Source organism: Malania oleifera, chromosome 11 (assembly GCF_029873635.1).
Source record: "Malania oleifera isolate guangnan ecotype guangnan chromosome 11, ASM2987363v1, whole genome shotgun sequence".
Taxonomy (NCBI): Eukaryota; Viridiplantae; Streptophyta; class Magnoliopsida; order Santalales; family Ximeniaceae; genus Malania; species Malania oleifera.
This window is the reverse complement of record NC_080427.1, coordinates 35,271,442-35,343,530: the sequence shown is the minus strand read 5'-3', so window position 1 is coordinate 35,343,530 and position 72,089 is coordinate 35,271,442. Positions and strand designations below refer to the sequence as shown.

The following is a 72,089-nucleotide window of genomic DNA, read 5'->3' as shown; positions in this document are numbered from 1 at the left end:
TAGGTTGCAAATGGGTATATAGGAGGAAGGAAGCAATTTCAGAAAAAGAATGAGAAAAATTCAAGACACGGTTAGTGGCAAAAGGGTACTCACAGTAAAAGGGAATAGACTATGATGAAATATTTTCACTTGTGGTCCGACACAATTTTATTAGGATATTGTTGGGGTTGGTAGCTCATTATAATATATATTTAGAATAAATGGATGTGAAGACAATATTTCTTCATGATGACTTGGAGGAACATATTTATATGGTACAACCGGAGGGATTTAGTGAACTAGGGAAAGAAAACTTAGTTTTCAAGTTGAAGAAATCTCTTTACGTGTTGAAACATTCTCCAAGTCAATGGTACAAAAGATTTGGTTCTTATATGATCAAGATTGGCTACAAAAGATGTGAGTATGACTGTTGCGTGTATGTGAACAAACTTGATGATGGTTCTTTTATTTTCCTGTTGTTGTATGTCGATAACATGTTAATAACTACTAAAGATTTAACTGAGGTAAATTGGTTAAAGGAACTGTTGTATAAAGAATTTGACATAAAAGATCTTGGTCTAGCCAAGAAGATACTTGGGATGATGATTCGCGGGTACAAAACTGTAGGGAGGTTGTGGTTATCTTAGGACGGTTATGTGGAGAAGGTGTTGGAGAGGTTTAGCATGACTGATGCAAAACCGGTATATACACCTCTAGTGAGTTATTTTAAATTGTCTACCGCAGATTGCCCAAGTACGGATGATGATATCCGGGACATGTCAAAGGTCCCCTATGCTAGCGCCGTGGGGAGTTTAATGTATGTCATGGTGTGTACAAAACCAGACTTAGCACATGCAGTGAGTGTGGTGAGTAAGTTTCTTTCTAATATAGGTAAACAGCATTGGGAAGCCGTCAAATGGATTTTCAGATACTTATGGGGTACATCAGGTTACGATATCATGTTCAGCAAGCAACATGGTAGTCCATCAGTTGTGGGGTTTGTTGATGCTGATTATGTAGAAGATATGGATGATAGAGGGTTTACAATGGGTTTTGTCTTTACCCTTGTAGGAGGACCTATATGTTGGAGGTCCATGGTATAATCTTTGGTGGCATTGTCTACAACTGAACCTGAATATATGACAATTGTCGAAACTGCAAAGGAAGCCTTATGGCTTATCGATTAGGTCAAAAAGCTGGGTATACAGTAAGATGGGGTTGTGCTGCGTTGTGACAATCAGAGTGCTATTTACTTAGTAAAGAATCAAGTGTACCATGCTAGAACCAAGCATATTGATGTGAGGTTCCGTAGGATCTGGGAGTTGAGTACTTCAGGTGAACTTATATTGGAGAAGGTCCACACATTTGAGAATGATTACGCATCAAAGTTGTGTAATTAAGCGTTTAAAATTATTAATTAAATATTACAATTTCACTTAAATGCCTAATTATGTTTCGTATTTTAACATTGAGTTCATTTGATAATTTTAAGATAATTATCCTATTTTTGCCACAAATTTATGAATATTCTTGATTTATTATTGCAAAATAAATTTTAAAAATTAAAAAATATACGTGGGTCATGCGTGAAAAAAATCGCGTACATGAACCATGCACGTGACCGTATGCATGCATTTGTTTGAAGTCGTGTGCGTGTGTAAAATTGAAGAGACGGATACATGCAGGCGTGCTCTCAAGCCCGTGAAGAGGCCATGCACAAGGAGTTGAAGACCGACCACGTGAAGAAGAGCCCGTGCATGCATGAGAGAGGCCGTGAGCATAAAGGGCGTGCAGTGTTTAAGTGAGCCGGGCCGTGTGTGTATAAAGGGCTGGTGGTGCGGTTTCAAGCAAAAGAGAAGGTTGGACCGGTGAAGAGTTCATGGATTTGGGGAAGCCGCGTGGGCAAGAAATGAAGAGAAGAGGGCAGCCGGCCTGGGGAATTAATATGGGCTTCAGAATACATGAGAGAGCCCGTGAGCTTGCATGGATGTGACCACGTGAATGTGGGCTGCCAGAAGAAGGCCGAATAGAGGGCTACCCCCGCAATTTAAATTTTGTTTGGGTTATTTATATTATTAAATTCAGTTTATCTTTTCTTTTTATTTAATGTCATTGTTGTAATGAATTTTGGTTTGGATTGTTTTCATTATTAAGTTCGGTTCGTTCTTGTTAAAATTTTTCTTTAGAATTTGAATATTTGTTGAGTTCTATTTATCTTAAGTTATCGTAGTTATTATTATTTTTTAGTTTATTATTTGAGTTGTAAAGAGTCAAGTTTGTTTTTGGTGAAATTATTGTTGGATTGAGTTTAATTTTTGTTTAAGTTATTAATTGGGTTAAGTTTAGTTTTTAAGATGGTGTTTAATTTTATGGTTCAATATTTAAGTTGAGTAATAAAGTTTTCATCTTGGAGCTTTTGTCTGAAATTTCAAACGTAAGATCTATTTTCTTGTCTGAATGTTTAAACGTATGTTTGTGTTCTACATTTAATTTTGTTTTCGTTTATCTTATTGGGTGGATGAGTCATTGAGTGAGAAACATTAGTTGTGTTAATTTTCTCGTTGTTTATTTACCATTGCCCGTTTCTTATCTTTGATTTTGTGCATGTGGTGTCCGTAGTTTATGTTTTACATCAGTTTAATTTCGTCACAAGTTCTCAAAAATCCATAATTACGAATCTGAACTATGTTCAGTAAAAATTGTTTTCTTATTTTCTTTTTTTTTTTTTGTTTTGTTTTACGCAAGTTTGAAACCGATCTGCATTTCCTGAGCAGACGATCAAACCTTTGGGCTAATTATTACACGACAGAACTCTTACACTTGGGATAGTCTGTGTGCTGCTCATTTTTAGAGTGAGTTAAGAACGCAGCAAATATTTTGAAAAAGTCAGTTACTACTGAAAAGTTCAAGCATTGCTTGAACTTACTTCATGTCTCCAAGTGCCAGAAAGGAGACAAACCCAACCGAATGTTTTAAGGTCAAGGTAGAGCAATCGGATATGTTTTTTCAAGTTCTCCTAAGGGGTGTATAATTGCCAATGTGGAGATTGTTGTGTTTTTGTGGCTCTTATACTTGACGGAGTGCATAAACAAAGGAAGAAAAACATATGTGAAGTCATTTGATGCAGTGTAGCAGGCATTCGTTGACGAATGTGCTTGCTTCGTCGATGAATGGAGATACCAAGAGCGGATAAAATTCAAAGATTCAGAAGTCGTTGACGAATATGCCAGATTCGTTGACGAATAGACCCTAGTCGTCGACGAATGAACCCTATTCATCGAGGAATTGACTCAGGGCTGCGAGGATGATTTCAAATTTTGAATATGAATGTTAGAACGGTTGGGTATTTGGAGGGAAGCTTCCGTGGGGTTGTTAAATATGTCATTCTAGGTATATTGAAGTAGAGGAAGATCATTGTAATATCATTGTATTGTGTACTTTGTTTTTCATAGTGAAACTTTTGCCGATTGCTTCTGTGGATGTAGGTTTTGTCGAACCACGTAAATCTTTGTATGAATTCTTGTTGCTTTCAGATATACTGCATGTGTGAATTACATTTTGGTTCTTTGTTGTTTGTTGCGTTTATATTCCGTTGTGCAATCTCATATTCATTTTCACAACAAAAAGCTTTAATTTATAGACTTAAGAGCATTGATTAATATAAATCGACATTTAAACTTGATCAATCAATTTTTTTAAAAAATGATCAATTAAATAAAAAAAAATCAATCAATATTTATTGCTGATTTCCTAATTGTTTCCTTTGTGCGTGGGGTGCAGGTACCAGCATGGAATTGGAGAATCTGATTTTTTTAATTTTTATTTTCTATTTTTTTTTTATTATTTTCAATGTAAAAGTTTAGTTTCCTATATTTTTTCCATTTTATGAAATAAAATTTTTGTCTAATTTTATTATATAAATCTAAGATAAATTGAGGTGTCTACAAAGCTGATATAATTTAACAAGGTCAACTATTTTTTTAGTTGACATAATCAAGACTCATTATAAGACTAAATCAACCATTACAAATCGAACTAAACCAAACTGAATATTTTCTATTTGATTTAGTTTTTAGACTCCGTTCAACTCGTTAATAAATATTTAGAATTGAATAATTTAGTTTAGGTGTGCAATTTCACAAAAAAATTGATCAAACCGAATCCGTTACACCCTTAGTCATTGCAAGTCTTTCTCCTTGACCAAGAAATTTTTTTTTTAGTTTCATTTCTTTTTTGTCTAGTTTTAAGAAATTAGACAAAGTTAAGGAAACATGCATACCAATCTACTGTTAAATATTAGGAAATAAAAAAAAATCTTTAATTTAGGGTGACATAAAATAAAGAAACATTTTGTCCCATGAATTTTTAGAATCAAATAAGAGGAAATATTTTTATTGAAATATATTTTATTTTTTAAAAAATTGATTTTGTACCAATTACACTTCAAAGGAAATAAACATGTATTTATATAAAGAGATTAAGGAATATAAATATGCTAGGTATTATAAAAGAGGTAGGAAAATAAATAGAGATGAGATAGAAATTTTACGTTGTTCGATTATATCTGCTCTATGAGCAAATAAGATAAAAAAATTTCACTATTTCAAAAAAAATTATAAGATGATTTGGAATCAACAAAATTTCTCCCTCTCACTATCTTTGTTCTCTTGACAATAAGGGGATAGTATATTATTTATGGTGCGGAAGAGATCAATTCCATAGAGGAGTTGCCGGAGGCCATAGCAGCAACTCCGTCCAGGTAACATCTCTCTCTCTCACTCTCTGGTTTGAATTTTACTGTGTTTGGAAGCATTTGGCGGTGAACCGTGTATTTTGAGCATAGAATTCTCAGTGCGCCTGGTGACTCGAGTTTACTATTGTCAGCTTCGCCTCTGACCGGTCATTCAGGGACGGCCATGGAAGCTGGCAGTTTCATGGTTTGAGGCAGTCCAATAACATATTCACCATTACCGTTGCGCTCTGCTTCTTCTTCCTTCAATTTGGGAAAAAGGGGAAGGGCTTGGGACTTCATCTTCCCAAACATTGCGTTAAACTTTAACAACTGGAGCAAGGGGATCTGAGGGGCTTGGTTTCATCAAAAGACACCGCCAATGCTTTGGTAGTTTATCGGAAATGGTTAATTTAGTTTTAGTAATGGTGGAAATTTTGAATTTCCAACTTTTTTAGAAAAAATATCCCAAAGTAGCTTCAGTTTCTTCTCCCTTTGCAAAAGCAGGGTGAAGCGAGCTTTGGACACTCTTTAAAAGGGACCCATTTGTGGGTTGATCCATAAATTAACAAGATTAACTGAAAATCATTCACTTCACATAGTTGAGTGATACTTGGGGTTTTGGGAATCTGCAATGGCTGCCACTTTCTGTCCATCTCCTTTGGTTGTAGCCACTCCTGAATCCATAACTCGCAGTAATCAAACTGAAGCCAAATCAGTGCCGGAGGACTGTCATGGAATTGGGTCATTTAGATTTTGCAAAAAGATGAATGAACTAAAACAGTTACACGGCCAGGTTATGAAGAAAGGCCTTATCCACGACACCTCTACTTTAAGCAATCTAATAGCTGCGTGCACTGAGATGGCGTCATACGAAAGTTCGGATTATGCGAGAAAAGCCTTAGAGCTGTTCATGGAAGATCAAGAAACTATAGGCACTGTCTATTTGTGGAATTCTTTGATTAGATGTTACTCTTTTGCTGGTCATGGTGAGGAAGCAGTTTTGACATACCTTCAAATGTTGGCCAAAGGCGTTACACCTGATCACTTCACCTTTCCATTTCTGTTGAGTGCATGTTCGAAGATTGCTGCCTTTCGTGAAGGGTCTCAAATTCACGGGTCAGTCATCAAGAGGGCTTTAGATGAAGATGTTTTCATAGAGAATTCTCTTATACATTTCTACTTTGAGTGTGAGGAAATTGCTTATGGGAGAAAAGTGTTCGATAGAATGCGCGATAAAAATGTTGTATCATGGACTAGCCTCATATGTGGTTATGCTCGTAGGGGCCTTCCATCAGAGGCAGTGTCTCTGTTCTTTAACATGGTGGCAACAGGCTTTAGACCTAATTCAGTTACAATGGTGTGTGTGATATCTGCTTGTGCAAAGTTGCAAGATCTTAATCTGGCTGAGAGGGCATGCACTTATATTGGGGAGTCAGAACTCAAGACTAATACACTTATGGTGAATGCACTCGTGGACATGTACATGAAATGTGGAGCCACTGATGCTGCTACAAGACTTTTTGATGATTATGTTAATAGAAATTTGGTTCTTTACAATACAATCTTGTCCAATTTTGTGCGCCAGGGGCTGGCAAGAAGGGCACTTGATATTTTGGATGAAATGTTGCGACAGGGCCCACAGCCTGATAGGGTTACAATTTTATCTGCTATCTCTGCTTCTGCGCAATTGGGTGATTTTTCCTTTGGGAAGTGCTGCCATGGTTATGTTTTAAGGAATGGGCTAGAAGCATGGGATAGCATTTGTAATGCCATTATTGACATGTATATGAAGTGTGGCAAACAAGAGATTGCCTGTAGAGTTTTTGATCATATGTCAAACAAGACTGTGGTCTCATGGAACTCATTAGTTGCTGGATTTATCAGAAATGGTGATGTTCAGTCAGCTCAGGAAACATTCAATGAGATGCCAGAAAATGATATTGTGTCTTGGAACACCATTATTGGTGCTTTGGTACAGGAGAGCTTGTTTGAGGAAGCAATTGAATTTTTTAGAGCAATGCTCAGTAAAGGAATGAAGCCGGATAGGGTGACAATGGTTGGTGTTGCTTCAGCCTGTGGATATTTGGGAGCTTTTGAGCTAGCAAAGTGGACCTATGCTTACATTGAAAGGAATGAAATCCATTGTGACATGCTGCTTGGCACCGCCTTAGTTGATATGTTTGCTAGGTGTGGTGATACGAAAAGTGCGATGCGAATATTTGATAAAATGTTGAAAAGAGATGTATCTGCTTGGACGACAGCCATTGGAGCAATGGCCATGGAGGGAAATGGGGAACGAGCAATAGAACTTTTTAATGAGATGCTCAAGCAAGGGGTAAAACCTGATGGAGTAGTGTTTGTGGGACTGCTGACAGCATGCAGCCATTGCGGATTAGTGGAAGAAGGCATGCATTTCTTCAAATCAATGAAAGAAATACATGGAATTCCCTCACAAATTGTTCATTATGGGTGCATGGTTGATTTACTTGGCCGAGCTGGCCTAATAGAAGAAGCTCTTAATCTCATAAAGGGCATGCCTATGGAGGCCAATGATGTGATTTGGGGGACTCTTTTAGCTGCTTGTCAGACGCACAAAAGTTTTGAAATTGCAAAATATGCAGCTGAAAGGATGAAAAAATTGGGTCATGAGAGGACAGGGATCCAAGTACTGCTTTCAAATATATATGCTTCTGCTGGCAAGTGGACTGATGTTGCCTCAGTGAGGCTACACATGAAGAAAAAAGGAGTTCGGAAAGTGCCTGGATCGAGCTCAATTGAGATTAATGGAATGGTTCATGAATTTACTTCTGGTGATGAATCACATCCAGATATGGCCCATATTGCTCCAATGTTACATGAAATGAACTGCAGATTTAAGGATGCTGGTTATGCTCCTGATCTGATGAATGTTTTGCTTGATGTTGATGAGCAAGAAAAAGAGTACTTGCTTAGTCGACATAGTGAGAAACTTGCTGTAGCTTTTGGGCTTATCAGCACGGCTAAAGGAATGCCAATCCGCGTAGTAAAGAATCTAAGGATGTGCTCTGATTGTCACTCATTTGCAAAGTTGGCATCAAAGATTTATGATCGAGAAATTGTTGTTAGAGATAACAACCGGTTCCACTTTTTTCGACAAGGGTTGTGTTCTTGTGGGGATTATTGGTGATTTGAAAAAAAAATAAAAAATTATGTATCTCCTATACACCATGTACATTTTCCCAACTACTGCGACCTTGTACAAGCAGTTCCACTTTTTCCGACAAGGTTTTGTGCTCTTGTGGTGATTATTGGTGATTTGAAAGAAATAATCATGCATCTCCATATGCCAAGTACATTTACTAAATTCATTTATCCTGTCAACTAAGTTCAGTATCTAATTAATTTGTAAGACAAAATATTCCTGCACGACTACCGGTCAATTTCTTTTATGGAAACATTTAGTTTGAAGGAATTACAAGTGCAAGAAGAAAAAAAAAATAGTTACTGGTGATACAGCAATCCTAACTGAGTAAATAAAGTGAGCTTCTGGTCAGCTTGGATAGTGAATTTGGAAAGCAAAAACATTATCTAGGAGGTCTGTAGAAGTGGAGCAGGGGACCCCATATTTGGGATTACTTGATGGATCAAATAGATGAAGAAAAGAGTTGGCATTTGGAGCAATCAATCCGTGGAATATATATATATATATATTTATATGCTCGTTGTGTGGGATTAGATGGAAAAAGCTTAGCTAAATATTGATGAGAGGTGGTGAAGGAGTGAACTTTAAAGAACCAGATGTTAGCTTCAGCTTTTTCACAAGAATGAATGATGGTATCCAGTGACCAATACTCATCCTCCTCATTGATGCTTGATTGGTCCCAATGATTTAGGATTGTCTTGGCAAGGTATGCTGAGCCTGCCTGTGTAGCTGCTTATGAGATTTGGGATGCTTCATCTAGTCTGACAATGGTTTTAACTGGTGGCCTCGACCATTACATCATATGCTAAACTAATCCTGCATGTCAGTCCAGAAGTTTTCTAAATTTCTTCATTAGGATCCTAGTACTTTCTGCCGTCACATCTATTACACAAACCAATGCTTTATGATGTAGGTCACGTAGAAACTCATTTGAGCCACTAATAGACATAATTAAATATGGGTTCATGGGAACTAGACAGTAAGCTTCAGTAAAGGAAAGGTCCTCTCTGCAAACTTTGCATGACATGTATCATATTTATGTTTTGCAAATGGATTGAATCGAAGCATGCAGAGGCTTAGAAGGCATTGTGAATACATTTGTGCCAAATTCAGGATGGAATGCCTTGATCATAGCCATTGTTTATTTATTTATTTCCAATTTCTTTTAATGATCCTTTCGATGACAGTATGACACAGAGTTAGGATGAGCTTCTAACATATCAAATGAAGAAGTTGAAAAAGTGTGTTTTAGCAAATGATATGAATAAATCTTTCCCTACTTATAATCCCTAATAGTAGAAATCTCATTGCTGCTACCCTTTTAGAAGGAATAAAGAGCCAGCATAGTCACAGTTGAATTCAAAGTTTAATTGCTATACTTCTATGCAAGTGTTGAATGCTTGATAAGCATTGTTTTTGTTTGTCCACAATTTACCAGCTTAAGCTTTTAGATCAAGGGGTGACTTAGTATAGTATCAAAGCGATGGTTGCTAGGAGGTCCTAGGTTCAATTCTTGTTGTTCACATATATCTCCTATTTCATAAATAATCATAACTTACTATTGTTTTTATCCCCTTAATGGGCATTATTTAGTGTTTCTTTACCTCTTCATTTGATCAGGCCATACATGCAGGGGTGTGTGTTAACTGCTTGACTTACATTTCTCATAACTTTTTTAGGGTCAAGTATTTGCAATATGAAGCATAGAAGTAATATATTATAAGAAGCATAAAAGTAATATAATACCATCTTGTGCTTTGGGTATAAAGATTGAGACTACCAATGGTAGATTGGTGCTAGGTCACTGGTCAAGAAACTAAAGGTTAGTTTGGATGACCTCTAAAGTAGTTTGGTTGTCTGTGATTAAGGGGTGATTAGGGGTCTTTCAGTTAGATGGGAGGAGGCAAAGGTATCTCAACTCCAATTTACAGAAGATGCCATGATCTTCCTTGAGGTCAATGTCAAGAAATCCCAAAAGGCCTTCATTTTGTTAAAAGTTCTCTAAAGAATTTGAGCATTGAAGATTAATTTGCCAAGGAGTTGGGTTGTGGGCATCAATGTGGGTAGTAAGATTTTGGAGGGTGTTATGATATGTGGCTCACATATTGAGTGGAAGGCATGCACAAAGAGAAAACATGATGGAAATCAAGTAGCAGCAGGGGAAACCGTCAACGGTAGCTCTCTAACCATTGGCGGTTTGGCTCGAGAAACCCAACGCAAATTTCAAATTTTGAATAAAGGACTTTAAGTTAGTTGGGGTTTGGAGGGAAAACCTCCGAAAACTTTATATATACGTTGATTGTGATGTATTTGTAATGGTTGATGTATTGTTCATGTCCTTTGGATAAGAAAATAGTGAAATTGTTGCAATTTGCTCTCATGGATGTAGGCATTGCCGAACCATGTAATTCCTTGTGTATTTGTTGTTATTGCTTTCATATAATTGCTGTGGATTGTTTCTGTATGGTTTACCATTGAGTGTTGCGTTTGTATGATCATATATTCCGCTCTGCAATTTGTTTTTCACAACAAATTGGTATTAGAGCATTGTTGTAATGGCCTCTGGAACTTCGTCAGCAAAATTTGATGTTGTAAAATTTTGATGGAACATGAAGGTTCTGTTAGTGCAGCAAGGTATGGTGAAGGCCTTGTACGGAATTCAATCGGAAAACATGGATGAAGCAAGTTGGAATGAATTGGAGGCAAAGGCAGTATCAACCATTCGACTTTGTTTGGCTGATGATGTGTTGTATCACGTCATGGATGAGGATTCTCCGGCAGCAGTTTGGCAAAAACTGGAAAGCCGGTATATGTTTAATTCTTTATCGAACAAATTGTTTCTTAAACAAAAGTTGTATTGGTTTAAGATGGTGGAAGGTTTGAATTTGAACCAACACATTAACGCATTCAATCAGATTGTAAGTGATTTGATGCGCGTTGATGTGAAGTTTGAGGAGGAAGACAGGGCGCTGATGCTATTGGATTCCTTACCTACGTCTCACACGTATGAGAATTTGGTTACTACTCTAACATGGGGCAAAGATAGGTTGATTTTGGAAGAGGTAATAAGCGCATTGCTCGGTTTTCATCAAAGAGAAATGGCCAGAGATGAAATTTCACATGGTAAAAGGCTTGTAATGAAGAGTAACCAGGAACGTGGGAGAAGTAAGTCTCGGAGCGGATCTCGGTTGTAGTCTGGGAAGAAGAAGGACATAAGATGTTTTAAGTGCGGGAAAATTGGGCACATAAAATCAGAGTGTCCAGATTGGAAGAAAGGGAATGTTGAAAATCAAAAGGGTTTGTCAAAATCTGCAAATGTTGTGGAAGGAGACTCAGAAAGCAGTGATGGTGATATGCTATTTGTTTCATCGGGTTTAGAATGCCTCACGGATTCTTAGATCTTAGATTCCTGATGTTCTTATCACATGACACCAAATAGAAATTGGTTCAGCACCTACAAGTCAGTTAATTCTGGTTATGTTCTAATGGGAAATGATATTGTATGAAAAATAATTGGAATAAGAAATATCATAATTAAGATATACGATGGTGTTGTGAGAAATTTATATGATGTAAGGCATGTACCGGATCTAAGGAAGAATGTGATTTCATTGGGTACTTTAGATTATAACGGATATAGTTATAAGTCAGAAAGTGGGATAATGAAAGTGTGTGAAGACGACTTGATGGTGATGAAAGGACAAAAATTAGCGGGTAATATCCATGCACTGTAGGGTATCACAGTTGTTGGTGGAGCTGCAGCTGTAGAATCTAAGTCAAATGTTCTGTGGCATATGCGGTTAGGGTGTATGGATAATTACATGTGTTAAGATGTTTGGGGACCAGTAACGATAGCATCACTTGTTGGACATGTATTTTGTGGGTTTATCATAAAGGGTCTTGGAATCTCATGCGGCACAAGTCAGAGGTGTTTGTCAGGTTTAACTTGTGGGTGAGGTGGAAAACTAGACCGGGAGAGAGATCCTTAGGTAAGACATTGGTATTGAGTACACTGATTTTGTTCAAGGAGTTTTGTGAGCATGGCAGGTTGTATGCAAGGTTTGTAAGAAACTTCTTGGTGAAGTTAGTGAGTATGACGCATTTCTCGTTTAACCGATCGCCAAAGGTATCACTAGATGGGAGAGTAGTATGACGCATTTCTTGTTTAACCGATCGCCAAAGGTATCACTAGATGGGAGAGTTGCGGGAGAATTGTGGGCAGGTTTTGCGGCATACTACTCTGGTTTGAGTGGATGTCCATTGGTGCATGTTTCTAGTGAGGTGAGACCTAGGTTTGGTGTAATGTCCAAACAATATATCTTTTTGCGGTATAAGAAAGGTGGGTTCAAACTGGGTGATCCAATGACAAACAAGGTAGTGACTAGTGGAGACATGATTTTTGGTGTAAAAGCCATGGTGCAGTGTACTCAAGTAAAGGAAGAGCAACAATGAATATGTGATGCAGGTGGAGTTAGAGACTCAAGGTAGAGATGACATGGTTCATATTGTAAGAAGTATTAACTCGAGAGACCAGCAAGAAAATAACGGGTCCAGACGCACTATTAAGCCACCACTCAGGTATAGATTTAATGATTTGGTGTTGTATGTATTCATTACTACCAACATGGTTCCTACTATTTTTCAAGATGCGGTGCACAGCAAAGGGAAAAATAGATGGATGAGTTCTATGGTGGAGGAGATGGAGTTACTACATAAGAATCAAATGTTGGAGTTGGTGGAGCTTCCAATGGGGGAGGAGGGTGATAGGATGCAAAGGGGCGATGTTTCTGTTGTTTGTAAATGACATGTTCTTTGTTGGGAAGGTTTTGACTGAGGCTAATCAGTTGGAAATTCTGTTGAAAGGTTTTGACATGAAGGTTTTGGGTACAGCCAAGAAGAGTCTTGATTTGAAATTTGAAGATTCGCAAAGACAGAGCTGCAGGGAGATTGGTGTTATCTCGTGGTGGCTTTGTGGACAAAACTGTAGGGAGACTTTGTTTGTCATTTTAGGGTGGTTTTGTGGAGAATCAATGCAATTTGTCTTCCACTCGGTACCCAAGGACGGACAGTGATTTTTGAGATATGTCAAAGGTCCCTTATGCTGGTGCAATGGGGTGTTTCGGCAGGCAACAGAGTGGTTCGTCAGTTGTGAGATTTGTTATTGCAAACTATGTAGGGGGCTTTGATGATAGAAGGTTTACAACAGGGTTTATGTTTACTGTTGTGGGAAGGCCTACTTGTTGGAAGTCCAGGGTACAGTCTCCGGGTGTAACATCTACAATTGAATCGGGGTTCATGGCAGAAGCCGAAGTTGTCACAGGCAAGTTCAAGCCTTGCTTGGACTTGATTTTTATTTCCAGTTGCTAGAAGGAAGACGGTCCCAACCTAATGTCCCAAGGTCTAGGAGGAGCAACGGGTTTATGTTTTCAGTTTCTCCTAAAGGGCGTATGTTCGCCAAGGTGGAGATTGTTGTGATATGTGGCTCATATACTAAGTGGAAGGCATGCACAAAGAGAAAACATGATGGAAATCAAGTAGCAGCAGGGGAAACTGTCAATGGTAGCTCTCTAACCATCGACGGTTTGGAGCTGTGTTTGAGAGATTTTACTTTTTGCCTTAAACTATTGACGGTTTGGCTCGGGAAACCCAACGTAGATTTCAAATTTTGAATAAGGGACGTTAAGTTGGTTGGGATTTGGAAGGAAAACCTTCAGAAACTTTATATATATGTTGACTATGATGTATTTGTAATGGTTGATGTATTGTTCATGTCCTTCGGACAAGAAAATAGTGAAATCATTGCAGTTTGCTCTCGTGATCTAGGCATTTCCGAACCACGTGATTCCGTGTGTATTTGTTGTTATTGCTTTCATATCATTGCTGTGGATTGTTTTTGTATAGTGTACCATTGAGTGCTGCGTTTGTATGATCATATATTCCGTTATGCAATTTGTTTTTCACAATAGAGGGCTTCAAGGCCATGGCAGGATGCATTATTGTGAAGTGGCCACTGACCTATCTTGGACTGCCTCTGGGAGGAAATCATAATTTCATGGCCTTTCAGAACCCAGTGATTGAGAGAGTTGGGGGAAGGTTGGAGGTGGAAAGGAGTTTTTTTTTTCCTTGGGGGTTTTGTACTATGCTCATTAGTGCAGCTCTCTCAACATTCCAATTTACTTTCTATCTCTTTTTAGGTGCCCAAGGGCATGGATACGATTCTGTAAAGGATGATGCATGACTTTCTTTGGTTGGATTATGGGGATAGTAGGGGCAATCACCTTGTTTGTTGGGAGCAGTAGACCAAAAATCTGAAGGGGGATTGGGTCTTGGAATGTAGTTTCCAAAAAAATTGCTTTAATGGCATGGTTTTAAATAAAGGTCGCGACCGTTACGTAACGCTGTTATGTAACGGTTTTTTGGGTTACCGATATTGTTACACACTGCGAAATCGGTGAGAAGAAAAATAACGGCCATAGCGGCCATTACAGACCACAACCGTTACGTAAAGGTCGCTACGGCTGTTACGTAACTGCTATAAGACTGTTACACCAAAAATTTTACTTTATTTTTACTTTTTCTTCTCAAATTTTCCCTCTCTTTCATAAATCATTCTCAATATACCATGTGGCGAGAGGGGGAAAAGATTATAATGAGGATGACAATCATACAAAATTTACTATTTCTTTAAATACTCACAATAGATGCATTAATTAACAATTTGAAAATACTAGTTAGGAAAATGTTTTATTTTGATACTATTAGTAATGTGATATTTATGTTCTATGTTTTTCAACTTCAACCATCTTTCTTTTCTAGCTATTTTATATTTGTATTATTTGTACGTCTTATGTGTCTAATAGATTAATAGAGTGTATAATGTATTTTGTTCTATTAATTAATTTAGCGCACATAAGAATTTATCACAGATAAGAACAATGAGAAGTATAAATACACACACGCATGTAATTTTTCTATCAATGGTGGTTTAAAACAAATGTAAACTGGTTGCCCTTATCAAATTACTTAGTCAAACTAAAGGATCCAAAATACACTAAAACTCTTTCTAAGAAGGGCTGAAAGCTTAAAACATGCAAGTACGCTAATATGTACAAGGTTGTGAGTTCTTCAAAAAAATTCATGGCCGTTACACCCACTTCCTGTTATGTAACATCCGCTACTCTTGCTTCCCGTTACACCCATTACTGTTATGTTACGCTACCCACAACCGCGATTTAAAACCCATGTTTAATGGAAAAATAGTTGTGTAGTTTCCCTTAGGGGGTCAACTCCTGATGCACAAGGTAATTAAAAGTAAGTGTTGGGTGCATCGGAATTATGGAACCCTAGACTCCTAGAGGAAGTGGTTATGTTTCTCATGCTAGCCCTTTGAAGCTCCTGCCTTGTGTTGCTAGTCTTTTCTATCTGTTTACCCATTTCAAAGTGGGCAATGGTAATAGGGTCTTGTTCTAGGAGGATCCTTGGGTGAGAGAGGGTTCATTTAAGTTGTTGTTTCTCGCTTGTATAAGCTACCCTCCCACCATAATGCACCTATCAGCACCTTTCTTTCTTCTAGGGTTCAAAGTGGGCAATGGAAATAGGGTCTGGTTCTGAGAAGATCCTTGGGTGGGAGAGGGTTCATTTGAGTTGTTGGTTCCTCACTTATATAGGCTATACTCCCAACATAATGCACCTATCAGCACTTTTCTTTAGTCTGTGGAGGGGCTCTTGTTCATGGTTATTCCAATTCTTTAGGAACCTCAACTAAAGAGATGTTGTCGAATTGACTACTTAAAGGACCATTTGTTCCACCTAGGAGGGGTGATAAGAGAATGTGGGTAGGTGATTCTTCAGGACTTTTTTCTTCCAAAGCCTTTTTTTCTTCACCTCCTCAAATCTCCCACACGGAACTTGTTTCCTTGGAGCCATTGTTTGGACGGCTAGAGTCCCACTCAAGATTCAAACCTTTTCCTGGATAGTGCCTCTGAATAGGATTAACACCCATAATTTACTTCAGATCAGAAGGCCTTTCACGACTCTCATGACTCATGTGTGTGATGCGCTGCAAGTCCTATGAAATGAATGCTCATCTTTTCCTTCACTGGAGGGTTGCTACTCATCTCTGGAGTGTCCTTTTCTCTTGCTTTGGCAAAGGCTGGATGTCTCCTTGGGCTGTGAGCGATTTTTTCCTCTTATTGGGGTTCTGGTAAGAGCAGGAAGGGAGAAGTGCTTTGGCTGAGAGCTGTGCTTGCTATTTTGTGGATGCTTTGGGTCAAAGAAGTGCAAGAACATTCAGTGATCGCATTACTACCCTGGCCTTGTTGTGGGATGGATCTGTCTTTTAAACTTCCATGTGGGTCCACTCTTTCGGGTTTTCACTGCCCAATCTTGTTAGGGATTTGCAGCAGTGCTTTTGTAATTACTTTTGTAAGTTTTTGGCCGTTTTTCACTCTCTTCTTGAGAGGACTTCTTGTCCTCCCTTTGTACATTCTGTTTCTTGTGTTGAAAAAATTCCTCTTCTCATCAAAGGAAAAAGGTCAGCAGAAGTGGGTGAATGTAAATTAATGGCTTAAATTTGGTTAGTCTTAAATCTTAATTATTTATCTTGGTGTTCTTATGTTGCCAAGCAGAGTCTTGCACTGGCGCATCATTAACATCATGACCTTTTACAGGTAGTTCAGGTTTACTGAAAAGAAGCGATTCAAATTATGAAATTCTGTTATTCATGGGGGAAATGATTTCCCAACAAGGTTGGGAGTTTGCTAATGCTCGAATGGCATCTGTATTTACTTTTGTCAATGAGTGCAATGGATGGTTCAAATTGAGTGTGGAGCAATGACAGTAGAAAACTTGGATGGATGTTTATTTATTTGGCAAGATTTACTTTTTGGGGTTTTTTATGCGGCTGTCCTATAAAAGTTTCTCCGGACATCAGAAAATCACTTTGTGTAGGCCATTCAAAGCAACAGGTGATTTTTTGTCACATTGCAGTCTCATCTCTGGAACCTTAATGTTAATAACATGTAGCATGTTGCTGTTAAATTTGGAGCAAAAGACACTCACCTCTCCTGAGGTTTGGTAAAAAGACAGAGACCTTGCTCGAGGTTTCAAAAATTCAATTGACCTCCCATGATGTTTCAAAAATGTCGCAGATCTCCTCAAAGTTTACCAAAAAGACACAAGTATCCCCTCAAAAAAACTTATCTTTTTACAAAATATAAGGGTAGGTTTGTGTCTTTTTGGTGAACCTCAAGGGAGGTGTTTAAAATTCTCGACACCTCAGGAGAAGTAACTGTCTTTTTTCCAAACCTCAGGAGAGATAAGTGGCTTTTCTCTTTAGATTTATATTATGGCAAAGCAGTTCATCTGCTTGTAGGGAGTGTGTATCTGCATAGGAACAAGGGTTTAAGTACTTAGCATTTCTGTTTTATCATTACTTTTTAAATGAATGATTTGGCGGTGAGCACTGTTAGGTGATGCTGGTGGGGAACTGCAATTGGATATAAACAAAATTATATTGCCTGCAGAAAGGGAAATTTTTATTTTTATTGATTTATTTTTTGTTTCCAAATTTTCCCTGATGCATTGCATTCATATAGACTTGTTGCTTTTCTTCTCATATTATTTCCTGTAGCAGTGCTTTTTTCATTTTAAGTGTTTAATGTATGTGGATTGTCTAATGATTTACCTAAGCATTTGTCCTACAAACTTTTACTTGGAATTAAGAAACTGTAATTAGTGTAAATTTCACCATGTGCTGCAATGTTGGCCCAGTGAAGTATCTGGCGTACTTCAGTAGTTGTGCATACATGTGGAAAGTGCCTTGGGCTATCATGCTTCAGTTTGGAACTTAGAAGAGCTCTTTTCATTATGGTCAATCCGAATGCACCAAACAACTGCATACACAGCATTTCTTCACAAAGACTTTAACTCATTCCCTTTGCCAAAACCCCAAAGGAAAGGGGTACCATATTTTTCAGAGAGGAAGGACAAGCCCAATGCCTCACCAATTCTCGCATCTCCCGTCTCTGATAGCAAGGCATGACCACATCAGGAAATTTTGTATTTTTGTAAATCCTTAAATACTTGTTGGTTGCTCTGAATTTTTGTTTGAAGCTGAAACCTTGTGTCTGACTGAAGAGGCACCTTTGGGTTGTCAGTGATCTGAGAGGAGCTTTCCATATTAACAGCTGATCTTTGCCTGGAGGAATGATGTCTGCCTAAGGACCCTTGATAGGTAATGTCATGGAGACAAAGCAGATGACTGACTGAAGAAAGGAAATCTTGTAGTGAATTAGTAGTTGATAAGGGGCTTTGTTGAGATGAGTTGTTGGGTTGTACTCGTGGCTTATAGCTTATAACTCACAGTTAAAGTTTGTTTCGACCTGCAACTCTGTCTGTGAAATACCTTCAGGGGGCATTTGGTTTGCAGAAAAAAAAAAAAAAAACAAAACAAAAAATCTGAGTGACATTTCCGGAAATCTGATTCTTGGGAATGAGATGCTGGCCTCATGGGAATATTTTTCTTTGGTTCACATTATGAGATTCCAAGAATGTAACATGATGGCTATGTTAGTGTTTCATAGAATTTCTGACAAGCATCTAAAAAAAGACTACCACTGTACCCTTATTCTGTGTATGAGCACAAAAACTGTTTTAGAATATTTGCCAAATTAAATCTGTCTAAGAAATATCAACAATCATAATTTAAAAAAAAAAAAAAAAAAAACTGAACCCATAATAATCCAATTAACCAAAATAATGGGGTGCAATATGATTTCAAAATTTAAGTATTATGATATATTATCATAACTCAATAATATTATTTATTTATTTTTCTTAATTTAAGATGAGTTATTCAATGGACTGAAATGACAAAGCAGGTTCTATGTTCTCAACCTTCAATGTCACAGCAGGTTTACATTCCTGATAACTGCTTTCTTATTTTGGTTTCTTATTTTTAACCAAGAAATTGCAATATCCTTTGATTTCCTTCAACCTCCAGTCCCTGCCAAGTTAGTTTTTTAAGCTGAATTTTGTTTTATCTTTTGATCTTGGACTCTTCTTTTGCTTTGCATAGAGCCGACTCTTCACAATATGGGACCCTAAGTGAATGATTTAATTAAGGACCCTTAATATTTTGTTTAATTTTTATTTTTAATTAAAATTAATTTTTCCAACTTTTTGAGATGCAAAATCACTAATTAAAGTTTTATATTCAAGATTTTTAAGTATTTTTTTTTCTATTGATAACATAAACAATCAATTTAATCTTTTTTGTAACATAGTTGATCGTAGATAATTTTTTATAAGTTTAAGTTTTGAAAAATTTCTTTTTACAGAAGCTACTATTACAAGTATCGTTAATAAAATTTTATAAGCAATAAATACATTTGGAAAATAATTTATCTTTTTTATAAAATTCAATGTTTTAATTGGTGTACTCGTTTCTCCAAATTTTCTTTTTAAATTCTCAATTCTGAAAATAAATCAAAACCATTAATATCTGAATGTGTTCCACATTTTAAAATATTTTCAAGTGTCACACATTTTTGTTTCAAATTATTCTCATCTAATAATTTTAATATTTTTAAATCATATAAAAAACCAAAAATATTATCAATGTGGTGCTTCTGGAATCAAAGATGTAAAACGAGAATGGAAAAAGTTTATCAAAGTGCAGATCAGATGTGGAGAAGTGTTCGATTTTGGGTTAGTTTTATTACTGAGAGCACTAATTCTTTTCAAAAATTGAAGAAGTCGGACATTAAGATTTTGAATAAGTTTCAAATTAAGCATTAAGGAGTTTGTGACAGGCCCGAAAAAATTATTTCATGAGTTAAACCTCCAATAGGGTGGATAAAACTTAATTGTGATGGGAGTTGTAGGGGGAATCTGGGTATTTCAGGAGGTAGAGGAATTATTTGGGATTGTCATAATATGATAAAAGTGGTTTTTTCAAGTTATTTTGGCAATGGTACAAATAATAGTGCGGAATTAAAAGCAATCAGGGAAGGAATTTGTTTGTGCAAACGTTTCATTATTTTAATGTGATTATTGAAAGTGACTTGCGAATTGTAGTTGATTGGCTTTGGAAAAGGTAGATGTCCTTTGTGGTATCTTTGAGAATTTTGGAAGGAGCTCATGGTAGAGTTAGAAGGAGTGAACGTCATAGTAATGCATCAATATAGGGAAGGCAATAATGCGGCTGATTTTCTTACTAAAGAAGGAGAAATAGGAAATAATATAATTTACGAAGAACAACACTTTCTACCACTTTATCTGAAAGGTATTTTTCGGATGGATACGTGGGGTCTCGTTTCCATTCGTCGTTAGTTTAACTTTAGAGTTTCGTTTGGTTTATTTCGTTTTGACTTTGGTTGTGTTTATATTTTTATCTTCTTTGTTAGTTATGTTTAGTTTTATTGTCCTAATTTGATTGGTTGCTGGTATTGATTTTTTTTTTTTTTGAGGGTTTTTCTGTACTCTTCCTTTTGTTTTATCTTATAACCACAGTTTTCCTCTACCAAAAGTGAGGGTATATTAATAAATAAATGGAGGTGCCGCCCTCTTTTATAAAAAAAAAAAAACCACACGGAGTGTAAAATGCTCTAGGATTTATATCTAATAGTCTCTTTTATACACCTTATTGTTTTCCTTTCATATTATATCCATTCTCATATCCTTGCCCTCTTATATTCTCAATACCAACAAATTTTTGTATGACATTTATTAATTCATTAAAAAGTCCTTTTCCTGATGTATTATCTACTTTTAAAAATTTTATAAAATGTTCTTCTATTTTTATTGGACTTGTAGAAAGATTCAAATATCGTATTATTAAACACATTTGTTCTTGATGACTTACATCGGGAGTGTAATTGAGTATGATTGAATGATATTTTACTTCATTGATTTGCTTTATAATTTTCTTTTTAATATTAAGAGTTAACAAATTTGTGTCCATCTTGATCTTACCAATTTTAGGTACCTACAAAAAGTCTCAAATACTTATTAGATACAATGAGTATTTGTCGGGTGTGACCTATAAGGTCAACACACACCTAGGAAAAAATCGAGAAACTTTATCAAATTTTGACCAAAAGAGTCTTTAAAAATATTCTCAAAATTCCCCCAAGCACAAAATGATAAAAAGGAGGTGCTATCAACTTCGCAACACCGCCAAGAGAAAACGATTGACATCCAATCCTACCATCTTTCATTTTCATGACAACCAAAGTAAGCATTTTTCCTTCGCAATTCATTCCACACATTACTCCAACACTTAGAAGACAGCACATTCCATTCTCCTGGGTATAATATGCATGCATATGTGCTAAAGTTTCAAACTTCGGTGCCAAAGTAAAGTGGGCTGTCAAGTGAGAGAGTGTGAGAGATGGAAAGATTTTTTTAGAAAGGTTAAGAGAGAGAGATGAGAGTAATAGATACTTAGAAATATAATAAAGTTATTAATTGGGAAGTCAATGAGATTTGAAAAAAAAGAAGAATTAAATTACATTTATTTTACATTTTAAAATATAATTTCATTTATTTGTTAGTTGGGAAGTCAATGTATAAGAAGAGAGTATAATAAATAATGTTAACATTATTTAATTAAAAAAAAATTTAAGGCCTCAAAAATATATTATTATATTAAAAAAATTTAGAAACTCCAAAATTTTTGGGATCCTAGGCGAGCACCTCAGCCACCTACTGAAAATATTTTTCCATTGGCTTGGCATGAAACTCTTCAAGCATGCATGAGTCCTTCAACTCTTGCAGATCAATAACCAACCAGGCGCGCAACTTTTCAGGTGATTATCATTCTGTCACTTTCTCTTTCGTTGTTAAGCTACCAACTAAGAAATATTTAATTGAATCACTTTAACATATATGATAGAAACAGAACAGAAAGAAATATTAGAATTGAGCTTTTAAGGACTCGTGTATAGGAGATCACATGGTTGCAAAGAGCTAAGGTCCTAAGGACAACTCGCTCTAGCTTGGAGATGAGAACACAGAGGTTGTATATGGGAGGATAGAGACTTCGAACCTTGAATTTGACTTTGTGTGAACTTGGACAAAACTGAACGGAATTTTGCATTGCATTTCATTATCCAAATGCACACAAATTTAAACTTAAGGCCCAAAATCTAGGTTCCCAAACATGAAAAAAGTTTTTCCATGCCTAGGTTAGTTAGGGACAGAAAGCAAATGCAGTAACGAAGAGGGAAAATGGATTTGTATGCATGGGCGAACAAGGAATATTGTAGTGTGGACATTTAGAAGGCTCTTATTTGTCAAACAAAGTGTGCTAGAAGACCTTGATATGGTTGATTAGAGTCTAGAATCAATTGGACAAAATTTATTTCCTGAATGAAGCATTCTCAAGAGAAGAAATGAGAGAGGTAGTTTTCATGTTATTAAAAGAAACTAGGGCTGCAAATGAATCAAGTTGAGCTGAGTTTTAATATGTTCAAACTTATTGATTAAATTTTTAATTGAGTTTGAATTCGAGTCGAGATCAAACTGAGTTTGAATATACTTGCTCAAACTTGTTCGTTTATGCAAATGAATGAACTAAATAGGCCCTTATTAAGGCAAACTGAGTTGCTTAGGAATAGCTTGATTCTTTTGGACCCTCTCACCTCAAAAGGTAAGAGACTCCTAGGATTTTGTTATGCAAAAAGTAAAATTGTGCTTTTACTGATATCACCTTAGGGTTTCTTTGTTCCTCACTAGGATAGTCTATTGGCCTTGGGCCTTGTTCCTATCACTGTATTTAGGTTATGAAGTTTAGGATAAAATGAAGCTCACACCCAGGCAAACTTTACTTTTAGGCTAAATAAATCTATCGATCTTTATTTGACTTTATTAAATTCGACCATAAACTAGCCCAACTGAGTTTGTAACCGAGGCACTCACGAGCTGAGTCCATGTAGTTCAAGTTTAGTTCATTTATTACGCGTCTCAAATTTTAGCTTGAAATTGCTCACTTATAAAGTGAACAAGCTTAAATGAGCTCCCATTGAGTTGAGCTCCTGATGGTTTGAGCGAGCCCCCAAGCTACTTGTGAGCCGCTTGGTTTGTTTGAGACGCTAAAAAAAAAAAAGAAAAAAGCAAAGCCCAATGACTGGATGGATGAGCTATCATGTATTTTCTTTTTTAAAAATTTTTTTTGGAATATTGTGGCTTCATTTGGATCAAAAAATTTTATTAGAGAATAAAAAAAAAAGAAATGTAAATAAAATTTGTTTATTGTCATATTTTCTCTCTTTATAACATGTAAAATTATATTTTTGTTCATTAAATTGTCAAATGTATTGCTTTCTTTCTTGCTTTTCTTCACAATGAAACAAAAAATAAGAAGATCTAACATATTTTCTTTTCCTTTTCTTAATATTTTTTAGGTATGAAGGGACCATAACTGAGTAGAATCAAGAGGTGATTGATTTCCATGCATTTCTCTTAAGACAAGATTCATGCTCTCAATATTCAGGGTAGGGTTTTCAAAATCATGTGGAAGATGAACGTTGACTTACTCAATGTTTGGTATATTATAATGTGAGCAAGAGAGATTTTATGAAACATATATCAAATTAAAAAGACAAATTGTATTCTATTCTTGCATATCAAACAAACCATTAGAATCAAGCTGTTTTTTTGGAGCCGGTTCAAGATGCACAAAGTCTAGGAAAGCTCCTAACAAATTTATCTTTGAAGACGAATGTAAGAGTTATCGGGTGTATTTATATCGTGTTTGGAAACCGGAATTTTGAGTTTTATACTGGACTTACTTTTGGAGGAATTATATTTTCATGTTGTGGGAAGTAATTTTCATTTTAATCACAAATTTTTTACTTTTTTTTTCCCCCAATTTTCTATATTTGTATAGAAATTTTTTAAAAAATAATAGAAATTAATTTTCAGTTTTTCTACACTAATGGCGAAATACGAGAAAATAGAGTACCGTTTCTATAATATTTTAAGAAAAATAAAATTAAAAAAAAAATGAAAAAACAAATTAATTTGCACAAGTAAACAGGTTGTGATGATTTCAGTCTTCTAATTATTTATTTGTATTTTTGAATCTTCCATGCCCACACGTTAAGTCAAGGGAATGCGATGAAAGGACTCATTCTGGCCTTTGTTTGTCGATGAGGATAATGGCGATGGCGATGTGTAGTGACTGGCTGTGCTGGCTCTGGGGGCTGTACCTGAGGATCTGGTTGAATTCTTTCGGCCTAGGGACCGCAGGTGACCACATATTACCTTCTTTTCTTTTCATTTATTTATTTATTTTCTTAGAACAAGAACTACACGCCTATAAATGAAAAATAAACAAAATTCATGAAGATCTCGATAAATAATCCATCCACTACAACTTTCATAAACACTGGTACAAAGCATCACAAGTGCAAGGAAGGGAATCCCAACAAATCCAAACGAATCATTCCCCTAACTTGTTGTGGAAGATCATCCTGACAACTATATGATCTAGATATACCAGATTCACGCTGTTTGACAAATAAATCCGCACTTTGATTCGCCTCTCTGTAAACAAGTTCTACTTTGTAATGTATGTCTCTCAATGGTAACACAAGCTCTTCCCACAATTTCTATAAGTTCCAAGCCGAACACTTCTCATAATTAATCTACTAAACCAACAAAGCAGAATCACGTACAATCTCTACTTGATCAAATTCGAGATCTTTGCATAAATTAATCCTTATAATGATTGCTTTCAATTCAGCCATATTATTGGTTCCATAACCCAGTAATGAGGAAAATGTTGCTTTAAATAATCATCTTTCATCTCTTATCATGCCTCCACCACCACAATTACCTGGGTTACCTCTATAACTTCCATTCATATTTAACTTAACCCAACCTATCCCAAATTTATACCATCTGACTACACGGGGAAGACGAGCTTTCACATTTTTTACTTGAATATTCAAAGCACGAAGGATTGTAATATTTGTGCAAGAAGCAGGTGCACATTTAGTTAACTTGTCTGAAATGGATCTCATCCAATATTTAATATCAAGTCACACAATTCTCACTGAATCATGAATTGATTCCATCCTGATTCTACATCGACGAGTCCAAAGTCTCAAAATAATGAGACTACGTATGAGACCTACCAAAATGCCTAACTATGAGGCAAGTTTTGCATAACTAAATCATAAATTTACTCTGGCTTTCCATCTATTTGTTGTCATACAACTAACATATTACCCATTAGTTTGTATCCCATTAGCTTTATAGTGGTCGCGGTGAACATGTCCGTGTGCTTCTTCCTTTTAATTATTGCATAATTATTTTTGGTAACCCTCATTTTCAAGAAAACTCTATTCAATATGCCTCCATATGGCAGAACAATCCTGTTTCCTATAGTCTTTAGGCACATCCACTTTATTATCAAACTTGATAAATCCAAATTCTCTCTGGTGAATATGCGCCACATCACAAAGCAGTTCAAGAAAGAGACATGCACCCTAGATTCAGTTTTTGGCAAAATATTATACAAAATTAAATGGTTCACAATTTTAGCCTATAGGGAAAAATTCCTATTCTCAGGGGGCTTGTTCAAATTCACAGTTGGAACAATCATAACAAGGTTTGCAAATCTCTTAATTGAAAAATCTTTGTCATTTATCCATGACAATCTTGGATTAGGACATTCAAACTCTCCTCGTTGAATTTTAAATGTTTCAGCCAGATACCCGACATCAAATCAAATAGGAGTGTTTAAGACCTTAGAAAAGTAGCCTCTATCGTCGTGTCCTAGGTTAGCATAAAACATATGAACTAGGATCGGGTAGACACCCCAGGTTGGTACACGATAAATGGGTACCAATCCTGAAATCTAAACATATCAAGAACACTATCAAAATGTTGTTGTATAAAAGATATATTTAGTATCTTACCCAAAATGGCTTCTTTGGAATGGAAGACCTGTTCAAACTTGATTCAAGCATTATCCGAAATGAACCAATCTCCCTGGATCTCCTAAGCTTCTTGCACAGTTTTGTTTTTGTGAACCCTCGGCATTGTGGTTTAGAGATTTGGCAATGGGATGATAACAAGGATTTTCAAAAGGAGAGGATTTTCTTCACAGGAAGTTGAAAAAATGACTCAACTGGGCGCATGAAACTATATCTAGTTTTGAGCTTCGGTCGACTGACTAGCAATAGATAAGCCTTTTCAGTGTTTGGTCAGTTGGTTGAGGAGAATGCGCCGGTCGACTGAACGCATGCGACGGTTCAATTTCCATAGCCCAGTCAGCTCAAAGAAATCTCTGGGTCGGCTGAGATTCGAACATATATTGTTTTTTTGTTACTTAGTCGACTGGTGCACAGTGCTGGCTGACTGAGCTGAGATAGAGAGGGTTAGTTGATGAACCGGTCGACTGTGGGTAAGCCGAAGGTGCTTGGTCTACTAACCGGTTGGCTGAGCCTGTGAAATGCCCAGCTCGATTGACTTACCTGTACAGTTTAGTTGACCGAGGGTTCTTTTATTTTGCATTTTTGCCCTTTTTTACCCTTTTTGCATATAACAAATTTAGCCAATATATTTTTATTTCATCAATAACAACCAATTGGCTTTTATCCTTTTAAACACTTGTTTGATCATATTACAATATTTAAGCTAAGGACCCCTTCAATTATAATTTGATTTTAAAGTATGTGAAGGGTTTGGTTAATCTCTCAAACCTATGTTCTAAGGTGGAAAAGATGGGACACGCTTTGCTACCCATTTCTCTTTAAGTCCTAGTGGGTTGAAAACTAACATTGCTTTGATTGTCCACTCTTGTTTGATCTTAACACCCTTTCTTTTGAACGGGCAATCAAATTTGATGTGACCAATCCTTTTACATAAGAAGGAGGTGGTGTAAGCATAAAGACTAGAGGAGATACTTGCATAATGTTTTGATACTCTTACAAAGAACCCAATGAGGTTCTTTTCCTATTTTCAATTCCATTATAACCTATACCTTCTTTATCTAAGGTCATCTTTTGTGAACTTAAGAGTTTGTCAAAATTTTCTTTGCCCCTAGTAAATGTATGGATGATCTTAGCTTGATCCTCAACTTTTCTTTCTAGGCCTTGAGTTTTTAAATCTTTTAAGCCCTTTCAAACACCTTGTAGTTTTATGAATTCTTTAGTCATTGTGTTTGCTTTACACTCAAGTTCTGAAAAAAGAAGATCCTTTTTATTATCACTAGAAAATTGGGATCTTAAGATACTCAGCTCTTTTTCGAATTTTTCATTCTTATTTACTAAATTCTTGATTTTCAAATCAGTTTCCTTTTTAACAAAATTTTTTTATTCAAATTCTTTGAATGATGCCTTATTCTTGTTTTTCAAAATAGTGTAGTGTTTAAGTACTTTAACAAGAGACTTATGAGTTTTAAAATATTCCTTTTTAAGTTCCTCATAAGTCAACATGCAATCATCATCAAATTCATCCTAAGATTCACTACTAGAACTATCACAATATATATCACAAGATTTATCACAATCATTGCATGAACATTATGAGAATCATTATGAAAAGTAGAACGAGAGGAGTGTACCTCTTCGTCGATTAATGCAACTAGGGCACAATTTTCCACTACTTGATCATTTGATCATGAATCTTCCCAAGTGGTGGACTTCTTTTCTTTGGTCTCTCCAAATCTGCTATCGAGATTGTTAGCCTTGATGGCTATGCCATCACGGTTTATTATGTTTTGATGATATTAACCTATTTGTGGTTCCTAGTATTTTCTATCTTTGCAGATTATGTTTAGTACAGGTTCCAGTGACGAATTCATGAAGTACTGGATCAAAGGCAAAGATCGGACTAAGATGACGTTTGAATAGGTAGATCAAATGGACACATACTCGGAAAGGACTCAAGCACACCAAAAGAAGCTTAATTGTAGAATTATATGTAATGGGGTGTGTGTTTGAGGTAGCATTTTTTTGCTTTTTGTTTCATTCATGATTTCTGAGCAAGAGTTGAACAAATGCATGCGTATTAGGACACTTGAGTTTATAAGATTTCACCTAAAGTCACAAACTCATCTTTAATAGTTTTCAAAGTTAAAATCAAATAGTTAGTCAAATGAATCCTAAACTCAAACATGTTTTCAAAGGGACAAGTTTTCAATATATTGGTTTATAAACCTTTTCATACTTAGTCCCAATTGTGTCAAAACATTGCTAATGTCCTAAATCCTTAAGAAAGTTAAGCATATTTTATAAAGGACGTACTTAGCATATAAGATACCGAATCAAGCTTCAAAAGTGTTTTCATTATTCAAGATATTTTATATTTAAGGAAAAACTTATTTGGACAAGTATCAAACTCTATTAGACTTTATATATTTAGTATACTTTTGTCCAAGAATGTTTTAAGTGATTAAAAGACTTTTTGGTTGGGTTTAAAGCTTTAGTTATGCACCGATCATCTTTCCTGAACACCCTTCAATATTTGGGGCATAACTTTTGCTAGAAGAGTCCAAAAAGCATGATCTTGGTGTCCCTAGAAAGTTAAGGAAAAAATCCCACACTTTTATGTTGATGACTTTTTCCAATTCAGGGCACTGGTTGACTAGAACAGGGGAATGGTCGACCAGCAATTCTAGTAGCTATTTTTTCCTCACAAACCCCTGTAGTGGTCGACCAGTGGGGTGAATGGTCGATCAGAGAGGGTGAATGGTCGATCAGAGAAGGTGAATGGTCGACCAGAGGTCTCGTGAATAGCGCTGTAACGGCTGATTTTGCTTGGGAGTTGCTCCCAATGGCTAGTTAACGGCTATAAGGGATTTTTGGCTATATATACAAGTCCGTAGACTTGTTTAGTATGATTTTTGATGATTTATATAAGCATTTAGTGAAAAATACTCTTGAATCCAAAACCTAGGCACTTTGCATTGTAGTTATTCTTTCACAAGTGCTCAAATTCTCTTGTTCTCTAATCTCGGTTAAATCATTCCTTGAGAGAGTAGTGTGAGGTTTGGTTTGTAATTCACATCAGCTCATTTGTGGAGCATCTTTTATATTTCCAATATCTTGTAAAAGGTTCTTTGTGAACCATTATTGGTGAAGATTTTTTATGAAACAAAGTGAAGGCTCTTTGTGAGCGTGTAGGGATTTTGTTCCCGAGTGTAGGGTTTTGTACCCGAGCTATAAGGCTTACTCTGCTGAGGAAGGAGCGTTAATAGTGGATTGAGGAATCCTTAGCATGGTGTTAAGGCGTGGATGTAGGCTTGGTGCCAAACCATGTTAAAACTTGGTGTTAGCTTTTCTCTCCCTACTCTTTTTTATTTATCTTGTGCTTGATTTATATGTGCTGATATTGTGATATAATTGCTTATCATCTTGCCAAGACTATTGTTTTGTAGAAAAATACATATTCTACAAAAAGAGCCATTCACCCCCCCCCTCTGACTCTATATTGCATATCTGTTGCGGGGCACACGTATGTACTCCCGGGTGGGACGCAAGACTATTGTTTTGTAGAGAAATACATATTCCGCAAAAAGAGCCATTCACTCCCCCCCCCCTCCTGACTCTATATTGCATATCCGTTGTGGGACACACGTATATGCTCCCGAGTGGGACGTTTAACAGAGATCTTCCTATATTTCCTTAGCACTTTGACATGACTTAATTTTATGAAAGACATTTGTATCTAAAGCAAGAAATAAAATTTTCATAGCACCGAAATTTACTTGCATTAATTCCATGTCATTTTCATTTAACTCATTTTCTAATTTTGGAATTTCAACATTATTGACAATTTTCATGGGCACAACATTCCCTTGAGTAATAACTCTCCAAGTCCTCTAATTTATTGATTTGATAAAAACAATCATTTTTAGTTTCCAATCAGTAAAATTTTCACCATAAAACATTAGAGGACTTGTAGAGAACTTTCCCTCACAAGACGAGGATACACCAACAAGAGTCATTTCGATCTTTTACAAAAACGTTTAAATCTATGCAACTTGCCTCTGATACCAATTGATATAATTGGTGTATTCCCAAGAGGGGGTTAATTGGAAATTTAAAACTTGTTAGGTTAATTTAACTCAATTCTAAGATTCACAATCAGTATACCACAACCTAGGATTTTTTTAATCAAGTATTAAATCAGCAGATATATGAATATATAAATAAATTACACAGTTATTACAGTTCCAGTATATCCCAATCAGAAAAAGACAAATATCTAAATTCTACTAGCAATAATATCAACAGATAAGTATAAACAAGCATATACTGGAATGTAAAAAGTGCAAGGGAAGGAGTGACACATGATATGTTATCGAGGTTCGGCAATTGTGCCTACATTTCCTCCTCAAGTGAAAACCGCTTAGAGGATTCACTATCTTTGCTCACTTACCAGGTGGAGCGAATTCGTTTACACCCTCTCCTTACGGGGCGAGGAATACCTCGGCTCAATTAACCTGAGTTGAGCTCAACCAATACAAACTCTTCTTATGAGATGATGAATACCCTTGCTCACATTATAGGGTTACAGCCTTTACAGGTCATGCCTGGAATACAACAATATCAAAGGATTTGCGTACAAATAAACTTGCTTCTACAATAAGCAGATGATGTACAAAGTTAAGCTCAAATGCACTATTGTATGATGTGACTGAAAGCCCAATAGAGATTATATGATTCCTCTAAAAAATGTACATGTAAAATATTGTGAGAGATAACGGTAAAAATAATCTTTGTATCAAATATGTATTTTATGCTAAGTATATATCAAAGATCTTCAAGACTCAAATTAAATCTCCACAAATTTCAGCAAAGTGTGCAGGAGATAATGATAAGCTTTTCAAAAATATTTTTTCAAGAAGCACAAAAATAAACTAGTTTTGAATCTTGCAATGAGTGTGCAAAGATTCCCAAGCCTTAGAGAGTTTTCCCAACAAAATTTATCAATGAAATAATATGGGAAAAACTCAAACTCACTCTCTAAAAATGATTTATGAATATGAATCAATGAGAGAGTATAAGTTTTACAATGAATGTATATGATGCTCACAATGCCCAATCTATCTTCAAGTTGCAAAACTTTGCAAATGAAGAAAATGAATTAGAGTCTCTCTTTCTACAATGATATTAACAAGTAGATATAAAAAAGAGAAGAAGTATATGCTTGAATATGAAAGTATTTGAAAATATAGCAAAAAAATTTAGTGTAAAGATCCGAAAAATTAAAATGATTGAAATAATAAAGAAAAAAATAAAGAAAATAACAAACAAATAAATCAAAGGAATGGCGTGGAAAAAAGAAGGGAAAAAATTAAAATTAAAATTTACGAAATCAAATTAAATTAAGATAAATTAAATAATTAAATAATTATTAATTAAATTAAAATTTTATTACATTGGATTTAAAAAAAATTAAAAACTAATTGAAATAAGATATATATATATATATATACATACACATTTGTAAAGTTAAAGTAAAAGAAGACAAAAGAAGAAAAAAAGAAGAAAGAAGAAGAAAGGAGAAGAAGAAGAAGAAGAAGTCAGAGAAGTACACGTCCCCCCACTCTGCAAGTTCTTGCTGCGGCCGCGCTCCATCTCCGTCTTCGTTTCTCTCTCTTTCTTAATTTCTCGACGAATTTGCAGCGGATCGGGAAACGGAAGGTACCGTTGGATTCCTGGTTCCGTTGTCGATATTTCTATTGGAGCAGATTGGTCGTGGGAACGACTTAAACACTACTCATGGGGAAAGGTAATTTTTTCCTATTTTCTCAAATTTTCTTTAAATCTGCTGTTAAATCGGTGATCGGGTACCACCACGTGGTCCTAGTCATCGTCGTCATCATTTTAACGTAGGTAATTTTTCAATTGGGATTTTCTAAGCCCTACTCCAAAGCGAGAGTGAGATTTGAAAAATTTGGCAAATTAGTTAAATTTGCGAGTATAACTGTTAATTGAAAATTATGACACTAGAAAATATTTAAATAGTATTTTATTTACGAATAATTTAAATGGAATTAGGGTTTTTGATTTAGGACTCGGGTGAGCGCTGCGGGTGTAATTTTGGATCCCGCAGACATAATTTAGAAAATTAAGTGAGAGTATTAAATATTAGTTTAAATTTAATTTGAGTTGTGTGGAGCTTAGAGAAGGCTAGATGAGTAGTATTTTGGGGAAATGAATTAATTAATTTGAGAAATTTGGTAATTTGACTATATTTAAGGGTATAATTATTTATTTAGAATTTATGAGACTAGAAAATATTAAAATAATATTTTATTGAGGATTAATTACATGGAACTAAAATTTTTTATTCAAGATCCGGGTGAGCGCCGCAGGTATTTTTTCGGAGTCGTTGTCGGTGTAGTTCGAGAATTTATATATTAAATCAGGTTTTTCATAAATTAAAAATGATTATGTGTTATTTATGTATATATGTTTTTATGTGAGTTTAAAATGTCAGTCATGAAATTTATGTTTTTTGAGCTTAGGATTGTCGATATAGTTGTGTATATGTGAAAGTGAACGAATGGAAGTGAAAAGAATTCTGATGAATTAAATAAGAAATGAAATGTATTTTGAGCATATAAATGTTAAATGTGGGTTGGTTTATTTTATGAGAAATATGTATGAATTTTACTGTTAAATTGTGCGGCATGAGATTTTGTGCAAATATATGTTAAATGTATGAGATGCAGGCTAAGTAAGTAAAGCAATGAGAATAAAATATGATATGGATAATATTGCCTGTGTATGATAAATGCAACCATGTAAAGGTACAACAGCTGAAAGCCGGATTAGCAAATTTTAGCACATTTCTATGTGAACTAACTGTAGTAGATTCTAGCGCATTTCTATGTGGACTAACAAATGACGGCTAAAGAGCGGCTGTAGTACAAAGGAATGAAATAAAAATGTTATGAAATGAAATGACAAGGAATGACAATGCAATGAAATGAAATATAAAATGTGAATGATACAAATGGGAAAGAGTCACTTAAAATGAAACACAAGGAGATGTTAAGTTATGAACATGAAAAAAATGTGAATGATTGAATAATGATGGAAAAAATGATGTATTATGATATTAGAAGTATTTATGTATGTAGAACATGTTACGTTTGGGGGGGGGGGGGCGCACTCTTTGCCTGAGGGCTTGCTGAGTAAGGCGAGTGTACTAGTAACATCAGATGTGGCAGTAGCTGCATAACGCACTAGGGCAGAGGGAACCTACTTGTATGGGCGGCTAGGATTCCCTATCCTTAGGGCCTTTGCCGGTAAACTATTGTTGAACTGTGTGAGTACGAGATTAATCTATCACTTGAGAGCTTACTGAGTAAGGTGAGTGCTCTGATATGTTTTAATTGTGACCTTAGGGTTACCTAAATATCAGAGTAAAGGGGTGCTACTTGTATGGGTGGGTAATCCCTATCCTTGGGTAATCTCATGGGTTAAATATTTGCATGCGATTGTTTAGGTTTAGAAAACAATTTCAATGTTATATGATGATTTGCAAATGAAATAAAAATGATATCTATTTATCTCATGTTGGTCACACACTGTTTTAATATGTATGTTTCTTCCCTTACTGAAATGTGTCTCACCCGAATATGATTATTTCTTTTTCAGGACATCCTCAAAGTCGAGCTTGGAGAGCTCGAGGGTTTTTAACCTTCCGAGGATTGTATAAAGAGAAAGGGTATATTTTTATATACTTTGGGGGAATGTAAATATTTATGTTTTAAGTTTTTATGTTTTAAGCCTGTTCAGAATAGAATGGTTGTGAAAATACTAAAATGCTTTTGGAGATGTATGTATATATGGAAATGCAGGTGTTGGATGGATACTTTGGATTATAGATAGAAATTAGTAAACTCTGGTATATTGTTATATGGAGATTATGATTATGTTTTCTGTTGCATATGTTATGTTAATTATGGATTATCAGAGATTTTATCAGGTATAACGCGCCGGACTCGGGTTTAAGGGTTCGGGGCGTTACATTTAGAGAGTATTATTAGCTAATCAAAAGTTACTAATTGTGCTTTGGAATGGGCTATATATAGAGCCCCCACAAAATATGACCGTTAGGAACATGCTCGTCATTTTCAGAAATGTTTAATTGCAAAATTAATGATGATTCGCGCTGAAAAAATTAAGCTAACCCAAGAGCCTCAGTCGACTGAGCAAAGGCGATTTACAAGTGTTCAAAACTCGGTCGACTGTTGTTCTTGGATGGCCGACTGAGCACCAACGGTTGGTTGGCTGAGCACAAAATGTGCTCATTTTGCTAGTCGATTGAGCGCTGAAATAAGGCCAAATTATTGAAAACCTTGGGTCGACCGAGAAAGGTGCCGGTCGACTAGCCAAAAATAAACTTAGATATTATAGGTCGTTAGTCGATTGAGGAATATGTAGTTAAATAAGTGTTCGGTCAACTGACTGTTGGTCGACTAAGCTTAATAAGGCTATTATGAGTCGGTCGACTAAGTAAGAAATAAACTTGTGTATTTGGCCTATTTTGTCTTTGTGATTTGTTAAAAAGATTTTCTATGAAAACTTTGGTTCCCTAAGGTCAATCTATGGTTTTTACTTTGAGCATTAACCCATACCATGCATGATATGCAATTATTACAGACCAAAAACTAAGTACTATTACAATTAAAACATGGTAAAGTCTTCGTTCCTTGCTCGTTGTATGTCCAAGGATACCCAAGTTAATGTGATCTTTAAGTTTTGTCTTGACTTCCACACTTCATCATCACTTGTGCTATCTAAGTTTTTACCTGTTCATTCACTAAGCACATTCATGAGATGTTGTAGTTTATCATAATCAAAATAGGGATTGGACTCAAAAAGTCAACAGATATTTGCAGGGAAGAAAGAAAGACAGAGAGATCAAAGAGAAAATAGGGAGAGATTTGCAGAAGATAAAGGAGAGAAATAGGGAAAATCTATTGGGGGAGAGGAAGAAAGAGAGAGAGGGAAGTGGAGAAAAGAGGAGAAAGAAAGAGAAAATGACTTTTATATACATGTTAGTAGAACATGTGTCACTGTCCGTATGGTGGCACATGGCACAACCAAGACCATGTCTTCGGAGGGTGACGTAACATAATTCTAGTCGTCCAAAATGCATTTTCTCTAGATGGTCGGATTGTTGACACGTCAGCAATCAGTGTCGAATCTCCAAAACCAACCAGATGTTGCCATGTGGTGGACAACGTCATGCTGACATCACCCCTATTGCAAAAATTTTTTTAAAATAAGAATAATAAAAATAAAGTCATGTGTCTCCACTACGGGTGGACACGTGACCCACTTATGCCAACCAAGTCAAACCCAGTTCGAGCCGTTTAAATCGGTCTGATTTTTGAATTGTTGGTTTATTTATTTTATTTTTAAATTGTTTTAAATTTTTAAAAATAAAAAAATTAGAAAAAAAATATGTTTAAAATAAAAAAAAATATTTGAGTTATTTCGACTCAAATAAAAAAAATAAAAAGAGGAAAAGTGTAGTGACCCGAAATATAATAATATTTAAATAATAAGAGGGAAAGAAATAGAAATAGAAACAGAAACAAAAAGAGGCCGTAGACTTCGTCGACGACATTGCATTTTGGGGATAATTATAATTTCAGGAAATTGCCAAACTTCGTCAACAAACACAGGGTTCGTCAACGAAGGTCTAAAGGGTTTCGTCGTTTAGACCTTCGTCGACGAGAAAATATCGAGAGACAATTCGGGCGCTCCGAATTTCGTCGACGAATACAGGGTTTCGTCGTCGAATTTACTGAAAGATTCGTCGACGAAGTGACGTGTCTCATTGATGAATCTGGCTCTATAAATAGATAAAAACTGAATTTTTATTCTTTCTCGCGCCGCTCTCTCTCTCTCCTACGAGTCCTCTCACTTCTCTCTTCGATTTCGGCCCCTCCAGTCACCAGATCAACGATCCGAAGCCTCCACGATGCTCCTGACGTAGTTCTCTACAAGTCTACTGAAGCGGATCGTTGGGGAAATGAGGTTGGATTTCATCCCAAATTCAGGGTAAGGTCTTTTCGTCCCTTTTTGGATTTATGACAGTTATAGGAAATGATATAGGCGGAGAAATACTAATAATCTGTTCTGAAAAATATTGTTTCCAGGGTGTTTTGTAGGAGGCCCTACGGGTGTTAGGCTAGTATTCCCTAGGGGCTTTCCAGTAGTTAGGTAAGGGAAATATGCTATGTTAGGTATTTTTAAAATATTATACAGTTTATTAAATGATGAAAATTATGCATTACAGTATCGTGTGGCTTTTGAATATGAATATAGTATGAGTATATGTTTTGTGATATTTCAGTGTTCTGATTTTACGATATTTTAGTATCATGATTATACGAATCTCAGTATTATAATTATGTAGTTTCAATGTTATGAATATACAATTCTCAACAGTATGACGTATGAATTACAGTACAGTTTACGCAACATCATGGTTATAACGATTACTTCAGAATCATGGTAAATCAGATAGATATGTATAGAAATATAGTATATGATATCAGACCTTATTGGACTTGCAGCTATAGAGCACGGTACCGTTACTACAGATACTATGTTACTTTATGAGTGCAACCACCTATTTAGATAATACGTGGTAAGGTCGATCACCTAGGCCCTTGAAGAGGTTAGGCTCCCCATCTAGATATGGGTTGAGGTGGGCAAATCGACTGACAGAGTATAGTGATTTATTCCTAATTGGTCAGTCAAGGTAAATCCCGCCTACGGACCGCACAACCCTGTCATGAAGGGGTAAGTCATGACACACAGATAGCCGTAGGGAACATTTTCAGTTATTATTATGTATGTACAGATTTGCAAAAATAGGGAATATACTTACTTATACCAGAAGTACTTTAAATTATAACCCATAATATTATTATGTTAAGCAATATGGAAAGGGGTGGTATATTTTATTACTTGAAATATACTTTTGCATCCAGTTATTCATAATTATTTGAAAACAGATTTTCATAGTATAGTAGTTCATTTGCCACACACTAGTAATAGCATATTTCGTTTTACTGAGCGTTGACTCATCCCAGTGTTGAAATATTTTTCAGGTGATCCAGGTAGGCGAGCAGATCAGGCTCGCAGATAGAGGGACTTCAGTGGTGCCCTGTCAGAGTGTGAGTATGTTTTGGGAAAATTTTTGTATACCCTAGCTAGTTAAGAGTATTTTGGGGAATCTGTTATATGTATATAATTTTGGAAAACACTTCAGAACTCTGGTATTGTATGTAATGGTTTATGATTATGTTTATATGATTTCCGCTTCTGACTGCTTAGGTTTAGGGTTGGGTTTATCCCAGTATGGTATCAGAGTATATTAAATATCATGGTATATATATAATCAGTTTATTAAGCAGGTCGTTACAAAAAGTCTTTAAAAATCCCAAAAAAATTTGAAAAAATGTTGGAAAATTTTCAAAAAATTTTTATGAATTTTTATTTTATTTTAAAAATCTAGGAGTATTTATTGACTCTTTTTTGTAAAATTTGATGATTTTACTTGAAAGTTGTTTGTATATATTCTAATTTTGTGTGTGCACGTTCCAATTATTAAATAAAAGGTGCAAAAATATTTCAAACTTCACTTATATTAGTTTTGAGGGGGGTTAATCTAATAAGATCCCTCATTTGGAGGTCTTATTAGACATTCCTAAATCACACTTTATTTTTTATTTTATTTTAAAATCTTAATATCTATTTTTTTTAAAGAGTTAATTAAAGACCATTAGATTTAATTTAGGGACAATTCATGATTAATTAGGTACTGTTCTTAGAACGGATGTGTAGGGAGTGTCAGTACCTTCCCTTCACATAACTGAACTCTCGATCCTAAAGCTGATCGAGACTACTAGGTCCTTGGTCTGCAGGTTAGTGACGACTCTATCAAACTTATAATATTATTATTTCTCGCCATTCTGGACTCTTTTCCAGGATTTTGCAACAAAAATAAAATATTTTGTTCCTTGATGTTTTAAATATTTATAATTTTGGGCAAAAGGTACTTACTCTCCTTTGGTGACCTCCTTTGAGGTTTCAAAAATTTCAAGGACATCCCCTGATATTTATCAAAAAGACACAAGTCTTCCCTTGTATTTTGCAAAAAGAAAAGGTTTTTTGGAGGATGTCTCTATCTTTTTGGCAAACCTCAGGAGATGTTAATGTCATTTTTTAAACCCCAAGCAAGGTCTAAGGCATTTTTAAAACCTCGGGAGTGATATTTATCCTTTTGCCAAACCTTAGGTGAGATGAATGCCTTTCGTCTTATAATTTAACATGAAAAGCTATTTTTTTTAAAAAATATTTTTATATTTTAAATATTTTAAAGTTCTAAACAAAAACTTTTAAAAAAATGATATAATTGAGAAGATTATTTGCTGATGGATAGAAGGGCTACAAAAAAGATTTAGGTACTAAAATTGTGACATTTAAGTTTGTGTGAAGTCATATTATTTATGTGATATGATTTTCTTTAGTAAATCGAGCATGACGCCTCTGTGATGTGTAAGTCTTTCATTGGCGAAAAAGAACAACTATAAAGAATATTAATTAGGGATACCTAATCTAAAAGTGGGGATGGCAATTTGTTGGGATTTAGGGCACGTTGTGTCATGTTATTGGGATAGGGTAACACAATGGTGTCCTAGCCCTAGTCCTACATAAAAGTAATCTGATTCTATATTTGGAGAGACCTTGGATTTGAAGTTATATTGGTATAAAATTATATTAAAATTTGTCCAAATCTTATAAAATTTAAATTCAAGATTCGAAATCTGTTCTCACAAATGCTACCTCAAAATTTTTTTAAGGTTATAAATGTTTTTTGGTTTTGGAAAAACCTATTGAGGTCATTTTGAAGATAAATGCATGAGTACGAGACTCTTATATCATGGGTGAAAATATTCCAATGACAATAAAGATGATGAGTACCATATATTCCAAAATGAAAAAAACACAACAAAAGCATAAACATATTTTTTAAAAGAAGAAGTAAAAGATTCATCTTGTTGAAAAAAAATAAATAAAGAATTTGAAAGTGAAAAGGGAAGATAAACTTTTCCAAAATAAAACATTCCCCATCAAAGGAAATGCTTCTCTTTGTTAAGAAAAGTATAGAGGGCATCTTCTCACAAGGAAGAATTTTTTTTTTTTTTCTTCTTTCTAAAAGAGCCATAATTAACTACTTAAAATGATTTCAAGTTAGGTGAAAATTATTACTAAGCTTTGAACCTATAAATGGGTCTTTTGACAGCAGAGATAAAGGAGAGTCTACTTATTATTATATTTTTTAATTAGAAAAAAAATTAATTACAGGTAGGCACGATTCAATTAACCAAATCAAATTGTCCAATCACAAAAAATTTAACTTCAAATTGAGTCATTTGGATTTTATTATATGGACTTCAATTGAATCATATTTTAGGCTATAGTCCAACAATTTATTGAATTGACCTATATTATAAAAATAAAAATAAATAAGGGCTCCATTTAGCATTGGCAAACAATTTTTGTTTTACAATTTAAATTTTTAAGAGTTATAAAAAATTTATATTATTTTTAAATTTTTAAAAATTTGTATTAAAAAGGTAGAAAATAAAATAGTTTGTTTAAATATGCAAATAATTTCTTATTTTTATAATTTTAGATTTCAAAATAATCACAAAAAAAGACAACTTGTTTACTAATTTTTAAAAATCTTTTATAAGTTAATATTTAGAATTAGGGATTTCGAAACTTGAATTTGTTTTTTTGTTTTGATTTAGAAAATAATCCACACAAATTAAAGTTTAAGATTTGAATTCTGTACTCCTACATGCAAAGTAATAGTTAGGAATATAAAAATTAGTAAAAGGATATTTTCTAATTTTTTTCATTTGAACATGGATAATTAAAAAAAAATGAAGTGTCATTTTCGTAATTATTTTAAAAATAAAAAATAAAATTATTTTTCACAAACAAATAGTGTCAAAACTATTTATTATTACTCCTTTATTACATATAAAGCACAAATTAAATAATTAATTTTTTAAAAATTAATTCTCGCAATTAAACATACCCTAATAATTTTTTAAAACAATGCAGGATATATATTTAAAATATTATTAAGATATATTTTTGATTTGGTTAACTATGATGAGTAAGATTGTCGAATCAAAATCAAATTAATAATTAGAAAACAAAAAAAATTGACCAAAAAATGATTAATTAATTTTTAAAAATTTGATTTTACATTTGGTTTGTAATATAAAAAAAATATATTCCCACTTATAGAAAAAGTACAAACTTCATTTTATATTTTACAAAAAAGGCACTATAAAATTATCTTATAAATTTTAAATATAAAATAAAAAAATTTATTTCCCTTTCTATTATTTTCACAAAAGGAACGTGGCGTGTAAGTTGTTTACTTACGAAATTAAAGTGATGCAACCGTCATTACTGATTGTCTGTACCGATAACGGTATGAAAGGAAAAACGGTAAGGAAAAAATAAAAGGGAGAAATCCACGGACCGGATTCGGATTTCGGGTGTTGCGATTTCTCTGACTCGCTCCGGTTCCACCCGCCGCCCCATATTTTCTGGTTCTCGCCACCTCTCTCTCTTTGCGAGCTAGAGAAAGATTGAGTGAAGTGAAGGATTAGCAGGCGATCGAGTATGGAAAATCTTCTGACGGAATTCGATGTTCCTGCGAAGAACTCCTCCACGGAAGCTCTGAAGCGATGGAGAAAGGCAGTCGCCATTGTCAAAAATCCACGAAGAAGGTTCCGCATGATCGCTGATCTCGCTAAGCGAGCCGAAGCGGAGAAGAAGAAACTCGAGATCAAGGTCTGTCTCTCTGCTCCTTCCTCGATCTCGTCTTCCGCTGCACGTAATATCGATCGCTCACTGTCCGTAAACAAAAAACAAGAAAAACGTAATAGTAGAAATTGAAAGTTCATGAATCAATCCTTCCTTTTTTCTACTTCGCATCCAAATGGAAGACTAGCGTAAATTTCACCACGCGCTTTAGTTTGTCCGTCTCAAACCATTTATTTCACATCTCTTCAAATCTTTCGTGTTGTCTGCAGAGTTTCATCATTCAGGCTTCAGCTCTCTCTTGCTCTTGGGTTCAATTTTTCATCTCTGCACATCTTTCGATCTTTACAATTCACGAAACTCATGTTTTACTGTGTGGTAGAGATTTTCCATGCACTTGCTCCTTTTCTTTTTCCCTTTCTATTTCTGGTGGAGCTATGACCTAATATATCCACAACAAACAAACAGACGTCAAACAAATTTTAAAATCAAATCAATAGAGTACAAGCATATATGTTTGAAACTTTACTTGATAAATTTTTTTTAATACGTTCTTGTTGTAAAATTAAATTTATCATAGAATTGAAACTTTATTAATTTTTTTTAAATATATGTTTTATGTGAAGTCGTAACAAACAAATTTTATTTTCTGATTTTTAGATAGGGATAAATGCATGGGAGTTAGGATGGTTAGCCGGATAGTTAAATTTGAGACGTAGATTTGAATTTGAATGAATTTGATTATATTTTATTATGTGGTTAAAAATCCTTAATCATCAATGATTCACAGTGTGTTACAAAACAGGTTAAAATTTTTTTTTTTCAATGGCGTTGTCCCCATATCTCGTCCATGAGCGAATAGGCCCAAGCCTCCACCTCATGGACTAAGGCTCAGAAAAATTTCTTATTAAAAAATCTTGCAATATTATTTTGGGTCGGATAATCAAATGAATCAAATATAATTAGATTCCACAAATTCTAACATTTGTCTCCCCAAGTGTATCCCACTAACATAATATGCCCCTTTTTTTTTTTATAATAAAAAATAAAAATATTTCTATTCTCAAACAATCTTAAAGATTGACATTTAAAGTTTAAGTAGGTTGAATAAGTAATTATTTTTCGAATGAAATGGGAACGGATCATTCAAGAAACATAAGAGAGAGAAGATTGAAGTTATTTACGAGGCCAAAAAAATAAATTTCTGAGAATGTAATCTCTCAATCTTACTCCTCCAAGAAAGCAATGACAAATTAAAATTTAAAATATTGACATTTAATTCGTCTTAAATGCATACATATCATTATAAGATTTTTAAAACTAAAAATAAAATGACATTTCATAAATATTTAAAAATTTTAAAAAGAAAATTTAATTTCTTTTAACTGGCCAGTGGCATCGATGGGGGATGATGCGTGGCCCTGACAACCCAAATAAAAAAAATTAAAAAGGGGGAGTGGGGAGAATTAAGTATTGGGCGGGTATAAATAATTGACATACGACAGAGACCTGTGAGAAAATGAAGGGTACACTGACGCACGCAAGCGAGCATCGACTTTAGTGTTCTTCATTATTTAAAGCTCTGCTTTTGACATTGTCGACAAGTGAGGAAATTTCCTGGAACCTTCCTATGATATGAATGTTCCCAACTGCTCTCATGACTCTCAAGCGCCTATGGAGAAAGTGAGATCGTCTTGGAGTGCTACCAAAATACAATACACTAAAAAACAGTGGAATATGTTGGACTGGTGGTTAGGACTTTGGAATAAAGATTGCCTGTTCCCCGTCTCACTCGCTTGGAAAATTGAGTCTCTGGACTTAGGGTTATAATATAAGATTATTATTTTTAATTAGTAGTAATTTTGTTGTTAGTGTATATTTATAACATATTGCTAATATATTAAATTATAGTAAAAATAATATTGTCAATTACGTTTAAAATTTTAATTTATTTAATGTTAATTTAATCCAGAATTAAAATATAATAACTAAGATGTATTTTTAAATATATTTTAAATAAATATTAGTATTTTTATATTTACAATTTTAATTAATAATTATATGAATTTTCTAATTAAAGTTTAAATAATTTCTGTTAACTAAAATAATATAATATTAATTTATTAAGTAACAATAATCTTGTTATTAATGTATATTTATAACACATTACCATCATATTAATTTATGTTAAAATATTATTAATAGTTAAATTAAGATTTTTAATTTATTAAATGTTAATTAAAATTATAGGTGGTTTTTTTTATTTATTCCATAATTTTATTATAATTTTACTAATAATTAATAGGTTATAATGCATAATAAAATAATAATTATGTTAACAGTTTTTTTTAATTAAAATTTAAATGTTTTTATTAAGTAAAAATAATATAATATTAGTTTTGATTAACAATAATCTTGTTCTTAATTTATATTCATAACGTATCATTATCATATTAATTTATGTTAAAATAATTTTATTAATTTAATTAATATTTATAAATTTTAATATTAATTTAAATTAATAGATGGTTCTTCTTCTTCATCCAAAATTAAATTATGTTTCATTAATAATTAATATATTATAATACATAGTAAAATAATATATGATTATCTTCTAATGTTTTTTTTAAATTATAAAATAATCACTAAATTTTCTTATATTTACAAAATTGACCTTACTTATGAACCGTATCACTTATAAGTGACCAAAAAGTTATTTTAGATTGCATATCAAAATTCACTTAAATAGTTTTCAAAAAAGTGGTTGAAAAAATACATTTTACAATAAGTGTTTGTTGGAGTACAAGTCAAACTCCACTTATTTGTAAAAGTGCTTATTTTAAGTGATAAGTGCTATAAATACTTTTTTTCTAAGCGCTCCCGAATGGGGCTTAGTAGGTCTTGTTTATTTCTAGTGGTAGATTCTTTTGAACTAATAGTAGCATGTGCCTTTTACATACATGTTGATTGTGAATTCTTCTCTTTTGATCCTCCTTAGCATCTGCCTTTCAAAACATCTGGTTGGGTGATTGGAATATGTAAGTTGGATTTGGGTTTGGTTCGAGTTCTGTTCAAAATTTACAAAAGTTTTAATTTAACATCTGAAATTTATATTTCTAAACCCAACCTAAAATTATATTTAAAATGAGAAACATTTATTTTTCTCTCACCTTGGATGACTGGGAAAAACTTCTTGATGGTGATGTGATGAGACTGAATTTGAATTAATCGAAAAGAAACTTACAAAATATTAGTGGTAAAGATTTTCTCTAGTGTGGTTTGTATTTCCATGACATCTAATTTTAAGAAAGTGTTAGCCTAATTTAGATGAAACTAAAAAATCGAAGTCAATATGTATAATTCATCTTTTATTCTCTTGGTGTGTTGTGTAAAGCCAGTAATGTATCATTGGCCGGAACACTGTTCTACATACAAGCTTAAGCTTGTATCTAAATTGGAGATTTGTATGAGTTTGTATTGGCATAAGTAGCCTACTAATATGCGACAAAAACAAACTAAAACCTTTATTTATATCTAGGGTGGAATGGATGAATGCATTTTTGGTACTGTACTTAATTAGTTAATTTAGAACTACCCCTATTTCATCATCCCTAATTCAGTTCACTTTTTTCTTGTTCTTCCTCCTGCTTGTAATGGCAACCTCCACATCTATGTGCATTAGATGTAAAATAATGATGGCTTGAATGTAAAATTACTTGATTTAGGGATGTGATGTCATAAGTAAGTTAATCTACATCAAGTTAGGTCGGGCCTCGCAAGCTATATGGGCATTGCTTTAGCTTAGCCTAGCTTGAACCCTTGAGCTCAACTTTAGGCTTAGCATTTAGGCAAGTCTATGACACCCAAATTAGACATGGATTTGTTCATTCAAGTTTTAAGTGAAAATGAGCAAAGTTTGAATTGCCCAACTCCTCTGTAACTGCATACTTAGGATCTATTGCGCCCTTAAGGAAAAGATGAATTAGATTATATCTTATTTCTGATATCAATGCTAATGTATTATGTATATATTTAAACTACTTATTGAGCTGGGTAGAGTTTAAAATCTTCATCTCATTTTCTCATTCAAAATACCCAAGGACTTAGTAAACAAGTAGTTGTAGAATTGGGTATATTAGAAGACCTAATTGCAATGGTCTGTCTTTTTCTATTTATAATATATGTCACTACTGACAATGACACCCTTACTAGTTTCTAGCTCATGCCACCAAAATAACAACACTCTCCCTTAAGTTGGAACATAGATATCATATGGTCCTAGTTTGTTACAAATAAATTCAACACAAGCTCCTCCCAATAATTTAGTTCGGAATTTAGACTTTATATGAGTGGTTGTAATGAGCTTTGGCACAAGTTTCTCCGCAACAAAGTGACAATCAATTTCAATGTATTTTATTTGCTTATGGAACAGTGAGTTGGAGGCAATATGAATAGTAGCACGATTATCTGGAAAACCAAGTTATTCCAACATGTTCATTAACTAAACAAGTTCACATGTAGTGTGAGCCATGACCATATATTCTGACTTGGCACCTGACGTGCCATCACAGTTTGTTTCTTACTCATCTAAGAAACCAAGTTACCACCAACAAAAGTATAGTACCTGGTGACCCAACCCAATATGTATTTGTTTACCCTAAATATAAGTTTGACCCTGATCTTGATATAAGAGACCTCTCCTAGGTGCATGGTATCTCAACATGTGAATTACTACATCCTAGTGACTTGTTCTCGGAATTGACTTATATCATTTGTTGCAAAAGATATATCCAATTGAGTGGCTATGAGATAGTTCAATTTTTCAACAAGTCTCCGATACCATCTAGGGTCGACCAATAAATCACCTATCTTTGGAATAAACTTGCTGTTAGGATCGATGAGTGTATGTTTCGATCCCCCTAGGCCCTAGTCTCATTTTTTTTTTTTTGGATAAATAATAAGTTTATTAATATAAAAAATGAACAACAAATACACAAGGAGTGTACATGGGGTAAACAAATCAAAAACAGAAATTACAAGAACCTAGTAAATCCAAAATAGAAGAAATGATTGGTTTCGTAAAGCAGCCAACAAATCCATCAAAGTTGTAAAGAAAAATAGCTTCAAGTCCGAAATGGATCTTTCCTTATCTTCAAAACACCTACTATTTCTCTCCCTCTAAAGACACCACAATAAACAATGAGGAACTATCAACCAAATAAACCCATTTCGATAATGACCAAATCTGCCTTGCCAACATGCTAGAAGTCTCACTACAGATTGCGACATAACCCAACTCACTCCAAACAAACCCAACACCATAACCCACAAGTCCATTGCAACCGGACAATGAATAAAAAGATGATCGACTGTCTCATTATTACACTTGCACATTTAGCACCAATCCAATATCCAAACCTTTCTTTTTCATAAATTGTCAATCGTTAAGCATTTCCCTAAAGCAACAGTCCAAATGAAAAAAGCTACTTTAAATGGAATTTTCTGTTTCCAAATACTTTTCCAAGGAAAGCCACAATCTTTCGAGCCCATTAAAATACCATAATAACCTTTAACCAAGAAGCCCTTCTCTCTATCAGATTTCTAGCACATCTTATCCTCACCGAACCCCTTCACCGATGCACCATATATGGTATCCATAAAACCAGTCAAGGCCTCTAATTCCCGAAGATGCATACCCCTAAAGAAACTTACATCCCAAACAAGACTCCATTATCAAACTTCATAAGCTCAGCCATGCTAGCTTCTTTATCTCGGAAAAATCTATACAAATCAGGATAGCTGACTGCAAGAGACGTCTCACCACACCAATGGTCTTGCCAAAATTTCACCTTAGACCTATTTCCAATATCATATAAAACGTGGCTAGAAAAAGAAAGCCATCCCCAACTAATATTTTTCCACAAGCTAACACCATGTGGACCATTAACAGGCCTAGTACACTAACCACCCCATTCACAGCCAAATTTCACCTCTATCACTTGCCTCCAAAAAGCAGCCTTCTCCATCCCAAATCTCCATTACCACTTCCCAAGCAAAGCTTCATTAAATTGTCTTACCTTACTTATCCCCAAACCACCCGAAGAAATGGGTGAGCAAACAATATCCCATTTAACCAAATGGAATTTTGGTTCATCACCAATGCCACCCCATAATAAATTCCTTTGAAGTTTCCCAATACGGTTAACCACAGCAGTATGAATACGAAATAAAGATAGAAAGTAAGTGAGTAAATTAGATAGAGTGCTTTTATTTAACGTGACTCTACCTCCCTTAGATAAGTACAAACGTTTCCACCCTGCTAACCTTTGTTCTATCTTCTCCAAAATTGAGTTCCATATTGTCTTATCCTTGAATTTGGCTCCCAAAGGAAGACCCAAATATTTCATAGGAAGATTACCTTGTTTACAGCCAAGGACGTGCAAGAATAAGTCAAAATTAAACACCGTACTAGCAGGAACCAAACTCTGACTTGCCCAAATTTATCTTTAAACTAGGGACCGCCTCAAACCACATAAGTATCACATGGAGAAACAAAATCTGATCCAGATCAGCGTCACAAAAAATTAGAGTATCATCCGCAAAGAGAAGATGAGACACCACCAAAGCTCTTCCCTCTATACGCCCCACACCAAAGCCTAAGATGTGACCATCAAGGACAACTTTATCCAACATTCTCCCCAGGGCTTCCATAACCAAGACAAACAACAAAGGAGACAATGAGTCACCTTGTCTCAACCCCCTAGAGCTCTCAAAAAACCCACAAGGAGTGCCATTTATCAAAATGGAGAAACAAAATGTAGATATACAAAAGAAAATCTACCGCCTCCATTTGGCAAAGAACCCACCCTATTCTAGTAATTGCATAAGAAAACCCTAATTTACATGATCAAAATCCTTCTCAACATCTAATTTGCAAAGTAGCCCTGGCACCCCAATTTTCAATCTACTATTAAGGCATTCATTAGCAATAAGTACAGGGTCAAGAATCTGCCTGTTCCTCACAAAAGCATTCTGTTAAATTGAAATTATATCTTCCATAACCGTGCGAAGTTTGGTGGCTAAGACCTTAGCAATGATCTTATGAACCCCCCCCCCCCCCCCCCCGCCCCAAACAAGACTAATAGGGCGAAAATATATTATTTCAATTGCTTCATTTTTTTAAGGAATGAGAGTGATGAAAGTAGCATTCATGATTTTCTCAAACTGGCCTTTAGCAAAAAAATGATGGAACATAGCCATAAGATCAGGTTTGAGAATCCCCTAACAAGCTTGGAAGAAAGCCATTGTAAATCCATCTGGTCCAGGTGATTTATCACCATTAAAATTTTGTATGACATCAAAAATTTTTGCCTCCTCAAATGGTCTATCTAGCCAATCTACATTATCATTGGATATTCTTGGAAATACTAAGACTTCTGGGAGTGATCGATTAACTTGTTGCTTAGAGTATAAATTCATGAAAAATTGAGTGATGTAATCAGCAATCATACCTTGATCGGAAGACAAGGCACCATCAACCACAAGGCTCTCAATACCATTATTTCTTCTATTAGAATTAGCCATTCTATGGAAAAATTTGGTATTTGCATCCCCCTCCTTCAAATGTAGCACCCTAGCCTCCAACTAATCTCTTCTAAAAGAGTGAGCTTTTTAATATTGGTGCGGAGAGTACCTTGCTCTAACTTTTCCTCAGCTGTTAAAGGATGAGTTTCCTCTCTAACATCCAAGTCATTCAATTTGTTCCAAAGTTGCTGTATCATAACAGTGACATTCTCAAATTCCGCCTCATTCCACTTTTTTAAATCCAACTTCAATGCTACCAATTTCTTAGCTAGTATGAAACCAGGATTTCCTTGGAATGAATAGGATGCCACCACTCCTTCACTTTATCAACAAAGTTCTCCACCCTCAACCACATATTATCAAAGCAAAAAGGAGTTCTACATCTCTGATGACTCCCCCCTCCAATAGAATTGGGTAGTGATTAGAAAAATTTTGGATAGCCTTCTCTATGAAAATTGAGTGAAGTGATCTGCCAAGAACGGAGACAAAAGAAACAGATCTATTCTAAATGTAGAGGAAGAATTGGACCAGGTGTAAAAGCCTCCTTCCATAGATATATCCATTAGCCCATGAAAAGAGATAAAATTCGAAAATTCATGCATAGCCCGAGTATAACTTACAGCCCCTAGTCTTTCTGATGGGAAGCGGATTATATTAAAATCACCTCCTGGGCACCATGGCGAATCCCACCAACTAATCAGCCCTATCAGCTCCTCCCACATTTTCCTACGCCTCTTGTTCAAATTTGGCCCATAAACACCTGTGAAAGCCCACTCAAATTGATCACCAACATTTTTAAATTTGCATGAAACAGAAAAATACCCCACAACTTCCTCCACCTTTTACACTACCCTTCAATCCCACATTAGGACGATACCTCCAAAAGCACCTTCTGAACCCAAGTTCAACCAATCTACATAAGGACAACTCCATATACTTCGGACAATTCCTTTAGTAATCCATTCAAGTTTAGTCTCTTGCAAACATACAATATCAGGTTTCCATGTACGCAACAAATTAGGAATCTGAAGCCTCTTCTCAACCTCATTCAATCCTCTGACATTCCAAGAAAGTATCTTCAAATTCATTTAGAAACAGAGAGAGCCCGCTCCTTATTAATTCCACTGCACCTAGATGAAGTAGAACCATAATTAATTGAACTGAATAAAACCTTTCAATTCTCTTAAACCTTTTGCACCAATTCTCTTCAAGTCACGTTCATTTTTTTTTCCAAAGTAGCCCTACAGTGTAATTCAGCCTCAATAGCCAACAAAAAAGTGCTTACTTGATTTTCCAAACCTTATAAGGACATGCCCAAAAATTTGTCAAACCCTTTAAATCTTCTTTGGAACCACTCGGAATAAGGCACTTCCCTCACTGGACTCTCCACATCCACAACTTAGTCAAGGGTAAAGAATAGGCTAGTGGTTCCACTGCTAAAGGTGATAAACCCCTCTCGTTAGGTAGCTTAGCAACCTCTGTATCATTATTCGAGGCCCAATCCTCCAAAATATTTGCAGGCTTCAACGGAACCAAGGACAATTGGTTTTGCTTTTCCAAGCCCTCTGTGACTTCACTAGGTGGCAAAGAAATTTGAATTGGAACCGCAACTCTTGTTCCATCTCACAACTCAAGCACCCATTGCTAAGAATTTCCCCACTTCCTGAAAATAATGCTGGAATGTTCTTAAAGAATCAATTGGATGTCTTACTACAAGTTTTCCTCACCATCAGATGTGTTTGCTGGCTCACTGACGTCGAGGCACTCTTTATCGGCCTCATCATAGCCTAAGTGCTCCATATTGGTCTCGTCGAAGCCTAAGAGCTCAATATCGGTCTCATCGGTGTCGATACTGTCAGTCCCGGTATCATCGGAAGATTTCATCGGCTGAGCTAGCATCAACACGTCATATTGCTTCAAATCGAGAACCACAACATCACCCTTTTTCGCTGAACTCCCCAAGGCTGAAGATGATGATTATGGATTCTGAGTCTTATTGTTTTGAAGGGCTTGTGTTGGTTTGGTCTGCCAGACTGAGCTGGGCTTCGGCTTGGGTATGGGCTTTGGCTTGAAGGGAGCTTTGGGCTTAAAACTTTTATTGTTTTCCTTGATTTTCTCTGTACAACCCACTTCCTGAGCTTAAGTAACTTTGGACCATATTACCTCCCATTCTCCATCCGACCCACTATGCAATCTAAGGCTTATATTCAGAGATACATAAGAGTTTGTGTTACCACTAACATTCTTAGTAATTTCCACCAAAACATTAGCCTTTGATTTTGCTTGTTCCTTCCCAGTACCCAAATCATGTATATTGTGGCTATGACCACCATCATCTCTCCGACCCCCCTCCACCGTAACCAACAGAAAAGTTTTGGGATTCTCCCCTATGGTTTTAAGTGCAGATTGGGATGTCTGATTGCTGGCTAATGTTTGTTTGCTGGCTAACGTCTCAGGAGCAATGGCATTCCGTAGATGAAATCCAAACCCTCTCCACCCACTGCCCAGTTTTCCTTCTAGCACCACTAGAAATCCTTTCCAATAGCCATGTATAAGTTCTGAGATCATTAGAAAACAACCATGTGCATTGGATCCCAACTACAAAATAAATACTTTCTCACCATCTCTGAATGTTCGTGCAAAACTATCAGGAATTACATTGAACATTAGCTATTCCACAATAGCTAGCAGACGTTTTGCACTCTCTTTGCCCATGCAAACTGATCGAAGAGAGTATTAATTTCGTTCAAAAATGCGTAACATGAAATAAGAATCACCCTACTCAACTGAGAATTCAAAAATCTTGGATTCTACTAAAAAGAAAATAGAACCCCCATTCTTGAGCATATATCAACCACTCTTAAGTTAATCTTCAAACTTTCTCAAAAAGCTGCAGTAACCTTCAGGATTATCGTCCTCCGTGGCCATGAAGGCCTTTCTTTTTTTTTCCTTTCTTCTTCCTGTTAGAACTGAGAACGCTGAAACGATGAGCCCGGAACGACGATGGGGAAGACCAAAGAATGATTCTTTTGGGGGCCGTCACCCTGCGACTGTGAATTGGAGAAAGCTCTGCCGTTTGCTCGAGGCAAATACCCTTCCCCCTACCAACCTAGTCTTCCTTTGCGATTGGGAAGCAGGAATATATGAGACCTCCTCCTTCAACCTTTGCTAAGATTTGTCAGCCTTAGACGGAGAAGAAGCTTTGAGCTTTCCACAGAAGCCAATAACAGCTGAGATGTCTGGCGAACTGGCGAAGCAGGCGGCAGAGGTTTGGCGAGAGATGAGGCCGCCAATTGTTGTAGGGCTCCGATGATGCTGGACTAACATAACTTGATTGCCATCTCCCCCTAGTCTCATATGAAAGGTCAATAAAATACTTCATTTGTGACATATGTGACTTGGATACTTTTTCGATCCCCCTAGTCATATGAAAGGTCATGAACATACTTCCTTTGTGACATATGTGATTTGGATACTTTTATACCTAAGAAGTATTTCAACAGTCCTAAATCTTTGGTATGAAAATTAGAAAAATGCTTGAGGAGCTAGATACCTCAAAGTCCTAAATACCATGATCATCATCATGTAATCACAGTATCATCCACACACATAATAAGCCGAATCCTACCAGATGTAGTATAACAGTAAAAATACAGAGTGATTTATTACACACCATTGGAGGGCAAGCTCAAGTACTACCACCATTGACTCGATCAAACCATGATTGGGGTGACTTCTTTATTGACCATACAATGATTTCTTGAGCCAACACACTAAGCTTGGCTCCCCCCTGAGGAGCAAACCTATGTGGTTGCTCCATATAGACCTCCTCATGAAGATCACAATGTAGGAAGGCTTTCTTCACATCTAATTGATGTGGGTGCTAGTAGTGGGTGGTGGTTGAGGAGATGAATAGCCTTTGGCAAGGTGGGCCTTCAAACTAGCCACACATTAATTTTCACGATATAGACCCACCGACAACCAACCAAACCAATTCCTAAGTATCATTATTGTGTAATGCATGCCTTCATCAATTGCAGTTTGCCATCTAGAATGGGCTCAAACTTCAGAAACAAATTTAGGAAGAGCAACATAAGATAAAAGTGCTAACAAAACAGTCATATAAGGGTGACAAAAAAATATAGCAAACGAAGTTATAGATTGGATGTTATATACACTTGACAGCTACAGGAAGACCAACATCTTGGGAAATGGGATCCGGCAGATGACTAGGCAGAGATATTAATCTAGACTTAGGAAGATTAGGTAGAGATAGGCAGATCAGTTGACATGTTGACAAGGCATGGCCTTGCTTAATAGTTTCTTGTAATGGCTGACTCACATGCTTTTGCCTGAAGGCAATTTCATGTGTTTTTAACATTTGGAAACATTCTAGCCATGCAATTGTAGACAGAGTTGGTTAGTGCTTTGTTGGCACATGCTGATAGCATCTAGCACAGCCTATGCAGTAGCAGCCGTCATCTGCTAACCCTCAATAGTTGGGGTGCTTGAAACACCAGGGAATTCGTGTGTGGGTGTTTTTGTAAGTTATTGAGCATCTTTCCTTGTCTTTAATAAAATATTAAGGTTGGTAGGTGTTGCTCCTGTGAATTGCTTGGCTTGTATGCATGCTATACTGACTCTATAATTGCAAGATAATAAACCAATGAATTTGATTGTGAGATATTAGCTGAACCAAGTGAAGTGAGGGTTGGTGTCATTACAGTGGGTCAAGTTTTGTTGAAATTTAGACCCCATGACGATAAGCATAATGCATGTTTTGGCTATAATTGATCCCTTTATTGTGGATGCAATAATGGAACTTGAAATATGTTTTTCGAGAATGGCAAACTATAGGTATATAATCCTATGCTGCAAATGGTGAAAAATTTAAAAGGTTTTGTATACTGATAAACTTCTTTTTATGAAAAATATGGATAATAATCATGACTCATGCATTATGCTTATAGCCAGAACATATAACAGTTAGCATCATTATCCTCAAAATTTTATATTTTCTACCAATATTGGAGTGGTGATAATATAATAATATAAAGGTACTCCAAAGTTCATGGGCCCCTCTTAGTCTCCATGGAACTCTGACACAGCGAATAAGCTTTTTACTGAGCTGGTCTCATATATCCTAGCATTGCCAAATTCATCTAGTATATTCCCAGATCTTGTGTGATTTTGAGACTATATTCTTTTCATTTGTTTACCTTATAGATGTTGGCATCTTGGTCTGCACACACACATTCCATTTTTGAAAGAAACAATGATTACATTGGTCACGAATGATGGGAGCTTTGTTTTCTCATTTCGTGAATACACCTTAATATATTATGAACTCAAGAATTCATCACCTAAAATTTCATTAAATACACCTCCTACGGGTACCCTTGGAAGTTAAGATACCTTTAGACATCATAGGCAATCTAAATTTTAAGCTTTTAATATTGGGATAATTCTTGATCTTTCTTTCCTTATGCTATGGTTGTGTTGGTTTTTAAGTTCCCTTATGCTGCGAGCTCCTTTGGCCTTTATCGTGCCCTTTTTTTTTACCAGGAGAAAATACGAGTTGCTCTCTATGTTCAGAAGGCAGCGCTGCAGTTTATTGGTGGTATACTTTTCTAAAATATTAGTTTACACAAAACACATTTCATCCTTTGCTCACAGTCCTCCACTCTTGTTTGTTTTATCAGTTCCGATTGTCTTCTTGTGCAGCTGGTGGTCAACCTGAATTCAAGCTCTCAAAGGAGATTCAAGAAGCAGGCTTTGGTATTGACCCTACTGAACTTGCCTCAGTTCATGTGCATGATATTAAGAAATTGAAAATTCATGGGGGAGTTGAAGGACTCGCAAGAAAAGTTTGTGTGTCACTGAATAATGGTGTCAGCTCAGATGACATTCCTTCCAGGCAAAAGATCTATGGCTTTAACCATTATACTGAGAAGCCTCCCAGAAATTTTTTGATGTTTGTGTGGGAAGCACTGCTTGATTTAACATTAATTATCCTTATGATTTGCGCTGTGGCTTCTGTAGGGGTAGGGATTGCCACTGAAGGTTGGCCAAAGGGAATATATGATGGCCTGGGGATCTTATTGAGTATATTCCTGGTAGTGATGGTTACTTCAATTAGTGACTATAAACAGTTCTTGCAATTTCAGGATCTGGATAAGGAGAAAAAAAAGATTTTTGTTCATGTCACTAGAGATGGATATCGACAGAAAGTCTCCATTTATGACTTGGTTGTTGGAGATGTTGTTCATTTATCTACAGGGGACCTAGTTCCAGCTGATGGGGTTTTTATATCAGGATACAGCTTTTTGATTGATGAGTCAAGCTTGTCAGGTGAGAGTGAACCTGTAAATATATGTGAGGAAAGACCTTTTCTTCTTTCTGGAACCAAGGTGCAAGATGGATCTGGAAAGATGCTGGTGACTGCAGTTGGTATGAGTACTGAATGGGGAAAGTTGATGGAGACTCTGAGTGAAGGGGGAGTAGATGAGACTCCACTGCAGGTGAAACTGAATGGTGTTGCCACAGTTATTGGTAAGATTGGTTTGGCTTTTGCTGTGCTGACTTTTTTGGTGTTGACCATGAGGTTTTTGGTGGAGAAAAAAAGCCACAATGCGCTCACAGAGTGGTCTTCTAGTGATGCATTGAAGCTTTTGAACTACTTTGCTATTGCGGTGACTATAATTGTTGTTGCAGTTCCTGAAGGATTACCATTGGCAGTGACACTGAGCCTTGCATTTGCAATGAAGAAATTAATGAATGAAAGGGCACTTGTGCGACGTCTCTCTGCTTGTGAGACAATGGGTTCTGCTAATTGCATTTGCACAGACAAGACAGGGACATTGACGACAAACCATATGGTTGTCAACAAGATTTGGATCTGCAGAAAATCTAATGATATAAATGGTAAAAAGAGCGAAAACGTTTTGAAATCTAGAGTAACTGAAAAAGCTTTAAGTATCCTTTTGCAGGCTATATTTCATAATACTAGTTCTGAGGTGGTCAAGGATAAAGATGGAAAGAATTGCATTTTAGGAACACCGACTGAATCAGCCTTGTTAGAATTTGGATTGCTTTTGAGTGGTGATTTTGACACCCAGCACCGGGAGTCTATGATTGTCAATATTGAACCTTTCAATTCTGTCAGGAAAAAGATGTCTGTGCTTGTCACTATTCCTTGTGGCGGGTTCCGAGCATTTTGCAAGGGTGCATCAGAAATAGTCCTAAGAATGTGTGACAAGGTCATTGAGAAGAATGGGGAATCTGTGCCTCTATCACAAGAAGATGCAAGGAATGTTGCTGATGTCATTGATGGCTTTGCTTCTGAAGCTTTGAGAACACTCTGCTTGGCTTTCAAAGATATAGATGACACTTCCAGTGACAGCATACCTGGTGATGGGTATACATTGATTGCAGTTGTTGGAATTAAGGATCCAGTGCGCCCTGGTGTCGGTGATGCTGTTCGAAATTGTTTAGCAGCTGGAATTACTGTGCGTATGGTTACAGGTGACAACATAAACACAGCTAAAGCCATAGCAAAAGAATGTGGCATACTCACAGTGGATGGTTTGGCCATAGAAGGACCAGAATTTCGCAGCAAGACTCGAGAAGAGATGAAAGAGCTAATACCAAAAATTCAGGTTTGCGGTTGATTCATCAAAGTTCAAATTAACTTTTAATCAACTCCTACTGGAAGTTGCACAAAATTTAAAAAGTTCTTGTCATGGATGTAGGTCATTGCCCGTTCATCACCTTCAGACAAGCACACCTTGGTTACCCACTTGAGGAATACATTAGGAGAAGTTGTTGCTGTCACTGGTGATGGGACCAATGATGCTCCTGCGTTACATGAGGCAGACATTGGACTTGCTATGGGTATATCAGGAACGGAGGTTTGTATAATTCGTACTTGTATTAGTGACTCGGCCTGGCTTTGACATAATGCTGTTTATTTGCTTCTCCTAGCTAAGTAGCTATGTTGCACATATCTTCTCAAGTTAGTTGATATTGGAGGCTAACTTCTACTGCTTTCAATATCCTTACATACTCATATGGAAGACTACAGTTGATCACACTACAAAGTTTCACCAGATAATAAATCCATTATCTGCTATTTAACAGGGATGTTTTTAAATTAGGAAGTGGCTTTTAACCTTATATATAAATTGGCAGTCTTAGCTTAGAATATAGCAAAAAAGTAAGCATTTAGCTGATGATCCTCATAGAATTCGTAGTGAAATTATTATTAATTTATTTATTATTATTTTTTTAGGGTGAGATAACCTATGCTGTGGAAGCAACTAATAAAACAATTATTCAAAGCTACAACCAATTATCAATGTTTTTACAGTGCTTCCATTTGTCTATGTCATTTCGTGTTCAGGAACATGTTAAAATGCAGTCAGTGAGCACGAGTTGGCCTTTATCAAATACTGCTAACTGGAAGTTTCTGAATATGATTAATTTCTTCTGCTTTGATTTTTGGACTTTGAAGAGTATGGACCCATATTGTTGCGCACAACTTCACATTATTCTTTTTTTTGAAATGATGGTGTAACTTCACATTATTCTTGATGCTACCTTTTCTTCTGCTTTGATTTCTGGACATTGAAGAGTATGGACCCGTATTGTTGTGCACAACTTCACATTATTCTTGATACTGCTTCTCATGGATTCAATCTACAGGTTGCAAAAGAAAATGCTGACGTCATCATATTGGATGACAATTTCACAACCATTGTAAATGTAGCCAAATGGGGGCGTGCAGTATATATAAACATTCAAAAGTTTGTGCAATTCCAGTTAACGGTCAACATAGTTGCTCTCATGATAAACTTTATTTCTGCGTGCGTCTCAGGTACATTGGTTCATGAAGCTAATTTTCCCTTTCGTGCAACACCAATATATAATCTTCTAAGTGCCTTTCAGGATCTACTCCCCTAACGGCTGTGCAGTTACTATGGGTGAACATGATTATGGACACCCTAGGTGCACTGGCACTGGCTACAGAACCTCCAAATGATGGACTGATGAAAAGGCCTCCTGTTAGAAGGGGTGTTAGTTTCATCACGAAGGCCATGTGGAGAAATATCATTGGTCAGAGTATCTTTCAATTGGCTGTCCTAGGAGTGTTCAATTTTGCTGGGAAGCAGCTTTTAAGACTAAACGATTCAGATGCTACTGACATTCTCAATACTTTTATATTCAATACTTTTGTGTTTTGCCAGGTATTTCTTTTCCTTGAGCTTTGTTTCTGTAAGTATAAATAATATTCTCATTTCCTCGTAGCATCTGCACCTTTTTTGATCTAATAATTTTTCTACATGTTTCTAGATTTTTTTATTTTTTTTTTTGCTCCATTTAGCATCATAAGTTGGATATATCAATAAACCACATTGACCCAATAAACATCAACTTACTATAGACTTTAGAAATGTGAAACAAATCCCCATTAATTATGGTCTATGTATATTTGAAGGGCTTTGTGTTTAAAGCTATTTATTTGAACTTTGTCAAATTGAGATTCATTGAAACTTTAAAATTTGTGGACTCAAGCATGGCAAAGGTTAATAACCAATTTTTTTTCCTCACCAAGGGGATTGGATCCCCAGACGAACCATTGGGCCAAAACCTGGGTTCGGTTAATGACAGATTAACTCAAGAAAATTCATCAACATCAAAGTACTATGCCAGAAATGCATAATGCCACACATGGATGGACAGATCGATATTAACGAGAAATTGCATTTGAGGAATCAAGTTTTATATAATATCATCTAAGAAACCCACATATCGAATTCACGATGCTGTCTAAAGCTTATGATGAAGGAGAAACTTGGGATAAAGCAGCAGAAATCTGACACTGAACTTGCAATACAACCTGACACATACTTTAAAATTTATCACGACTGTTATGACCATACTCCATTCAAAAACTCCTGCTGTCACTGTCACAGACAACCTTGCTGTCTGTTGAACATATCTACCTTCTAAGAAAAAATCTGCTTTTCAATATTTAGAGGGAAGGAAAAAGGAAATTATTGGTCCTCCTTTCTCAGTTGAACTATATTGACATATTCGTCTACACAGTATGCGTTAATTCATAAGAATAGAAAAAAGAGAATACCTGAAGTGTTTGTTTTCTTCTCCTCTCCCAAGCAATGTCAAAAACTGACAAAAGCTTTGATTCTCAAGCAGAAAATTCCAATGATTAGACTATAATGGTTCTTTCCTTTTGGTTTTTGTTCTTCAGGTGTTCAATGAGATAAACAGCCGTGAGATCGAGAAGATCAACATTTTTCGTGGCATGTTTGACAGTTGGATATTCATAGGCATCATATCCTTGACCATTGCATTCCAAGTTATTATAGTTGAGTTTCTAGGAGATTTTGCAAGCACTGTGCCACTAAGTTGGCAACTATGGCTGCTCAGCGTCTTACTTGGATCAGTCAGCTTGCTTGTTGCTGTGTTCCTCAAGCTCAAGTACATCCCTGTTGAAAAAGAAACTGTAAAGCACCATGATGGCTATGTTGCATTACCTAGCGGACCAGAACGTGCATGAAAGAGAAGGAAAGGGTTACTGCAGTCGTTATGTTCTGAAGCAGCTTCAAGGTGGATGGTTTTTGACAATTGTCAGTTTCCATTTTTACAAGCTAGCAGTTCTTGAAGAAAAGCAAAGATAGTGTAGGTTAGAAAAATAGAATGAAGTAACAGAGACATAAGTTTATGGTATCTACTCTTAACAAGCATTTTGATATTGGTCTTTGAGCACAGTATACAGTTTAAAAGAAAAAATTCTATTGGCTATTGAAGCCACTCTTTCCCAGAAGCTGCTTTTGATCATATGGTGAACTGTGATTGTTCTGGCAACCATTTTTATTTTCTAAAAGCACAAAATGCACAGAACTCCCTTCAGGTTTAGGAAAAAGATGCAGATTTTTCTTGAAAATTTAAAAATTTCTTGAGGTTTAACAAAAATATGACAACCTCCTATAAGATTTCAAAAATTTCACTGACCTTTCTTGATATTTGATTTTTAGTATATGCCTATATCTTTCTCTAGGTTTGCCTTTCGTCAACTATCAGGAAATGTTAGCATATTTTTTCAAACTTCAATAGGTCAATGCCTTCTGCTCTCTCTAAAATTTTCAAACACTTTCCTACACTATTAAGAGGCCTGGTGTGTACTTATTTTTAGGTTTTCTTAAATGAACTAAAAAAGAGATTTAAGCAGCAGAAATCAGAGTAGGCATGGGAAAAAACCCTGCAGAAAATGTTTTCAAAAAATGTATGGATGTGGTTTGTTCGTGGATATTGTTAATGATTTCAATATTTGCAAAGGAAATCCTAAATCGGAACGCTGTGATTGATGGATCCCATAGGCTGCAAAGGTAGTCACATAAACTGAATGATACATCTTTTTGCTCGACTTCAAAATTATGAAACTAATTGACCTACATTATCTTTACTGGTAATAGCTAGGACAGGACCTCCATTGATGCTTTTGCAGTAGCACTCCCTTAAGGTTTGCCGAGTCTTATTGCCTAACCATTAACCAAGGCCTTTAGCCCATAAGCAAGGGGGTAAAGGATGAAGTTGCAACTTAATTGCCCGAAGTTAATAGGGCAAGGATCAAAATTTTCAATCAGAGGCGTCAACAATACCCTCACTACCATCATTGTACATTATGATCAATTTATGGGAACATAAGTACATAATTTCAGTAACATTCTGAAGGTTGGTTGAGGAAAAATACAGACGAGAAAACACTAGTTTTATATTACTATTTTAAATAAATCATATCAGAATCTGATACAGAAGAATACAAGTTTGTTTACGTTACATAGAAAATACAACACGAGAATAAAGATCTCTCTCTGATCTCCCCACCTTCCCACAGCTACTCCAAAAGAGCAACCAAGAATCTAACTCATGTAATTATGCCTATCCATCAGAGACAAAATTTGTATATAAAAAATGGAAGTGAAAAAATATTGAGGATCATTTCATTTAAATCTTCGCTTTGCTTCTCCATATGCAGCCACTCCGAGAACAGTCATTGAGTAACCAGCAATCCCGACAAAGGTGACAGGATTTCGGAATATGAGGATTGAGATAACAACAGCAACGGCACCTTTTGCATTGCCCAACACCTGGTGACAATATAATTCGTAATAAAAAATAAAAATAAAAAAAGCTTCAAGAACAATGGAACCAATGCATTGAAAGATGTCAGGCTAGCATGATGTATTTGGCTCCTGTCGAACAGGACTCTGCTATACTTAATTTCTCCACTGGGGTCTTTCTGAAAGTGATGCTCAGATAGATTTCAAAAATTCTTGAAGATGAAAGCCTTTCACCAAACAAAAAATGCAATGAAAAATGATCTGATGTACATGCTAGAGGGTTTGTAAAACCAGAATGGAGCTTTGGAAGCAGAGGTCTAGTATGCAGTTCTTTGACACTTCATAAAATCCTATAGCCCATTTACAAATTCTGCTGTGACCCTCAGGATATTATTAAGAATTTTCTTAAATATGTTTCATATTATTTTGAATGTAATTGCATAGTGAGCCAAATGTTAATTCTCCAGCAAGTGAACTTGGAATGGAATTCTTACAAGAAAGCTCTGACTATCCCACACCATGTTAACCTACTTCACAGTTTAGATCCTTTAGAAATGCATGAAACTGGAAAAATAAAATTAAATAAAATAAATAAAAATTAAATAAAATTGTATGCATCTTCATAGCCTCATTGTGGAGTCTATATTCCACAATTGTCAACAGTCCTGAGCTGCAAGTCCATATATCATAAAAAGATGATTAAAAAAAAAAACTCAGTCTTCTATCACCTTCCCTATCACAAGAAGTTAAATCAATGGCATTCTTTTTCATTAAAAAAAAAAAAAGGAAACAAGAAAAGGTTTAGAATGCATCAAAAAATTATCCTAGATTTTTCAATCCTTCCATAAAAAAAAATGAAAATAATTCATCTTGTTGAAAGCGGAAACAACCACTGTAAAAAATGAGAGCAACAGATAATTACATTATCTCAAGACATCATAAGCCAGTGGGGAATGTACAAATTCACTTTGACAGATCAATATGGCTACATATCAGATAATCTCAGCCCACAATATTATAACTATTAGTATCATTAAAATGAATATAACATTTTTAGCAGATCCTACCAAGCATATGTAAGGCTTGGTAGTGTTTTCTTCTTTGCAGTATTATTATATGGAAAATGGACAAGGTATCAAACCTGGAGTGTGAGTGCACTCGTATGCTTAGTAACCAAGAAGTTGGACAAATTAGCTGAATATGCCATTGTTGAATTAACCAGAAGGAGTATCCACATGAATTTATGTTGACTTCCAAGTGTCAAAATAACATCTAACACGCTGGGCTCCATTATAAGTGCTGCAGGCAACAGAACTATAACCGCCACTGGGGACATGTACAATAACAAGTTCATGGAGTTCAATTTCTCCCTGTAACAGTTCAGATATTTAAGTTGTGGGATTATGCCAAATAGGCATCATATACTTCAGTAAGTAATTAATGCACCATGCGAAAGATGTTTTTTTTTGGGGGGAGAAAAATTAATGCTTATAGACAACCATTCCAACCCTGAATAACAAAAAGTTCTCAAATTGTGCAGCATCCCTTTTCAGCCAGGGTTTCATTCTCCTCTTTCTGGGCTAAGCAGCAATGGGCCAAGGACGCTTGTGGCCCTATTCCTTGTCAGGCAACTTTAGTACATTTTCTTTTATATATATATATATAAGCCAACTTGCATACATGTCAATATCCATAATAGATCCATATTTTAATTTTAGGCATTTTCTATATCAGATGCACTGTTTTTTTGCTAAATGCTAACTTTTAGGGTAGCTAGTTTTTGTTATTTTCCTTTTGCTATAGTTTCTCCTTAAGGAGATCTTGTCCTCTGTTTTTATACTTCCTGTGTCTTTGATGGGCATTTGTTCATAGAAAAACATGTAACAATTGGATAGCATTAAATTAGAACATAGCTTCCAGACAAGAAATATGATTTGGGCCATCATGCAGGCGATGGAACACATTACATTGGAACTTGCAACTAATGGAAATAAAAAGAAAATGATAAAAAAAAAATCCTGGAAACATAATTCTGCAACTAAAATTTAGGTAGTTTTATATAGAATTTAGTGATCTGGAGAAAGGCGCAATCAGTAAGGTTTCCCTAAAATTCTCCCCTTGGGAAAAGAATGTGAATTCTTTTTCCTTTCCACACGGACAGGGTCTATCGCATGAAATGAATCAAAGAAGAGCATAGTGTGTGATTAATTAAAAAATTGGCAGATGGCCTCACTTATGGCATAACTACATATGACAGTCATGGATAGGCAAACAGAAAAACAAATGCTAGATGATAGACTAAGAAGTGAAAACAGTAAAGCACTTACCCCTCAGAAGAAAGTAGGATACCCTGAAGAACAGATTTAAAGGCCCTTGCAGCAGTCGCACCGATGCACATAATAAATCCATACAGGTGAAAACTTGGTTCACCCTGTCACCAGCCAAAAAAATTTCATTAGTTAACTCAAAACTGAACAAAAGATACCAATGCAGCGAACGAACAGGTCGCAGGAAGGGATCAGAATCCAATATCAATTAGATAACTAAAGACGCTTGCAAGCCATAAAGAATGTGCATGTGTGGACACTGGTTCCTATGGTATCAACACAAATGAAAAGGACAGAAACCCTTTCACAGACGCCCTAAACCCCTTTAAGTGAGTAGGCTTTAAAAACTTGACTGTACGTTATCGAAATTTGTTTCTAAAACTTCAGAAACTGTTATCATACAATTAATCAGGAAAGCCCTTTCAAAATGCAGGCCATCAAATATTCATCCAAACATGAACCAATACAACGAAACCCAATAAAAGATCACCAGTTGGGCAGCAATAAAAAACAGGGATAGAGGAAATAATATTCTTGTTAAGTTATACATGTAAACTGAAGAGTTACGGACTGAATAACATCATCAACTGTCAAATGAAGTAACTTGACAAAGATGCATAGTAACGTCATCCCCCAAAAAATTTGGAAAGTTGGCAACACATTTGCTCATTTATCTGCCAGGGAGTTGATCAACAAAAGATGTGCTAAATTTAGTTGTATCTTTGCTTCTCTACAATGTTCATTACTTTTATGGAAGCTCTAGAATACCATCGACAGCACTTATCAGCATTAAACTCCAATTTTAACTTAGATCCTGTTCAAAATCATCTCCCAGAATTTGAACTCTTTCAAGAATTCTAGGCATTTTGATGAAAATCAAATTTGCAGAAACCTAGGAATGGCTGAAAGTAACAGCTAAACGTCAACTTCCATTTCATCAGAATTCAAAAGCTTGGTTGTAGTCCAGAATTTCTTACAACAAGGAAGTTGCAACAAGATGGGCCCACACATGCATGCGAGCGTGCATGTATGCACACGTGTGCGTGCCTGTGTGCAGTTATTTGGAGAAACAGATGTTTCATAACTCCCAGCAATTGCTAAACGGCAACCAGAAGAAGAAGAAGGGGAAAAAAAAAAAGAGCGAGGAAGAACAAAAAGAAAGAGAGAACAAAAATGGCAAATGGGATCACAAAAAACACGTTTCCTAGAGATGACAACAAACGTGATCAGATAAATGCATTCATTACCACAACATGACCCATCTAGAAGGATTTTACATCTGGAATGTCATTTACCAGATTGGCATTGCTTAATTAACCTTAACTCAGAGTGCAAAAGAAATATGGACTAAATTCCAAGAACAATTAGCAAACCAGAAACAATCTCACACAACCAATTAACTATACACAGAAAACCCATAAAAAATCAATACCCACAAATCAAAGCATTCATAAAAAAAATATTAAACAAAAAAAAAATGAAATTCAACAAAATTCATCACACTTAATCTTTGATCCTAAGAATAGAAATAAACATACCCCACTAGCAATCACAACCCCACCAACAACGGGCACAAGAGCAGCATACGTAACCCAAGCCTCCCTCTTGAAGGTCATCATGTACGCGAAGACGGCGGTGAAGAAGGGCGTGGTGGCGCCGACGGCCTGATTAAAGGACACCGGAAGAAACCTGAGAGAAATGTTGCCGCCGACGACAGACCCACAAAACACCACGCTCAGAGTGGCAATCTTGAGGAACTGGGCCCTAGATTTGACCCTCTGCAGAGGGACAACCTTGAGGAAAGCAATGGAGACGTAGCTGAGGATGGCGCAGGCGGACATATGGCACATTGTGAGGAAGATTGGGAAGCGGAAGCCATAATTGGAGAGCAAGAACTTGTTGAGGAGGAGGACGCCGATGTTGGAAGAGTACCAGAGGATGATAAGGGAGGAGATGAAGACGGCTTGCTTCTTGGACGAAGATGGCGACATTTTTTCCAGGGGTTTTGCTGAATTGGGTGCTCAGATTTGTGGGGGGAAGCTCTCATCGGAGCTCCCTAAGGGCAGATGTGATCTCTTTATTTTTTGTTATTTTTGGCCTTGTACTTTCTTATCCGTCAATTTTTTTTTCTTTTGGTAAGAAAAAAAATCACTTTTTCTTGGGTAATACAAAATTTTCCATAATCTACAATTAAACAAATAAAAATAATTATAAAAATAATTGATCCTCTTACATATCATATTTTGGTGATCATCCTATAAATTAGTTCGATTATTTAATACAAATGAAACTAAATATTTTTTAATAAATTATATGTTTAATATGAAAACTTCGATATTTTTAGATTATCATAAATAAATGCTCTACACAATTCAAAAAATTTTTAAGCAATTTTTTCCTTTTATTTTTGGTTTTAACATGATTGACCAAAAAAAAAAAATTTATTATTTATGTATATGTTCATATTATTATTAATAATTATTCGTCACAGATAAGACTGTGTGAATTTTATTTGTTTTATTTTAAAAAATATTTAAAAATTAAATAAAATATTAAAAAATATATATTTTATACGGAATACGACAATCATGATGCTATTATTATTTCGCGTGATATGGGTGATGCTTATTGTCCCTCTTTTATATATTTTTTTCTTTTTACATTTTGCTCGTAATAACTCGTGATGTTTCTTTCTGGTGAATAATGATAGGATTGAATATAAATAAAAAAACAAGTAAGACTAATATCGTATGACGGACATGTAAATACGAGGTGCATGAACATTCCAAGGGACAAATTAATTTTGTAAATTATCGGGCAAAAGAAAATACATATATATATATATATATATATATATTGTTTATTAATTTATTTGTGGTTTGGGAGAGGGATTCTGGTGGTTGAAGGACCACCATATATACGTGGTCTGCTCAAATTAGGGCCCTTGGTTGGGCTTGGGCATGACTTTCTCATCCTCAAACCACGGAAAGGGAATCCCACACGCTTGAAATGAAACATGTTTGGGAAGCAGGAATGTAGAATCCTAAGAAAATCCACTTGGAAGGAAAAAAAAGGTTTCCCAACTATCTGGGAATTGCACATTGGCTGTTTGTAGGCTTCAAGACAAAATTTTGAAATGAAATATTGGAAATTCCATTGGAGAGTGTTAGGAATGGGAAAATCCCAAAGTTAAAACTTGCATTGAATGAAAATATCCCACGATGTTATAAATTTTATGGATTATTTGAGGACAAAGGGAGAGATATTTTATTTTTTTTATTACATAGGAACTTCAATCATCAACAAACCCTTTGGACCTTCTGGTATGGTACCAAACATACGTATCAGAGTCCTCCGCCCTTAAGTCTCGCTAATCAGGGTAAAGTCTGGATGCAGACATGGCTTCTGTGCATTGGTTGGACCTTTAGCCAATCCAAACCCCATAACACATCTTCATTACCATCCACGGTCCCCGTTGGCTCACAGAGAACTCTCACCATCCACGGTCCCCATTGGCTTACAAAGCGAACTCTCATCATACATGGTCTCTGCTGGTTCACAGACTAAACTCTCACAATCCACCGATACCGCTGGCTCTATGAATATATCTACTTAGAATTAAATTCTCAATACTCCTTCTTACTTGCTGATATCTTTCTACCGCGCCATGCCGTTGGGGCAGGGAGAGATCTATTTATTCGTAACTTTCGGTATAAAGTTCTAAAATTTTAAAAAAAATTGTAAAATTACTTATTTTCTACTTTAGAAATAATAACATAATAATGACAGACATATATAATTAATTTTTTTTAAATATTAACTAATTAAAATTTAAAATTGTGAAAATATTCATGTTATTTGTGTTGACAACTAATATAGAAAAATTACTAAAATCTAAGTTGAAAGTGAGTCATATCCTCACTTTACTATAAAGACATTTAGTGTTTATGTTGCGTGGGAAAATATGGGGTGTTTATTATAAAAGAAAAAAAATTAAATCCTTTTAGTTGTTTTTAATCTAAGTTTAACATAATTATGTCATAATTTATATAAAAATTTCACAAATTTTCAAAATTTTAATTTTAACATTAACAAAATTTTCAAGCAAAGACTCGGACTAATCAATATATGAACTTCAAAATCCAAACGAATACAATTTAAACTTTAGAAAATGAAACAAAACTTAATAATCTCCAGAAACTATAGTATAATTTATTGTAATTATGGTGAACGCACGAGTTAAAATAAATCATTCTTATTTTTTTAGAAAAAAAATAAACAGATCAAAATTCTCAGTCCCATTAATAAAGCCTCTTATTTGTTTATTAATTTCAGTCAATTAATATAATTGACAGTAATGGGGCCATTAATGGGGTCTTAAATTGAGAAATAAATTAAATTGCATAAGTTTTTATTACAATAAATGCTTGAGCAAAAATCACTCATGGTTCAATGAAGTTCTCAACTCTGAGTCTTTTCCTGTTTTATTATTAAAAAGAAATAAAATATAAAATAATACTCTTATTGGGAAAAAATTTCTCAAATTGATGCTCACGTAATCTCGCAGCTTGATGCTGCGAGATTTAAAAGCCCAGCCAATGAAAAGCTGATGCGTGGCACGATTGCAGAGAAAATCTCGCAGCATGAAACTGCGAGATTTAAAGCCTCAGACCAATAGGGTGGTGACAGGTGGTACTGAACAAATCTTACAAGTTAGTCCTGCGAGATTTACGGCTATAATTATAATTTTCCTTTTTTATAAATTTAAATTTAAATAATAAACATTCCCTTTTAATAAATTTAATCATAACTTTCCCTTATAAATATAATTTAGAGTTAAATTTAAATTTAAACTTAAATTTAAATTTTTAAATTTAAAATATATAATTTTAACAACTTCCCTTATAAAATTTCCCTTATAAATTTAACAATTAAACAATTAAACACATTGTTAATTTTTTAAAAATATAATTGGAAAAAATAAATTTCTCAATAAGTTATAAAAATGCCTAGTAATTATAATGCTGCAAAATGTTTATTGGATGTAATATTTAAAATTAACAATGTATTTTATTTAAATTTAATTATAATTAAATTTAATTATAATTTAAAATATAAAATTTAAGTTTATAAATTTTATAAACTTAAATTTAAAATATAACAATTGTTTAATTGTTAAAATATAACTTTCCCTTATAAATTTAAAATTTAATTAAATTTAAATTTTTTAAAGTTATAATTTAAATTTAATTATAACTTTCCCTTTTTACAAATTTAAATAATAAATTTAAATTTGTCTTGCAAAATGTTTAATTGTTAATTTTAAATATTACATCCAATAAACATTTTGCAGTATTATAATTACTAGGCATTTTTATAACTTATTGAGAAATTTATTTTTCAATTATATTTTTAGAAAGTTTTGAAATAATACAAATTATTTTGTCATATATAATTAGTTGGCTCAAAGCATCAAAGCAGTCAATTCAAAATTTTTGTTCTGTCTCTAATCCACTTATTTAACTTTAATCATTATATTAATCATATATATATATATATATATTATTTACTAAATTAATGTCATTTTAAAACATCATTTTATTAAGGACAAATTTTGTTATTCCACATGCACTTAATAGTTAACTAACAAAATATTCATTCCGTCAATAAAATTAAATTATAAGAAATTTTTTAGTATTTTTTTGAAAATTCAGGAGTTAGAATCATATTTTGAAATTTTTTTTTGGATTTTATCCAAATTTTTATGACAAAATACTTATTTATAATCAATAATTTCTTTTATGTAAGAATTTTTTTAAAATTATATATTTCAAATTTAAATTTTACTTTATATTCCTTTTGGGTTTCCTGAAAATTATTTAATATTCAAGGGTGAGACACTTCTCAGTAAGGGAAAATAAACTAAATACAGTTGTGTGACAACATGAATATTTAGTCTTATAATACATATACAGTACATTTCATATGCTGAAAAACATTCATGATAACATATCTGAATAATCATAACTTTCATAATTTTTATTAATTTACACTGATTATGAAATGTCTGATATAACTGTTGATACTAAAATTTACCTAAGATATATAACTAACTGATATCCTGTATTACCTCCCATGACGGGTTGTGCAGCCCGAAGGCGGGACCCGACAATGGCTAGCTGACCACTACCGAGTCAAGAATGCCTGTAAGTACGATGGACCCACCATACCCTGATTCGGACTGTTAGGTGGACATCTACAACTCTGCACTAAAAACCACGTCGACTATCCATCTCCCACCCCCTCTACTTGTAGGAGGGGTTAGCACAAGTCTGAACATAAATATCTTATCTGTATAGCTATGGTACTGTGTTCCTGTAACTGAACTAAACTAACATTCAGACTCTGATAACATATAATATATGATAATATATTTGTCTACCGTAAAAAAAATTGATAGCATTTTCTATAATAACAAACATACATACCTATATACGGCCTTGCGCCGATTTCTTTCATATTTGCAGCCTTGCGCTAAACATCTCATAAATACGGCCTTACGCCGAAATCATACATAGATCATGGCCTTGCACCGGCTATCAATCACGACTTTGCTCCGAATATTTCATACATATTATTCTGAATAAATAATTCATTTATCATGTATTTCAAAAACCACAATGTACTACATTATTTCATAATTTCAAGACAGATTTGTGATTCTATCACAAAAAATTCACAAAGTTTTCAATTTTCTACAATAAATTTTTTTTTTTATAAAACAATTACCCATGAAGTGGCTTGAGCGTGGAAGAAAGGATTTTCAACGAATGAATGTTTTAGGATGCTAAGTCTTTCAAATCTTAAATTGAAGAAATTTGAAAACCTACGTTCCCTATTCACAACGACACTCTCTAATAAGAACATTGGAAAGAAAAAGATTTCTTTTATTTTACCTTTCTAAGAATAAAATAAAGTGCCGACTCTGTTTTTTAATAAAATAGGTAAATAAGATAACGAAGGAGGGTTATACTACTTACTTTGGATTATCACAAGTCACCATATGTTGACAACTAAAATGGATCTTCAAAACCTAATGTCTACAGTTTCAAGGGACTATGCAATGGAAGTAGTGGAGTTAGCCGAGGGCCACAAGGATGACCTAGCCCTTCCATGCGACTATGCACTTTATGTGCACATGCTCACTATGTGTAAGAATATATATGGAGTCTTTAATTGTTTGAAAAAAAAAATGATGTAAATTAAAAAAGTGAAAATAATTCATTGTTGTTTGTCTTTAAATTTCTTGAGTTGAGGCCTCTTTATTCCTTTTACAAGCTTTGTGCAATTGGGAGGGTACCGTTGAATTCAAAGATAAAAACAAAGTTAAGGAATATGATATACTCAATAGAAGGCCACATCTGAGCTATTATGAAAAAAAATTAGTTTTAGGTAAATTTTTTCTTACAAAGTTGAAATTTTTATCTCTTAAAATTTCTTAACGAATGTGGATATCATTGAATTTGGATCTAAATTTTTTTTTCATTATATCTTCACCTTTTCAAATTGATACATTCATTTCTTATGCTTCAAGTATATTTTGTAGCATAGATACATTTCTTTGACCTGCCAATTCATGACACAACTGACTTAATTGTTTCAGCTTTTTAGAAAATTAGGAATTGCAACTCAATAAAAAAAAAAAAGAGGAGATAGGGAGAAATTTCAATTTCTGCAGTCTATAATCCACAATTCCAAGTGAGAATTCAAAAAATTCATATTAAATAATCCCTTCGAGAGCCTAATTTCAAGGGTCTACTCCTTTGCAGGCTTCGGTTGAATACTTGCATTTTTTTGATTTGTTGTCGCATGTATGAGGAAATTATTAGTAAGCATTATGACAATATAATTAAGAGTTGAGTTGAGAAGATGTTGGTTAATTGAATTGTATATTTAGGGAAAGTAGCATAATACAAAGTTGAAGGGATTAATTTAATAAGCTTTTATTGTCTTGACCCTAACCATGTTACCATAAATAATTAATTTTCAGTTAAGGACAAGGGGTGAGAGGAGCCATGGATGGGATAAAATATTAGGTTGATCTAGGGCACCATTTGCTCATAGAATAACCTAATAATATAGCCACAACCCATCTATTAATCATACCAGCTAGTAAATGATTAAATTTCATTTAGAAAAAAACTAAGAAAAACCATCATACTTATTTTGCATAAATATAATGCTAATCCAAGTGTCACACCTCATCAATACTCACTTCATCTGTGGTATATATAATTGTTGTGGAATGACGCCCAAGGTTATGCGCATACATATAGAGCAAATACGAAAAATAAAGAAAATCAAAAGAGAGAAGAATAACAATGTAAATTCGTTGGTTAGAAATTTAAACTTTTATGAAAAGCTTACTACTTAATGTCTGTTCAAAACAAATCTACAATTATGCAAAAATTAAAAAATTAAGAAAAGTGGAAAGAGAAATGCCGCAATATCCCGAGAGCGAGGGTGCCCTGGGGAGGCGAATAAAAATAATGAGTTTGATTTCGGGAGAAATTTGGAATCTGGAGTCGCTACTAACCTTTTTTGTTAGTGTGATTAGAACACCTGACTACTACTCAATTAAAAATAGTATCGATCTGTTTATATCAAAATCGGGCCGGATTGGGAGTTCGGTTATGCGAGAGAAAGGTACCAGCACCCCCTACGCACTTGTTCTATGAACGGTACTTAATTAACTAAGAATTATCCCAATTGAATTTTAATAACCTTTATTTTTACTCCTTTTAAGATTGATAAATATGTACAATTAAGTAAGCAAACATATATGCACATTTTAATAAAGTATATTTAAAATAGGGTGTGATTTAAGAATTGTCTAATAAGACCCTCAGAAGTGGGGATCTCGTTTGACAAACCCTCCCTCAGAGTTAACACAAGTGAGACTTGAAAACCCCATTGCGCTTTTTTGAAATCATAGGGATACACTCCTTTTAAAAATCGAAAAATTATTTTAAGAAAATAGCTCCTAGATTTATTTCAAAATTTTATTGGGATTTTTCCAAGTGTTTTCATTATTTTCAAAATTTTCGGGAGGTTTTGAAGCCTTTTTTCCCCATTTTCCCAAGTGAAAAATGAATTAAAATATTTCCCTAACCTAAAAATTTTTTTTTCCAAAATTTTCTTATAAAGACCTCAAAGTTCTTATAAAATTTTTTTTTTATTTATATATATACAACAAACATTCCTACGCAGCGGAAACCTATATCATGAAACCAT

General features: G+C 34.9%; 3 protein-coding genes across 6 annotated transcripts; 2 read left to right on the top strand and 1 right to left on the bottom strand.

Moving 5' to 3' along the window:
* Positions 1–4,594: 4,594 nt before the first annotated feature.
* On the top strand, positions 4,595–8,075 carry LOC131167312 (pentatricopeptide repeat-containing protein At3g22690). Its single transcript, XM_058126071.1, has 2 exons — positions 4,595–4,738; positions 4,864–8,075. Exon 2 carries the CDS (start codon positions 5,343–5,345, stop codon positions 7,875–7,877), a length of 2,535 nt encoding a protein of 844 aa, XP_057982054.1. The 5' UTR covers positions 4,595–4,738; positions 4,864–5,342; the 3' UTR covers positions 7,878–8,075.
* Positions 8,076–40,313: 32,238 nt separating this feature from the next.
* LOC131167311 (putative calcium-transporting ATPase 11, plasma membrane-type) lies at positions 40,314–59,168 on the top strand. 4 transcript variants are annotated; one of them, XM_058126068.1, is made up of 7 exons: positions 40,314–40,771; positions 53,891–53,942; positions 54,050–55,983; positions 56,077–56,235; positions 57,029–57,200; positions 57,272–57,570; positions 58,596–59,168. In XM_058126068.1, the coding sequence occupies exons 1-7, from the start codon at positions 40,601–40,603 to the stop codon at positions 58,902–58,904; spliced, it is 3,096 nt and encodes a 1,031-aa protein (XP_057982051.1). In that variant the 5' UTR covers positions 40,314–40,600; the 3' UTR covers positions 58,905–59,168. The 4 variants fall into 4 exon arrangements, with proteins under 4 accessions (XP_057982051.1, XP_057982050.1, XP_057982053.1 ...); XM_058126067.1 differs by having other exon boundaries at positions 53,891–53,945; XM_058126070.1 differs by lacking the exon at positions 40,314–40,771 and adding an exon at positions 51,235–51,689 and having other exon boundaries at positions 53,891–53,945.
* Positions 59,169–60,099: 931 nt separating this feature from the next.
* LOC131167310 (UDP-URONIC ACID TRANSPORTER 1) lies at positions 60,100–64,901 on the bottom strand. Its single transcript, XM_058126066.1, has 4 exons — positions 64,334–64,901; positions 62,796–62,899; positions 61,610–61,838; positions 60,100–60,495 (listed from the first exon to the last, which is right to left on the bottom strand). The coding sequence occupies exons 1-4, from the start codon at positions 64,784–64,786 to the stop codon at positions 60,349–60,351; spliced, it is 933 nt and encodes a 310-aa protein (XP_057982049.1). The 5' UTR covers positions 64,787–64,901; the 3' UTR covers positions 60,100–60,348.
* Between the last annotated feature and the right edge of the window lie 7,188 nt (positions 64,902–72,089).

Bases quoted from the DNA above. Each gene is read 5' to 3' on its own strand.
- LOC131167312 (XM_058126071.1), top strand. From the start codon at position 5,343: ATGGCTGCCACTTTCTGTCCATCTCCTTTGGTTGTAGCCACTCCTGAA.
- LOC131167311 (XM_058126067.1), top strand. From the start codon at position 40,601: ATGGAAAATCTTCTGACGGAATTCGATGTTCCTGCGAAGAACTCCTCC. The intron at 40,772-53,890 runs GTCTGTCTCTCT...TTTTTTTACCAG, and splicing joins AGAAGAAACTCGAGATCAAG to GAGAAAATACGAGTTGCTCT. The intron at 53,946-54,049 runs GTATACTTTTCT...CTTCTTGTGCAG, and splicing joins AGCGCTGCAGTTTATTGGTG to CTGGTGGTCAACCTGAATTC.
- LOC131167310 (XM_058126066.1), bottom strand. From the start codon at position 64,786: ATGTCGCCATCTTCGTCCAAGAAGCAAGCCGTCTTCATCTCCTCCCTT. The intron at 62,900-64,333 runs GTATGTTTATTT...GGCTGGTGACAG, and splicing joins GGGTTGTGATTGCTAGTGGG to GGTGAACCAAGTTTTCACCT. The intron at 61,839-62,795 runs GTAAGTGCTTTA...GAACTGTTACAG, and splicing joins ATCCTACTTTCTTCTGAGGG to GGAGAAATTGAACTCCATGA.